Source organism: Ammodytes marinus (assembly GCF_949987685.1).
Source record: "Ammodytes marinus genome assembly, chromosome: 10".
Lineage (NCBI taxonomy): Eukaryota > Metazoa > Chordata > Actinopteri > Uranoscopiformes > Ammodytidae > Ammodytes > Ammodytes marinus.
In genome coordinates, this window is record NC_137214.1 from 20411596 (window position 1) to 20482425 (window position 70830).

Below are 70830 nucleotides of genomic sequence, written 5' to 3' on the forward strand. Positions count from 1 at the left end.
CTCAAAAGTCAACAATTAAGTAGCCTATAAAGTTCGTCGGATAATTCACTTAAATCTGACCGCAGAAGCAAATTCAGAAATAAATAAACAAAACAAAATAAATAAACAAATACATTAATTTAATGTATTCTTATGTAGCCTAATAATAATTTAATTATTGAGGTATTTCATTATGAACCCTGATAAGATATTATATTGATATATTTCCTCAGTCAAGAATAAATGGTCAATATCAACTTTTAAACCAAAGACTTCAGAAAAAATTGAAGTTTCAACGTCTGCTGGGCAAACTCCATCTGTGATACATCAAAAGCTTTGAAACAGCTAGGCTAAAATGTCATGGGGACCTTTATAGTTAGACTTTTTTTTTATTAAAATAAGACACAAATCAGAAACTTTATCAAAGGTGCTCCAGGGAACTTTCAGTTCGTGTTAATTCTTGCACCCACTCTGGACAAAAGCAGTAGTGGTTTTTACTATACCAGTTGTTCTGTCCCTGGGTGAGCATGCCCATGACAAAAGCATTACAAAAAACGATATAAAAATAGCATTCTTTGCACTGATGGTCAGAGCCCAAGCCTTCAGGGGGCCCTAAGCGAAATATGATTAGGGGGCCCCTCTCCAATGTTAGCGCTGCTGAAACTATAGATCTTTGTTAAATATCATTCACACACCCAGTTTTTTCCACTAGTGCCACCACTGTGCGGCTGTGCGAAAATATTAGACAGCCGAGATTCAGACCCTACTAGAGGGGTCCGGGGGTATGCCCCCCCGGGAGATTTTTTTAACCTTTTTAAAGTGAAATGCATGAATCTGGTGCACTTTGAGAGGAAAATTAAGAGGCTAAATCTGAGAAATTTTGTGTGAACAAATAATTTGGAGACACTGGGTCAGATGAATTAGAAGCTATTGAAGAAGGACACATGGATTTTCCATAAAAATATTAATATAAAATAAAATATTATGGAGGGTCCTCTGGGTTGGGCTTGGAGCTCTTTTTCTTTTACGGGACATATTTCTCTGTAATATAGTGAATGCATTTAAATGCAGTGTGAGGAACGAAGCAGAAGAACTCTGTTGTCCAGCTATCTTTTTTTTCACAGACAAGGCTGAAATAGGCTATAGACTATACACAGTGCATGGGCAACTGAGGGCAGCCACATTTCCAATTGTTTTTAAATAAACTCAATACACACTGTGCATGGATGTGAACGTGACATGATCAGATCATTTCGGATTTCCTCCCAGAAAATGTTTAGGATATTAATTATCTAGAGTAGACCAAGAAATGTTATTCCTTTTTTTGTATGATAACTCACATTTGCATAATATGATGTTAATATCAAACACACAAACTAAAAAAAATAAAAAAAAATTTTTTTTTTTTAGGGGGCCCCCCAGGCCGTTGTTTGCTGTTTGCCGTTGCTGTTACATGTAATTTATGATCATGAGAGGAAACATTTGACTGTTGACTCGTAGCAACTTTAATGAACCACAGATGCTCTGTGCACATAGTACAGTATTAAAAATAAAGCACACAAATTCAAGGCATCTCCACTTTACTTGAGTGTTTTCTTTCTCTGCCACTTTCTACTTCTAATCTACTCCATGTATAATGCAAATAAGTTGTTGTCCGATTCAAAATAGCCTACTTAAAAATTAGCTCCATGCTCAACCAGAAATGTTTTTAGATTTTATGTAATAATAATGTAATGAATACAAATGTTGAACCCACATCAATGTGAATTCACATTACTTGTTGGAAAAGGTTGCGCAGGATTGCATTAATTGTTACATAATGCTGTTATTTTGTCTACAAATTGTATTTTTTTTTCAAAACAGAGTGCATGTTTACATCTATTATCACTTGTGCTTAGTGGACCCAGGCGCATCACACAGACAAGGAAGAGGTAAAATGAGGAACTTCAATATCAGACAAAAAGAGTGTTATGTTGTCCTTTGAACAGTTGATTTAACTACACCTAAACATCACAACATCAAACTTAGCTTTCATGTCTTAAAAAGCATTCTTAAACTCACCAACAGTGGAAGTTTTATGTGTGTAATGTCTTTCTGTGGCTGCTGCAAAAGTAACCGATCAAGTTTTGGCGAGAAATGCTAAAACTCATTATGTTGAAGTATAAGCACCCTGAGATGGTTAAATGTAGGGATAGAGTATACCATGGCTATAAATTAAGATTAGGGATGGATGGTGCTAGGTTACGTTTCTATTATAGGTTAAAGGTTCAGTGTGTAGAATATTTTTCAGAGCAGACCTGGTAGTAATGGAATATAATACTGCTGATGCATAGGTTTTAATTAGTGTATAATTACTTGAAAATAAAAGTGTATCTTCTTTTTCAGTTACCTTAGAATTACCTTTTTATTTTGACATATATAGGAGTTTGTAATGTTGAGCTTTAGACTATTGGTTGGACACAACAAGCATTATGATGGTGTCACTATGGGCTCTGAGTCATTGTAGTGGTATTTCTAACTTTGTATAAAACCAAATGACCAATTGATTAATGGAGAAAATAATCAGCAGAGTGTTCCATATAAAAATTATCATTAATAAATACGTCAGTAATGAGCTAATTCGTTCTAAGGATTGATGCTTTTAAAACAGGCCCAGAAAACAAGACAACACAAAACCAAATAATTGACAGCCGATGCATGCAATACATATGTATCACATAAAATGGTTTTTACAGAAGACAAAATAGAATAAAATAGGCCAGTTTGATGAGAGACAAAACCGTGCACCAGGGGGATCAATATATTCCCAAAGGGTAAAATAGATGGTGGAGTGATCTTGTTTTGCTTGGTGCAGTCAGATCAAAAGAAGATCTCTCACTCTGTTCCTGTTACCAGTTTTGAAACAGAAAGGCACCAGAGGGAGGACAGCCCTCTGATTAAATAATTTAATAATGCACGGACGTTTTTGCATGCACACTGGCAAACATAGGTGTGTTTTATACTTGTAGTAGCCAACAGGTTACCAAATACAATACTAAACACAAGGACTTTGAGTAAAGAAAGGAACAAAACATACATTTCTCATAATTCAAATGTCCGATGATATACATTCATTTTTGACAGACCTTTCAATGAGACCACATGGTAGGTAGCTACACATTGTGCCAGGTTGAGGCAAATAAGAGTCATTACTGGATTATTAAACAGTTAGATATATTCTGAGGCATAGGCCTATACCTTCAATAGAGATACATCATCAGTGTAGCAGGTGTGATTTGTCGAGGGCACAATTTTTGTGACTGACAGTGATTTATTCTCTATGGGTCACCACACCACACTACTCACTTCGGGATACAATGCTTTTATTTAGCAAGTGTTTTAATTTGACCATTTTATTGTATATATATTTTACTGTAGTTCTCAGTTTGACACAAAAACACAACCCAAAAACCACCAGTACGTCCTACAGCTGCCAGTCTGGATCAAATGTTCAGAGGGGACAATTAGGGCAAGATGGCAAGGATGTGGTGCAATCAATCATCATGTTTTCTTCACTGGAAGGGCACTAGTACTACAGCGGGCTCCTCATCACGTTTCCTTACACCCAGGGCCACCGTTATTCGGATTTAATCAGGTTTATTGACATTTTTTAAAGTTGCCTGTGATAAAATGTCCATAAAGGTTTATCTGTGAGAATTGAATTGTAGAGAAATTGTGGATAAACTTTAGTGTCGGGGCGCCCTTAGCTCAGTTGGTAGGGCGTCCCCCCCATGGGCCTCGGCCAACAGCGGACCCGGGTTCGATTCCAGCCTGCGGTTGTTCTCTGCATGTCACTCCCCTCTCTGCCCCATTTCAACTCTGTCTCTACACTATCAATAAAGCATAAAAATGCCACACAAAAAAAAAAATATAGCTATATATATATAAAAAAAAAAAAACTTTAGTGTCCAGGGCCGTGGTATCACTGTTTTTCAAAGGGTATACTGTGTTATAGATGTTATTAATCACGGACAGTGATTGGCCCATATGTGTGCTAGGACACATATATTTCAGTGATTCACTTCCTTAGATGCTAAACCTTTAACTGAAATAAAAATAGGCCTAACAAACACCACTCAAGACATAATCGAGCAGCATGTTGAATAAAGTTTTTATAACAGTAGAGTGTGTATAACACACAATGCATACAAAACAAAAGATAAGAACTAAAATGAATTAAATGTTAATATTAATGTTCATAATGTTCATTATGTAATGACAAGAACTGTGTAGGTGGCCGACGTTTAGGTATACTGTTAATATTACTGTTGAATATTGTTAAGACAGAAATTACAGAATATTTATAAGAGAAGACAATGAATGTAATGAATGAATAGGTCCAACAAAAAAGAAACATAGGCTAGAAAATGTGTTTAGGCTATATAAGACTTAGCATACTGTTGAATATAAAGAAATAAATGACAAGGAATGTATATAACATAAGAAAGAACACACAATTGGGCCAATGTAGGCTATGTTTGATTTTTGATATTTGCTACCATAATGTAGGCCACACATACACTTATGATATTTTAATAAGATGCAACTGGTGGCCGTGGGTTCTTGCCAGAGAATAATGGTTTATTTATTCTAATAAACTGTATTTGAAATGTGCAAGTTGAACTTGGTAACATTAACATTTCTGCATGTATCAACCAAAACAACAGGATTGCTATTTGCTACAGGGAATAGTCGAATCTAGGCTAATGCTTTATGGGGGTCCTTGCATGGCAACGTTTGGGAACCCTTGGTTTAAACAGCTGAGTGGTTCATCTTTCTGTTAGAAGATCTTTGGTACAGTGTAACAACACTCCCACACCCGAGTGATGAACAACAAGCTGTGGTTTCCGACTTCCTCCAGACGTAAAACTGCTTTCCCGGCGTCCAGTTATGAGTTAGCCTAACATTATTTTATATGCCACCGGAAGACAACACTGGATTTACAGCTTGTTGTATTATAAAGGAGGAATACACATTGGGTTCAGTGACCGCGAACACAAGAACACAAGCTTTGCAATGCCTTGGATATTTGTACAGTCTTAGCTAACATTACTAGCTCAGCTAGCTTAACCGGTGAACTTTGCACTTATACTGATGGAGGATGCCGGTGAAACCTCTGCCGAGGTCCAGACAGTTTGCTCTCAGGTTGATGGCCCGAGGACACCGAACCCTTACCTGAAGAAACTGCTGCATTTTAAAGTTTACAAGAGGAGGTGGTTTATTCTGCTGGTGCTGTGTCTGTTAAACTGCTCCAACGCAGCGGTGAGTGAAGTGTGAACGGACAGACTGTCTGTCTGTGCATAGTCTGTGCATAACACGTCTGAGCAGTTACTAAAGTAGATGTCTCAGGTCAATATACAGTAATACCGTCTCCTTTTTTTGCTTCAACCATTGGCAGCTTCCGTCAACGAAATATGAATCAATCTCCCTTTAATACTGATGTTTGTAAAGTTGCCGAAAAAGTATGGAAACCCATTTCTGCACAAACAGAACATCTGTGTTGCAAGCGAAATTAAAAGTTATCACACTGTGTGCACTAAAAGTAGCCTGTACAGTAGGCTATTCTTCTAACTCAGATGATCACCTTCTTTGTAATGTAGCCTATTGGAAATAAATAAAGAGCATAAAGTGTATTGCGTATGTAAACGTTTTTTGTTTTGTTTTTCTTTGGTGGGACATCAAAGGTAGAGTCAGTGATTCCGGAGAAAGCTTTTTGTCAAAATAACTTTTTGTCAAATCAGTGAATATCTCCTCAAGATCTACTAAAAACTCGGTGTTAATACACAGCCAAGGCTCACCATAGCGAGTACCAGCATGCCTGTTTACAGAGCCTAGGCTGTGAAATAACTCTGGATTTTTTCAGAGCACAAACAGTACAGACAGGTAGCGGATTGTGAGGAGATATTACTGATTTTGACAAAAAGCATGTAGCCTAATAATACTCCCTAATCGCAGACTCCACCTTTAAAGTCCATCCTCTGGGGTTCACTAACCATGTAAGCGGTGAAAGAGGGCAAGCTTTAATTGGCTGGGGTCTAACGGGAAGTTTGTCTAGCAATGGTAAGAATGTTTGAACCTGATACAATGACCATCTCTAAAAAAAAGACACAATAATTGTTAGTGTTATCTTGGCATAAATTGCATTTAAATGTGTAGAAATTTTGACCTATAATCTCATTATCTCAAATCTGTGATTTAATAGTTGAATATTTTGATTTCCCTCGAGTACTGTGAAATTTCAATTATTCTTTTTGCTAGAAGAGGGCTTCCATACTAAAGTGAGGCTGAAAGCACTGCAAGTTTGTCCACGTTTATTCGAACTGATAGCATTTGAGTGTTGACCACTACAATTAATAAATGCAAAATATTCTAAGTTAACTGTTTACATGAAATAACAATTGTATACTGCTGCTTAATATTCACTCATGTGTGGCTCATTTTGCTGAGGTGGACCCTAGAGACCCATGATAATCTCTCGTTCTGATTTGCAGAGCTGGTTTTGTGCTGTACCATGATTGAATACTAATGAATGATAAATCATGCACAGCTGCTGTTGTGCACACTGCCTCATTAGTATTCAAATAATGGAGTTACAACTTCATCTTTTTACACTTTGACTTGTGTTGCCACATTTTACGAATAGGGAAACAGTTGCTTTAAGAAGTCCCTCCCATTCAAAGCCCGTTGTTCTTTCCCTAGCGTTAAAGAGCAGATGTGGTTGTGTTCACAGTGCGGGTGGGTGACATGTGGAGCCACTTTGTGTTTGGTGGAACTTGATATAATTCCCTCGGGCTGTTGTCGTTGTAAAGCAGAGTCTGCCTGTAGGCCTGTGTGTGTGTGTGTGTGTGTGTGTGTGTGTGTGTGTGTGTGTGTGTGTGTGTGTGTGTGCGTGTGTCAGCCCTCCCTCACCTATTTGCTGCTCCCATGGGACCAGCTCCTCTCTATGGGAGCTATTGTTTCCGTATACGGCTGGTGTTGCCCACTCACAAAAGATGCTCAGCTGGCAGAAAGTCATTCATATTGTGGCGAATAACAGCCCATGAGCCAGTTAGACATCAATCCCTCTGACGTTGAGGCGTCAGGGGGGGGGGGATTCACAAAAACCTGTGGTTGGTTGCTGATGGTTGCCTTATTGATTTAGGATGACTTTTAAGGAACCATAGCCCACACTAGGGTTGGGCTATATATGGTATTCCATTTTTAAAACTTTTAAACCTTCCCCACATTATACCCGGTATTACTGTCAACATCAAGTCATATTTCCACTTCAACTTTAGCCTATTTGTTTTAGTTTATGGCCTAACGCTACATTTTACAAGAGAACATTAAACTTATCACAATGAAGTTACCTTCACTACACTAAATACACATTTTTACTGAACAGCGCTTGAACATATCACAATGTAACTCAATACCGTACCTACGTTCCAAACAAAGATTAACCATCAAGAAACTGCATGTCATTTACATATTAAGCTGCATTCTGCTACACACATGAGGCAGATGCATTTTGGAGGTACCAACTTGTGACTCATAGCCAGCATGTCTAAATAGTTTTGTCCTTTATTGACAGGTTCTTTGTTTGACAAATTAGGTGTACATCATTTACAGTTCTTCTGTTCATCAATTTTGTAGCATCTTCAAACACAGGCATTGGTGCTGCTGCTGTACACGGACACACACTCATTAGGCATTTATTAGACACATGCACTGCACATTACAAAGCATATATACAATACCATTGCTGTTTTCTACTACCCCTGGATACTGTATTACCATATTACCGCCCAACCCTAAACCGCACTAGCATACACGCCACGGTCACATTTCAGTGTTCTTGATCTGGTAAGAAGATTAATGATCCTATAGTGTTGTAACCTAGTTACAGACTCATGACTTTTACATGCACAAAAACAAATCGGATAACCTGTAAAAATCCAATGATGGCAGTAACATTGTACGCTAATGTTGAACAGAAAGAGTCTTGGTCGAGACGCCTAAAAGTGCAGAACAATAGATCCTCAGATGTTTCATTTGCAAGACAAAACCCTCTAGCTGGAGAAATGTCACTTTATTGAACCGCAATAATGTTTGGGTTCCAAGCAAATTGTGTGTCTGAGTGAGCACAGAGTATTAAAAACTGTCAAGTACCAAAAACTGGCATTGAATCAAGCTGTGTCACATTCTTAAACTCAATTGCTTATTTTTATAGCTGAAATTTCTTGATTTTACCATGCAGTTCTCTGGACTGCATGAGAAAGCCTTTCCCTGTTTAAATACCGGGTTAATCTATAAACTCACCCACATTTCACTGTGATCTTGACCCTGTTAGAAGATGTATTGCTTGTAGTGTTGTAACCTGGATGTAGGTTCACGACTATAACTTGCACAACAAAATCATCAGATTACTTGTAAAAAAAGTATTGCAGTAAATTGGGAGAATGCAAGATTATTTTAGAGCCAGAGCACATACTTTTTGTAAGGTGACAATGAATGTGTCTGGATATAACAAATGATTCACTAAGCAGATTTATTTTTTATTATTTAGTCTATTAGACATGTGTTCTTTATTTTAATGTAAGTCTTAGTTTCAGTTAAATTTTGATTTTGATTTTTGAAACTGTGTCTTTTTATCACTACAGCAAGGAGACAGTCAGCTGTTTACAAGTAAAGGCAAAAACATTTGTGATATGTGATCAGTTCACATTCTAGCTCACTATCTGGACTTAAAGAGCACATGATGGGAGATACCGCAACCTTCGCGGGCAGCAAACTTCTATTATAACACCTTTGAGGAAATGATCACATAGCAAACTGGTTTCTGGTTATTCTGGTCGAAAATCCTGATAGGTGTGTGTTTGATTGTGCTCTTGTGATTGAGAGTGTAGCTTAAAATGTGTTTTTCTGTGTGCGTACATTAGAGTAAACTTTCTGAATATCTGGATAAGACCACAATCATGTCAATAGTATTTCAATTAGTGTTGAAGTATTTCAAAATGTGTTAAGTTTTCTGCAGATAAATGCAAAACTCTTTGTCTAATTGTTTTGTTGTTGTACATAGCTTTCCACATTGTCAGCAGCTTGTCATGGCAGTGTTGTGGCTTTCCCCCAGAGGCAGGAAGTGTCAAGTGTCATGTGAGTGCAGGACAAGGCCAAAGAAATCAGGGCAACCGTTTCTTTTCTCACATGAGCTGAGCAAGTCTCACCATTTAAAGAAATTGATCCATGTCACATGACTACAAGAGACACAGTGTAACCAGTTTGGAGCGATATACCACTTTGAACATAAAACTAGAGAAGTCGAACCATGACATTTAACACTGTTAATCCAGTGTGTTTGATGAGTTATCTTACTTATTTTCACTAGATAGAAGAAATCTTAAGGTAACTTAAAGATGACTTGTGCTTTTTCAAAGGGGACTTACAGCATGATGCTAATGAACTAATTTCCAGTTTAACTTCAAATGTGTATTTTTGGTGTTGACTTAAAGTCGTTTTCATAGTTTTATTGTAAATCTCACACTGCCCATTTTCTCATCACTTATTTTCAGTCTTTTTAACCCTCTGTCGAAAACGCTCCATTTTCACAAATCATGTTCCTCCTTTCTAGTCCAGGCATTATATAACCTGACCTCTCAAAAATTGCAACAGAAACCATTCCAACTGTTTTTGACTCATGAATATGTAATAAATAACATACTAAAAGTCTTAAGGAATCCAAGTGGTGGAAAGTTATTTTCTAAGGGGTTTCTTAACCATACCTTTATGTCAATTTTCGGCTTCCTAAAGTACTGTTTTATGGTAGAGGGGATATGTGCAAAATTGTTAACCTTTTCAGAAAAGCTTGAAACTTGGCTCTGAACATTTTCAGAAATTAAGCCATTGCAAAATGTAATCATGGTTGCCATGGAGACCATTTTACTTTCCGCCATAGCCTAATTATGCATTTTTCATCATAACTCCTGAACCAAACATAATACCACATAACTAGTGATGTCTAACCCTATGTGTTCATGGTCAGGGAATACTATGATACCACATACAACTTCAGAGACAGTTAAGGTTGGGCGCCCTTAGCTCAGTTGGTACTAATTTACACTAATTGACTGCACCAAATATTGCACTCTTTTGTATTTCTGCACATGACAATAAATAATTTGAAATATTTTGGTGGTATTGTTGAAATAAATAACGCTTAAAAATTAACATCAACAACAAATTCTTCACACAAAAAAGAAAAAAAAGGCGGTTCTCTAAATGAATAACCAAACCAACCTACCTTTCAAAACTATAAAGTTGGCCTATATTTGGTTGCAACATTTAGGCTTAGTTCACTCTGCTCTCATCACTGCAAAATTACTGAAAACATTACTGAAATCATTACAAAAAAGTTCTTAATCTTTGAACACAAATCTGTTCCTTCAGTTATTTCCAACTTCTTTGTGCCTTGTATCTTTCTTTGCATTAAGAACTTTTTAAGGTCTATTTTAATTTTTAATTTTTAGAAACAATACAGAAAGCAGGAACTTGGTGGTTACAATGATTAAAACAGGATGATGCTGATCTTCATTGTGGTAGGATCCGGCTGGTTGGTCAATTGGCCAGGTTTCTGAAAAACTGGTCAGACCTGGCTGGCCGTGTCAACCTGAAGACTTATGTCAAAGCCTTTAGAAGTTATTGTCCCCAAAGGGAAATTCTTTTTCACAAAAATTTACTTTATGGGAAGAGATCATTTAAACCTGTTTGTAGACTCAGGACAATGACAGAGTAACTAGCCTGTCCTGTTTATAAGAATGTAGAATAACTACAAAAGGTACCCAACCTGTTTTTTCATGGGGTCCAAATACTTTTCATAACCACACCCAGACACCAGTAGCTTTTCTACTGCTTTTTAAATGGCCTTAAGCGGAGCCGCGGCTCTGTGTAAACACCCAACTTTGAATAGATATTGACATAAATATCTAAAAATAAAGGTTATCTAGGTAGGTTCTTGGCTTCCAAAGACCATGGGCCCCCCAGGTGGCTGGGCCCTAGAAAGCTTTCACACTTTCTATCCCTTATGGGCGGCCCTGTCTGCACATACTGTAGATGTGAGCTGATTTTGTGTAGAGATTATGCCCTGATACTGCCATGAAAGGAAGCATTTCTGATATTGTTTCAAGGTGAAGTTCCCAATTCTCAGAAACTTGCAAAATATGTCTACCAATGGATTTTAAGGATTCAGTTTTGCATTTGAGAAGTCATCTTATTCTGAGAATCACATCAGAATGGCAAGCCTTCTCTGCAGACATCGTCTATCAGCTTTGCATAGATTGCAGCAACTTAATTGACACCAGAGTTTTAGAAACGATCTCCAGCAGGTATCATCTGCTGATGACATCTCTTCATCATAGTATTTTGGATCTCCTTGCAGCTAATGGGGAGTCACAACAAGTGCATCAGGCAATTAGGGACTCTTTCAATGCAAATCCAATCCTAGCATCTTCCCTGTCATAATGTGCACAACGGCTGCATAGAAAATCATTATCCCGTCCTCTTGCCTTTGTGAGACAAACAGGATGGCAGTTTTCCATATGAGTTCCAGGTCTGCTGTCGGGTCATATGGTTCTGATCTCTCTCTCTAACTAATAAAGGCAAAAATTACCCGAAAATAACTTGACATTGTTATCTTGAAAACGTTTCATAAATTTATGGCAAGAAAATTAAATCAAATGAATATTATGACTTCATAGTTAATCATTTATTTGCACACGCATTGTACCATATCTCTTGTTAAACAAAGTTGTCGGTTGATATGGACAGTAATGAACGATTTGTGTGGATATCAGAAAAGAATGTATGTATAAATAAATAAAAATTAACATTGGATTCACCCTTAACTATTGACCTTAACTGTTTCTGATGTTGTGTGGTATCATAGTAATCCCTGACCATGAAAACATAGGGTTAGACATCACTAGTTATGTGGTATTATGTTTGGTTCAGGAGTTATGATGAAAAATGCATAATTAGGCTATGGCGGAAAGTAAAATGGTCTCCATGGCAACCATGATTACATTTTGCAATGGCTTAATTTCTGAAAATGTTCAGAGCCAAGTTTCAAGCTTTTCTGAAAAGGTTAACAATTTTGCACATATCCCCTCTACCATAAAACAGTACTTTAGGAAGCCGAAAATTTACACAAAGGTATGGTTAAAAAAACCCTTAGAAAATAACTTTCCACCACTTGGATTCCTTAAGACTTTTAGTATGTTATTAATTACATATTCATGAGTCAAAAACAGTTGGAATGGTTTCTGTTGCAATTTTTGAGAGGTCCACCCATATTTTCTCACAAAATGCCTGTACTATTCCTCAAAAGCCCAGTCTGCTCTGATTGCCCCTATCCACTTTGGAGTGTTCATTGCTTGCCTTAGCATTAACGTTCATTATAAAAAGAGCCAAGAGTAACTACTGAAATGTCAGCGGTATCCTGTTATAATAACCCTCCAGTTTTACCTTCTGAGTTGACATTTTAAAATGCTGGCTGATGGGGTCAACTCACAATCCATGGCTAAATGATCCAATCCTCAATTTTACAATTATATTCTTCTCAGGACAGATGATTGACTGAGGCAATATTAAGTAATGAGTTTTGTTTTTCACAGATTACCATCAGCAATCATAATGTATGGCATATTTGAACACCTCTCCTTTCTTATGTCCTGCCAGATATGGCTGACCTTTGCTCCAGTAGCAGACCAGTCTGCAGAGTATCTGAAGGTTTCTCTGGAGGAAATCAACTGGCTGTCCCTTGTCTACATGGTGGTGGCCATACCGCTCAGCTTTGGCACAACATGGATGCTGGACACACTCGGGCTACGCATCACGGTACAAACCTCACTCTTGAGAACTGGGGCTCTGGTATTGCAGGCTTCAGATGTCTTTTGCCTGATGCAGTGTAATGGACCTACTTGTCCCAGTAACCTACTGTTAACATTTAATTTTTTCCTTTTTTTAACTGGTACATCTCTGTCAATATAGGGCGTTTCACTTCCAGCCAATTCAAACAGTGGGGTGTCAGCTTTGTTTTTTTTATGCTAACAACACCACACAAAGCTGTAACCAAGATGGAAATTATTCAGATAGTGTAAACGATTGTCTGTGTCTGGCTAGAGACTTAAGATGGATGCTAAGAGAAAATAGAAAAACTACTGGATGGATAGATAGATAGATAGATAGATAGATAGATAGATAGATAGATAGATAGATAGATAGATAGATAGATAGATACAGTATCTCACAAAAGTGAGTACACCCCTAACATTTCTTCAAATATTTCATTATATCTTTCCATGCGACAACACTGAATAAATGACACTTTGATACAATGTCAAGTAGTCAGTGTACAGCTTGTATAACAGTGTAAATGTACTGTCCCCTCAAAATAACTCGACACACAGCCATTAATGTCTAAACTGCTGGCAACAAAAGTGAGTACACCCCCAAGAAAAAATGTCCAAATTGGGCCCAAAGTGTCAATATTTTGTTTTGCCACCATTATTTTCTAGCACTGCCTTAACCCTCTTGGGCATGTAGTTCACTAGAGCTTCACAGGTTGCAACTGGAACCCTTTTCTACCCATTCATGACGACATCAAGGAGCTAGTGGATATTAGAGACCTTGCGCTCCTCCATCTCTCGTTTGAGGATGCCCCAAAGATGCTCAATAGGGTTTAAGACTGGAGACATGCTTGGCCAGTCCATAACCTTTACCCTCAGCTTCTTTAGCAAGCCAGTGGTCGTTCGGAGGGGTGTTTGGGGTCGTTATCATGTTGCAGTACTGCCCTGCGGCCCAGTTTATGAAGGGAGGGGATCATGCTCTGCTTCAGTATGTCACAGTACATGTTAGAATTCAATGAACTGTAGATCCCCAGTGCTGACAGCACTCATGCAGCCCCAGACCATGACACTCCAACCACCATGCTTGACTCTAGGCAAGACACACTTGTCTTTGTACTCCTCACCTGGTTGCCGCTCCACACTCTTAACACCATCTGAACCAAATAAATGTATTTTGGTCTCATCAGACCACAGGACATGGTTGCAGTAATCCATGTCCGTAGTCTGTTTGTCTTCAGCAAACTTTTTGTGGGGTTTCTTGTGCATCATCTTTAGAATAGGCTTCCTTCTGGGACAACAGCCATGCAGACCAGTATGATGCAGAGTGCGGCGTATGGTCTGAGCACTGACAGGTTGACCCCCCCACCCCTTCAAGCCCTTCAGCAATGCTGGCAGCACTCATACGTCTATTTTCCAAAGCCAACCTCTGTGTACGACGCTGACCATGTGCACTCAACCTTCGTAAACTGGGCCGCAGAGTGGTATTGCAACATGATAACGACCCCAAACACACCTCCAAGATGACCAGTGGCTTGCTAAAAAAGCTGAGGGTAAAGGTTATGGCCTGGCCAAGCATGTCTCCAGACTTAAACCCTATTGAGCATCTTTGGGCCATCCTAAAACGGGAGATGGAGGAGCGCAAGGACTCTAATATCCACCAGCTCCTTGATGTCGTCATGAATGGGTAGAAGAGGGTTCCAGTTGCAACCTGTGAAGCTCTAGTGAACTACATGCCCAAGAGGGTTAAGGTAGTGCTGGAAAATAACGGTGGCAAAACAAAATATTTACACTTTGGGCCCAATTTGTAAATTTTTTCTAAGGGGTGTACTCACTTTTGTTGCCAGCAGTTTAGACATTAATGGCTGTGTGTCGAGTTATTTTGAGGGGACAGTAAATTTACACTGTTATACAAGCTGTACACTGACTACTTTACATTGTATCAAAGTGTCATTTATTCAGTGTTGTCCCATGGAAAGATATAATGAAATATTTGAAGAAATGTGAGGGGTGTACTCACTTTTGTGAGATACTGTAGATAGATACAGACATAATACATGTGTGGATTACCTGCTGAATCTGATAAAGCTTTTCCACCTTTTCATAATGCTGTCACCTGGACTTTGCAGCTTATTCTGGGAGCGTGGCTGAACATGTTTGGAGCCCTGCTGCGCTTCTGTGGGACACCTCCGGGCCAACAGCAGGAGAGCTTTATGATCCGCTACCCTTTAGTGATGTTTGGTCAGACCCTGGGTGCCCTGGCCCAGCCTCTCATCATATTCACCCCCACTAAACTGGCAGCGCTCTGGTTTCCCGAGCACCAGCGGGCCACAGCTAACATGATCGCCTCCATGTGTGAGTGATTGACTGTTTACTGTTATTACTATTGAGCGCTAGGTGCCATATAGCTGAACAACCCTGAACAAGAAGTGTTAAGGTATATATTTAAGGAGTACCAAAAATATATTTTGTTTTATCAAATTTAAAAAGAGCAAAATCATTAAAATAAAAGTTAAAAAAAAAGTTTTTTAAAAGAGCAAGAAAAACTCTTGTTATCATTAGCTTAATTTCAACCTCCAGGTATGTCTAAATGTCGGCTAAATGCCAGCAAACATTGACCTTAGCTAGTGAATTTGTCTCATCTGTTGGCCGTATTAACAGGAGGTAATGAACTGTCCTTTGAAGGTCCTGAAGCTATTTTAAATATCAAGGTGAAGGTGGCAACTGAAGATGGTGGAATAAGCACTTATTTTGCTTTAATGATCAGAAAGTCTTTTTGCTTTTTGAAAACATATCTGCATAGTGGCATGATGTTGGCAGGTTAGGAACTGGGTAAAATCGGTCTAAACTTCTGTAGAAATACACTCAGCCCCATGTATCACTCAAAAGGGAAGGAGGTTTGGGTGTTTGAAATATTTATTTCTCTATATTGATTATATTATGCAGCCCTGCTCTGTGTAACAAATACAATTAGAAACTGGGTCAGTTTCAGCACGTGCTGTAAAGTGAAGAGAAGCCCTGACATTTGTGTCAACAAACTCTTAACGGTTACACAGCTAAATGAAAAACAAGTCGAGAGATATGTAACCAGTGTGGACCAATTTGTTCTGAATACAATTTTTTGTTTAGAGATAAAATAAATATGAGTACTTTCTTGAAGATACAGTTTTCATACATTCCATACCACGGCGTCATCAATACTTGAAGATAAGACCTGCGACGAGTGAAACAGGGAAGCGAAAGGGTCGTAAACACTACTTTTGATTCTTAACAAAGACAGAGACCAGAATAACCCTACATTTCACTTCTCTTTTCCCTCCTCAGCCAACCCTCTGGGCATCCTCCTCGCTAACATCATCTCTCCAGTCTTGGCCAGAACAGCTGCAGAAATCCCAGTGCTGGTGAGTTGAACCGATCAAATGTCTTCAAATCCACGGATGAGGTCAGTTTTAGTTTCATGCTGCTGATCAGTAGCTAGCTGATTATTTCCATTAAAAATGTATTACATTTTTCTTAGCCCCTTTTCAACTTCCTGTTTTCGGTTTTGTAGGACATTTGCTGTATGGCTCAGTCTCAGCAAACAAGTGCCTCTCTCCCCAACATTTGTCATAATGATGGCAACATTTTTAAAATAGCGGATACAATTAAATAAATCGTCAGTTGGCCTAGAATCAAATCATTTTTCCACTATGCATTGTGGGATTGCAGTTGCTAATACAAAAAGCAAAGCACCAGCTGAACTGTGTGTGCGAGTGGCTCTGGCCAACCCTCACCTGCTAATGATGATAAATTGTCTTTTGATTTAGGGACCCTGACATCCAGCCATTCATCATCACATTAAAGGTGTTTCTTCCCTCCTCTAGCTGCTTGCCTATGCGGTCCCGGCATGCATCATCTGTTTCCTAGCAACAGTGGGGATTCGGAGCAGCGCGCCGCCAACCCCGCCGTCGGCCAGCGCTGAGTCGTCCAGCTCTGAACCGTTCGTACAGGGGATCAAACTGGTAAGGAAGGGCACAGGAGGCTAGACTAGACAAACAGGCAGGTAGACAGATCCACAACACAGGTGTCGGTTATGGAAAATAGAGTATCTACAGTTTATGTCCTTTCTGGAGGGTGTCAGACAGATTCTAATTGTTAAATCACAACCTCGGAATCACACTTGAAGCTTTGTATGTAAAAAAAAAAACATTGAATGCCAAGTCTTTCTCATGAAGACAATCTGCTATAGTTAGGTGGTGACAAAATCTCAACAGCTTGTGCTTTATGCACTCAAACGTAGCAATAACATAGTATTTTGATAATGCATCCAGCTATGAATTGTATATCTGTGACAGGTGTAGTGGGGTCACGGAGACAGGAGAGCAGACACACAGAGAGCCATGCTTGACACATCATCTAGCTTCTGCAATGCCCTCAACACTTAAACAAAGCAAACTAGTTACCGTACACAAAAACTAAATATGTCAAACAGAACAATACAAAATAACAATCGAAAAAATAAAGCAAACATCTGGAATACTCAGTAAAGGGATCCTCCTTATACTTCCGACACAGAAACAGCTTGACTTCTGTTCACTCGTGTAGTTTATGTTAACTGTGCGAGCGCATTCTGTTTTTTTTGTTGAATGACCTTAATTACCCCCACAAGGTTTCTCTCACCAATCTCTTTTGTTTGTCTCTTTTTCTCTGTAGTTACTGAAGAACAAAGCCTACATGGTGCTGCTGCTGTGTTTCGGTTCGGGCATCGCTGTCTTCACCTGCTTCTCCTCACTGCTGGAGCAGATCCTGTGTGTGCAAGGATACACAAATGTAAGTACGCTGGAGCATACTGTGGAGACCCCATATTGATTTTCCACTGGGAACAATTAGGAATGAATTGGATCGTTTAGTTTCAAATGAGCAACTAAAAGCGACACAGAAACAGCAATTCACAGCGATGAAATTGAGTGTGAGTAAAACAAATCTGTTTTTGGCAGGACTTTGCTGGCCTTTGTGGCGCTCTCTTCATCCTGTTTGGCATTGTGGGCGCTGCCTTTCTGGGCCTCTACGTAGACAAGACCAAGAAGTTCACCGAAGCCACAAAGATCAACTTCAGCTTCACTGCTCTTGCATGCATCGCCTTCTCAGTGGTGAGAACAGAGGACCGCAATAGTTTAACACCTGTTTGTATATTCTTTTAATTTATCAAAAGGAGGGTGTCTGCTCTCCTTTTGAGTGATTTATCGAAATTGTCGAGGCAAATTCGACAGGAGAACCACAGCAGGAGTTTGAGATGGTCATGAGTTAATTTAGTTACATTTATTTAAATTGTCTGATTAAAAGGTGCTCCGAGGAACTTTCAGTTTTTATTTTTTATTTATTCTTGCACCCCCTTTGGACAAAAGCGGTACGCTAGCTATTGTTCCTGGTTAAGCGTACCCATGACAAAGGCAAAAAAAACATATGAAAATAGCATTCTTTGCACAGATAGTCACGTTTGGTGTTACATGTAATTTATTTCAGAAATATTTAAAAGTTGCTCATAGCACCTCTAAAATAATTTAGCACTGTCATATTAGCTTAAATCATGCCTTTAAAATACTAGTTTTGATAAATAAATCCACCGAAATAACTACTCCCACTGATAAGGAAAACATAAACCTCCGGTCATACAGTACATGCTGCCTTGACATCGACGTTGCAGTATAGGTGCAATGTTTGTCAAAAGTTACTAGGGGACAATGCGAGGGACTCAGTATGCAGGTGAACAAAACAGGGATGCTTGTAGAGCTGCAACGATTAATCGACAAATCGATTATTAATCGATTATCAAAATAATTGCCAACTATTTTGATAATCGATTAATTGTTTTGAGTAATTGTTTTTATAAAAAATTTCCAAATTCTCTGATTTCAGCTTCTCAAAGTTGAATATTTTCTGGTTTCTTTAATCCTATTATGACAGTAAACTGAAATATCTGTGTGTTTTGGACACAACAATACATTTGAGGACGTCAACATGGGCTTTGGAAAATTTATCAAAATTTTTCACCATTGTCTGACATTTTACGGACCAAAACACTAATCGATTAATAATCGATTAATCGAGAAAATAATCGACAGATTAATCGATTATCAAAATAATCGTTAGTTGCAGCCCTAGATGCTTGTTTACAATACAAAACTTAATTTAATCTATTATGTATATTTCTACTTTTCCGTAGAAAAGCTATACAGAGAAAGCCCTTCTTGACATAGCTTTTGTTGTGCCCGTGCTCATACTGTCATGTCCACACCTGGTCCTCCTCCTCCTCTCAGGTGTCTCTGATGCGGCAGCAGAAAGTGGCCGTGGCTGTGGTCTGCTCCCTTTTTGGCTTTTTCGGTTTCTCCATTTACCCGGTTGCCATGGAGCTGTCTGTGGAGTGTTCCTATCCCGTCGGAGAAGCCACATCAGCAGGACTCATCTTCATATCGGGGTACTGTACAACGTATACACAGTACACATCATCACATCTTTTCTTCTTTATGTATTTGAGACGGAGCAGAACAGTTTCAACACATTTCTACACACATTACCCCGCACACACTTTGTTTCTGCTGGAGAAAACTGCCTAAAAAACCTAAACATATATATTTTTTAACTATTCCTTTAAAATCTAGTGAGATTTCACGTATTGATAATTTTCTAAATATACACTTCATGGATGTTTGGTGTTGGTCATGACTGTTTCCTTGTGATCTTTTGCAGACAGGTTCAGTCCGTCCTCTACATAATCATTCTCCAGGCTTTAACCAAGCGGATCGCAGACTCTCCTCTGTCAACCTGTGGGAATGCAGTCTTGAGCTGGAAGGGTAGGTTTCCCATGATGCAACACCACCATCAGCCCTCTAACAAAGGCCACCTCAGCAGGAATAAAAACCCGACACAATGAGTGACAGCCATTTTTGCTCTTGTCTTTCTTGATCTGTTTTGATTTGAAGCATGACAAGTCTTGCTCAGTTGGTGAACAGGAGCATTCTGTGTGCAGTTCCCTGAACAACTATTTTTAGAATAATATTAAATGCTCCCTCCACACACACACACACACACACACACACACACACACAGTCAGATAGACAGTCAGTCAGTTAGTCAGTGTGTGTTTGCATGCACTTTGAGGACTCATTATTTCTTGTCGCAATAATAATATAATATTATAATTGCTCATGGGATTGGGAGGTAGAACAATTGAACCATGGTATAAAAAAAATCTAAAACAATTTTTTTTCTTACGTAAAGTTTTAAATAACTCTCTAGCTTGGGCTCTTGGGGATGTTGAATTACTGGGAACTATAAGCGGTCAATTTGATGGTGGACCCTTCTCTCCCTCAGTGCCCATGCTGGTGATGGCTGGACTGTGCACCGTCTTCTCGTGCGGCTTCGTGATCTTCTTCCACACGCGATACAGAAGACTGGAAGCCGAGGAACAGGCAACGTACGGGACCAAACAAAGCAACGGCTCCACTCCCACCGAACACACTCCCACTGTGGAGACCACCTCGAGTGTTGAGAAGTGAACCCCTCATAACCACACAGACAAAGGGGAATTATGGGTGTTGGTGTTTTTTGTTACTGACCTCAGATTTACAGCTAACGGTTTTTTAATCATGCCATTCCTACTGACTCTTTTGTACGCCATTCGAGCCAAAACCTTTTTTGTACATTTAGATACATTTACAGATTGTACATTGATTCTGCCGTTACTAATAGGTAGCATCATTCCGAGAGTGAAAATTAATAATATATTTATTATGCAATGAACGGTTTTTATACTCACAAAAAAGTAATGTTTTAAGATGGGGGAATCTTAACCTTCCATTACCGATCATGTGTATTTCAGTGATTTGTGTATTCCTACTTGGTGATTTTCTTTTTTTTTTTTTACCAAAACCAACGTTTGATTTATTCAAACGTTTTTCTTTCAGCATTCCCCAAAGAAAAACACAGCACATCCCATTTTCACTCGTCTCTCTGGTACTGGGTGAACAGATGGATAAGAAGTCATGCCTTGTTGAGGGAGTGATTACTTTAAAACAAATATTCATTGACTTGGTCCATGAATAAGAGCTTAAAACTGTCAAAAGCAGCTGTTAAGATAGGCTAGTTATCTTTTAGCAGATCTAGTTTGGCTGGATTTAGCTACTTCCTCATTTATCACCAAAAGTGATTCATATGAAATGCAGGACACATCCAGCTTTAATTGGGGGTTTCCCTCTTGCTTTAAATGTTTGGTTTGGTTATGAGATCAAATTCTACATTTCTATTGGATACAATTATTTAATACAACTGTATACAAGTCAGATCTGGTCTTGAATATTTTGACTAACAGTAGTGTCTGCAGATTGGCTTTACGAGGAGTGTCAAATAACCTCTCACACAATGATAAGTACATCTGTATCTCAGCCTATTCTACTAAAACCACGATGGAAGGTATGTTTCATTTACCACACAGGAGTGGATTTCAGACCTCACTACAAGGAATTGAAACCAGACTGTTTCCTGTGTGTTACAGCTGTGTGAATGAGCAGATACACAAAACCAAATAATACTGTGTTATACCACTAATCATGTTATTTAATTGTGTTGTGGAACAAAAAACTAACTGCACTTATCTACTTGTTTATGCCTGAAGAGTCAAACTGATTCCATAGTCAGGAGGACATTGCTAAACATGTTGATGTTGGGGCATGTCAGACAGACAGTTGCGGGTTCTGTGCAATAAAGGGAATACATCCAGTACTCTCTTCTCACTCCGTCGATATAAATTGGTGTCTTATGCAAATAACGATCCTGTAGATTGTAGGAATGTGTACACCAGGTTTGACATTGTACTGAACGTCTTACACTTATTTAAGCCACTAATTCAGGTGACTTGTATTCATGAAATTATAATTAAATGTGACATGTTTATTTTCCTCTTCATCCACTACTCAAGTTTTGTATTTTAAAGTTTGATCATGTGATTTTTTTAAAAATTTAGGTTGTTTCTGAAAGCCAAGACTGCAACAATGATAGTGTATCTGACGGTTTCAATACCTTAAAACATCAATAAAATGTTACCTCAAATATTCACCATCTTTTTCCAGCAGCAGCTTTTTAGGGCAAAACTTCTACGCAACAAATGTTCAATGTGCAATTCAACCATTCTATGTGATGCAAGACGCCAATGCCACAAATACGATGTGTGATTGGCAGTCAGCAGCAGAGGTAAAGAAAATGACATGACACAGAGACAAGCGGGCGGATAAAGACTCTGAAGAGTTTTAATTCTTTCCAAATTCCACATAAAACAAATATAAAAAAGTAGAGCGCTCTCTAGATTCAGATTCAATCAGAGCCAACTTGAAATCTCCTCTCCTCTGATCATTCTTTCAGCTCCTTCTGCACACGGGACAGTTAGCGCGGTTTTAAAAAGAGCCATTCATAAGAATACTAGCAGGGGATGTAAAAATAAACTCAATTGAAAACAGAGCAAAAATAATAATGAAACAATGACAAAAACAAGAGAAAAGAGGAACACTACAGCAAATGAATGACAGAGGATTTTAAATCCCTACTTTTAAAAGACGTCCTCTCATGTGTCCGCACAAAACTAACACTTCCAATGGCACCAAACAGGTAAATAAAATAAAAAACTGTAATGAGGAGATTCTTGATGCAAGAGCTGGTAGTTTCTAATGTGTAAGTTTAGCACAGGTACTGTGTGAACACAAGTACACATTTCATTTTCACCTAATTATGTGTGTCAGTGTGTGTGTGTCTCAGAGCTGAAGGGCACAGAACTGCTGGTAGACGGCCAGGATGTGGGGGTCCAGCTCTGCGGTGAACAGCAGGTTCTCCAGGGTTCCCATGTACTGCTGGATGGTCACATGATGCTGTGGGGAGAAGCCATGTCATATAGAGAGAATACACAGAGGCTGCATTCAAATACCCATACTTTCTGCTATATAGTATGGTAGAAAAAGTAATAAGGATGTCCCAATTATTGTGGTCAGATTCAATATCCTTAGAAGTCTACTAAATCCGACGTTTTTTTTTTTGCGTTAAATCAAATTATGGCGATTCTGACCCACAATCCAATGCGCAGTGGAAGTGACGTCACATTGACAGAGCCTCCGTACTAAAATCAACGGATATAATAGCAAGAGGCAAGATCAAGGTGCAATGTTATGATGAAATAAACAAGTAAAAAGAATTGTCACAATTGTATGCCTACTGCATGCTAACTAGATTGTTTTTATGGTCAGATGTAGTATGTAGAATAGAAAAAAGAAAGAGTGTGCAATTTGTAACGCAGGGAATGTCTTCCGGCATTGTGTCTGTATGTGTGTTTGTGTGTGAATGTTTTACCATGAGGAATATCTGCTGCAGCCGCTCGATACAGTTTTTGTACCAGGGCGTGCTGATGTCCACGCTGCCTGTCTCACAGCGAACCAGATGCTCAGTCAGCAGCATGATGAAACGCTGTGGGATGAGCGCAGAAAAGACGTGTTAAAACCGCTACCATCAGCTTAGAAATGCATGAATGTCTCCTTACTAGTATTCATCTCTACAGTCAACAGGTAAAGGCTATGTTACAATGTTGTTAAAACACAAACGATGCATCTTTGCCATTGTTATAAAAAGGCAGATATTGGTCACAGCTTCAGTTTTGCCAAAATCAGACGTCCTCTAAATTGGATGAATAATGTATTATTCTCTATGTGCAGGGCTGGGAGATGACAGTGCAGGGACCGTCAAATTAGTGCAACAACACATAAGGGAAAAATATTCAAACCCTTCATTTTTATTCAGTGCAGTACAGTTTGATTTTCAAAGTAAGAGGACATCTGGTTTTGGTTTAATGAGGTGTTAGCAAATAGGCATCGTTTGTGTTTTAATAACATTTTGCGTATGAGCTATCGATCCCGGAAGTTGAAATGTGAAGAGACGCTGTGTGGGTGGTTACCTGGAAGATGACGAGGAAGAGGTTCTTCTGTTCGCTCTGAGCCGACTCCACCTTCTCCTGCAGCCTGTCGATCTGCTCCTCCAGCTGGCCCTCCTCATCCTCACTGTTCTTATCCATGTCCTCGTCGTCTCCGCTGTCCTTCTGCTGCTCCCCACACACACACACACACACACACACACACACCTTGTACTTTCAACAATCAAACTCCTTCGGTGTTCCTTTGGCGTGACCGTGGTGCACAATTACCTTCTTGTTCTGCTGTTTCTCTAGTTTGTCCTTGGCTTCCTCCAGCTCCACCTGGATCTTCTGGACGTGCTTGTCCATCTTTCGGATGGTGGAGTGCAGGATCTCCCAAATGAAAAGTCTACGGAGGAGAGAATTTTTTTATTTGACTGTATTGCTAAAATAATCCACTCTAGAAGAAAGAAAAAAAAACAGCGTTCATTTTCATGTCCTGTGTTGAACTCTCATAACCCCACCTGGTGAACTCATGAGCCATGTCCTGGGAGAAGAGCCAGTTTGCGACGGCTGCACAGTCCACGATCTGCGTCCGAACCAGTTTGTCCACCAACACTGCGATCATCTGCAAGGGCAGCAAAGACACTTTGAGCTGGAGCTGTTTCACAGTGAAGAACCTCCACAGTTAAGGCGTATATGGTTTGTACCTGAGGGTGATTCCTCCAGACGTCATAAACCACCTTCAGAATGTGAAGCTTCCCCTCGTCGCACTCCGTCAGGTTCTTCAGAATTTCATGGAACCTGGAGGGAGGTCACATACAGCTCTGGAGTCATTCAATACAAAACCCCATTGTATGAAGGCTTGTTTTAATGATGCCAATGTGGATTCTTAGTTTGTTTTGTAGGGCAGAATAATTTATTAAGGCATACTAGGGCCAACGTGTGTGTGTGTGTGAGAACTTTTGTGCATCCAGAACTTATAGCCAAAGCATCATTTGATTATGTCATCTGTGGAAGGCTTGCTCCAGGTCTGATGAAGTTTTACAGCTAGAGTATTTCCTAGTCAAATTTACAACTTTAATCTCAGAAAAAAAGCCAAACTGATTCCATGTAAATTACAACTTTAGTTTAGAAAATTTATATTTTTTTCTCTGAGAATAGTCATTCAAGTTTTTCCTGAAATAATACCCTCCCCCCTGCCCATTTCTTTGTGTGTGTGTGTGTGTGTGTTTTTTCCAGTGGCCCTTATACGCCGTAGTAATGAAGACAAAGTCACAACAGGCTTAGTTTTTGTGGTGGGTTAACTTACTTGCCGAGGGCGCTGAAGGAGTGGCTGAAGGACTTGGCTGCCAGATGAAGCAGAGTTTGCAGGAACACGTCGATCTTCAGAGGGTTGAAGCTCTCGCCCTCATCTGGAAGGAGGGGGTGGGGGGAGGGAGAGAGAGAGAGCGAGAGAGAGAAAGGAATGCAAACACATTAATTTTATTTCACCATGTACATATGGAATATTGTATAAAAAAAACATGGCTTCCATAGATAGTGTTAAATCAAATTTTTGGATGTTGTCAAGTGGAGATAATTTACAAAGTTTGGATCCTTTCGCCCGCTTGTATTATTCAAAGTAGTCAGGTAGTTGAGAAAAAAAAAAAGTGTTCTCCAAGAGAGAAACGTACCATCATCATCTTCTTGGTTTGGGTTGGGCACCTCTTTGAGGAAGGTCAGGATCTCTTCGTTGGACGCTCGGTTCTTGATGGCGTTACAGACGGTGACGGAGACTGGGTAGCCTGGTAATGAAGCTGGAAGGCGGGAGAGACAGTTTGTCAGCTATTTGTGTCCAAACTCAATCGCGATAGTTATGGAGATCTGTTTTTCCATGCTGACAGAGGATTCATAATGAGGGTGGTTGTTGCTCAGGATGTCACACTGCAAGGTAGCACCCTATAGCACTGCTGTGTAACAGTATAACATGACAGGTGTGCTTACCAGAGCTCTCATCCATGTATTTGTAAATAAAGATGGGTTCAGCTGGGATGAGCGCCGAGAAGGTTGGAGGGACAAGGTCCACTATCCGCTGATGGTAGGAAAGTCTGTAGAGAAGAGAAGCAAAAGCAGGACTTTAGTTTCCAGACACTCCCCAGATGAAAGGGTAAAATAAAACTTTCCTCAAAGGATAAAGGATGGGAAAACATATGCATTAAAATCTAAAAGAAAAATTAAAAAGCAAAGTGAACTAAGTATTTTAGTGTGACATCTGACCCCCAATAAAACTGATTTATATGATATATTCCTTGATCTCCACTGCCATATTGCCTCAGTAACACTGCTTCCAAATTCACTTCAACCTAGTAATATGAAAGAGAGGGACAATCTCATGATGTAAACGCATAGTGAAAATATTATTAATGCTTTGATACCTCATGGACTTCTCAAGAACTTCTTTGACAAACTTGGGCTTGGGCTTGTCTAGATCCATGGTCAAGCAGTCAGACCTTGAGAAGAGGACACGGCATAGTCAGTGTGTCAATTTCAAACACGTCACAGCTGCTTAAAATGTTTCACCTGTACACAGAGTCACTCACCAGTCATCCCAGCTCCATCGAAACTGGAAGTTGCTCAAATGGTGCGAAAACCAGTTGATTAGTCTGCGCAAAAAAAAAAAAGGAAAGAAAAGTAAAGAGACAAAACGGCAGGTTTAAATCACAGACCCATTTCATCACATGTTCCCACTCGCCCAGTAAAAGTAAAAGGTGCAGTTTGATTACCGGTCTATGCAGGTGGTGTTCATGGTGTCCAGTCTCATGTACATCATCTCTGTGGCTTGGGCCAACTAACAGGCAGCTGTTAAGGCAAACTCTGAACCCATGATTAAAAATGTTTTCCAAAATCTGTTGGTGTGAAATCCTGAATACCTACAGATGTTTATTTTTGTATTACAGGATTATGCTGAAGTAAAACATTTAAAAAAGCACACGAGGCTCAGTGACAACATTAACCTGAGTGTGTTTTTGCATACTTTAGGAAACAATTCAATATAGAGAAAATATCAATTTAATCCTGTGATAATGTTGTCTATATTGCCCACTGTTTGTTCACCAGTCTGTTCAGTTGAGAGTAAGACATTTCTGGGCGTTCCGTTGGATAATAGTGTTGACATAAAGTGCAGGGACAGGAAGAATGGAGGATACGACTTGTGGCAGTGATCCCGGTTGCAGTTTGCAGAGTTCAATAAGCAGTGTGGTGTACAAGACGTCAATGTGGGGTGGACATGGCAGCTGGAAAAGCTCTCCAAAGATCACCTGGGGGAAAACATGAATAAATAAATAAATAAATTAACACTTGTTTTGTTTATTTTTCTCTAGTTTTTCAGCATGTAGCCTGTCAATAACTGGTATACCTCCACGATGTGATAGTTGAGTGGGATCTTATTCTTCCCTGGATAGCTAAGTAACTGGGCAGCACTGAAAGAAACAAAGGAAAATAATTAGAAACATTGAAACATCTGAGTGGGTGTTCATTGTGCACATAATGGAGGTTGCTACCCACCATGTTTTCCTCTCTCTCCAGTGAGTCTTTATGATACAGTGCAGGTTTTCTTCAATGACAAATCTCTCCACAGAGTGGCTGCCGGGCATAACCGGGCCCTGAGGAAAGAGAGAACAAACGATAGTAGACTTAGCTCAACATGAACAGGAAAATGTTTAATTCATTTTTAATATTTGATTAAAAAAATCAAGATGCCTCATTACTGTTGAGATAAAGATGGGCATTTATAAAAGCCATGTCATAAGGTACCTCTGGGGCATCGGTGTAGTCGAACATGCGGAAGACGACCTGGGGCATGGGGTATTGGGCGTCGGGCATGTGGCCCGGCGGGGTGAAGGGGGGCAGGTTGTGTTGCAGCGCTTCACACAGCACGCTGTCAAAGGCGATGTATGGACGAAGGATGTGACGCTCCTGCCAGCGGTCTTTCTTCAGCTTCTGAATCTGGGCCCAAAGGCAGTCCAGGTACTGAGTGCAGGACAGGGAGAGAGAGAGAGAGAGAGAGAGTACAATTTAACAGTGTGTCCTACATTATTTTCTATTACGGTTGTTCATGATAAACCGTTTTGCCGTTAACCCATAAGAAGGACCGATTAATACAGTTTAATAAGTTAAATGTTTTTTTTAAACATTAATTCTTCGGATTATCTTTCACTAAATTGCTCTGCTGTAGGTGACGGCCTGTGTGTGTGTCATAGCCTAAGCACACACGGGGCAGACAGATTATGCAGACTAGATGTAGAGTTGGGGGAAAATATGAGAGATAATCTCCTCTCAAAAATAAAACAATCTTGTCGGTAAAAGGCAAACGATCTGTTAATTAGCGACTGCTATTGGTCAGGGAAAAAAATAAATAAAAAATGGACATCCCTTCTTTTCTAAACGAGATGAAGGGAAACGTGTGGCTCTCACCTCCTCTTGTGGGTGGGGCTTCTCTGCTGTCCAAACCTGCAGCATGGAGACGTGTGTCTTTGCTCGGCCTCTAGAAATGATAAAAAAGTGTGACATTAGGGAAGAGCAGACTAATAAAGGATTCAGTCAAAAATGAGTAAAGAAACACAAATAGCAAAGAGACGACACACGAGAAAACAAGGCATCTTACTTAAGGTAGCCTTCGATCTGGTTGAAAAGTCTGTCCATTTCGACATCCTTCTTCTCATAAAGCTCTTTCCCAACCCAGGGCAGACAGGACAGCACCACATACACAAACCAGTCCGACCGCACCTGAGGACACAAAACACATTATCCTCACATCACGTCATGTAATGTACTATTCATTACCCAAGTGGAATAAACAAAATGGCACCATCCCTCCACCTCAGACTTCTACCTACCTGTGGTACATCCTCCTCTTGAGTAACACTGACAAAGTTTTCAAACATGGCCACCATTGAAGGAGCAGCAATCACATGGCAGTTGACCAGGTCAGACAGAAAACGGATCTAAAAAAACAAAGACGAATGTTAATAAATAAATAAATAAATAAATAAGGTATTAGAATCATTCCAGCTACTTCTAAAGACGTTCGCTTACCAAGTAAACAGCTTCATTGTACAAGTTGTTTTTTAGCGTCTCCTTGAGCTGTCGGATCATGGCCTCGACAAACTCGCCACCGAAGTTGTAGTTCCTGGCATTCAGGAGGCCGACTAAAGTGGTGTACACCGTCAGCTTCTCAGGCAGGAGGCGGGCGCTGTTGACAGGAGAATACTCAGTTAAAAAAAAAACTATCATGCAAAACAAACACGCATCGCTTCAACAGGAAAAACGGATGAGAAGAGAACGGATGAACATACACAGAACATAAAATGCGCAGGATTTTGTTTTTGTAGTTTGGAAGGTCGGCCTCCAACACGCCTGCCAGGCCCTCCAAGTTGCTCTCCAGGGACGATGTACTCTGTAAAGATAAAAAAGGACGGAATTTAACATTTGTAATATTTAACAAAGAATGGAAGGGATTGAGTGTAAAGCATAATGCCATTTGGACCAGTTAGGCAAAACAGAACCAGAACGTATAGTGCCAGTGTTGACTCTTTACCTTTTCCCCGACACGACATATCAGGGACTCCAGGCGGTCTTCAATTTCAATGGGCTCCGATGTTCTCCTCCTTTTGTGGGCCTGACCCCCTGAGAGAAACAAAGTAAACACAGAGTGAGAGGAAGGAAAAACGTCAGCTGAGAAAATAACTTGAGGTTATCATTCACCGCAAAAAGAGACTTGAGACATGTCGTAGTATTGGTCGACAACTCAGATTTTACTGTTGATTGTTAACTAGCCTCTCTTTAATAGGGGCATTTGACCAAATTCACACATGAAAAGCTTACCAGAGAGTGACAAACACATGTAGCCAGGGGCATCTATTAACCCTATTTATTTAACACCAAGATAAGAGACAGTGTTTTATAAAGGTTGATTAAAAGTCCCGATATCTAGATTGCATGGATCAAAATGATCATTATTGTTTGCCTTATTTCTGTCTTTTGTGTGTCCTTTCAATTGTTGGAAAGGCGAAGAAAGTCAGCACGATGATAAAGACATTTAGATTGTTTTCCTTGGGAAGCTGCATGGACAATACAAAACAAAACACTTCATGGGAAATGTATATTATAGTTCTGATTCACAGCTGGGATGTATGAATGAACGCGTCTATACAATAGAATTAATCGTTTATTCATGTATACCAATGTACTTATTTATATAGGCCTACTCATTGGAGCACATTCACGACTCACAACGTAGCTAAGTGAAGTTAACGTCGGTGATATGAAAGTTATTCAATGAACATTCAGTTAAAGGATGATTTCTACTTTAAACTATAAATAACAAATAACCATATGAGGAGACAACATTAGCAGAAGTACATTTTATAGAAGATCCGGTCATTGAAGTAATTGTTTTCTTATTGCCATCAGGTTACCGCCCCTATATCGATTAGCTACCTTGGTAACGAACCGCTAATTGCTAACGGTAAATGAGCACCGGTGAATTCTTCCGCCGCTAGCTAGGGCAGTACGCTTCAAAGCCACATTCACGAAAATAATTGCACCAGTTGTTAATTTTTTGTTGTGCTGTAACTTCGTTGAAGCCGGCGATAAGCCTAAAACCTGACATCATAGCATAATGCATCAGACAGCATGCACCGTGAATGCACCAAAGCGATTGACGCACCACACACAGGCTAAAGTCAGCTAGCCACCACCCGTTAGCATAACGTATGAATCACATGCAACGTCCACTTACCGTCATTTTCGTCGCTGTGTCGTCTCCTAGACATTTTCCACTGGCTTTTAATGTAACGTAGTCCGACGAGGAGATATATGTAAAGTAACAAGTAGACTAAACAACAAGCGTCTGGATCATTCAACCTGGCCGAAGCTTGAGCTTGAGCAAGAAAATAATAGCGGTCTGATTCAAGTGATGCACACCCGGGTCACACCGGAAGGTGCACCGTCTTTTGTTTCCCGGTGTTTACTCATGTGTTTACTGCCTGATTCTGTGCTGCACGTTTGCTGATTAGAAGAAATGAATTACTGTCGTGTTTAATACTTTATATCTAATGGTTAAATGATTAGTATGGCGATGTATCACTCCCACATGTGTAGACTACAAAGCGGAAGGAGCTTCTTGTAGAAAATTGTATTAAGTCCTGTAACTTAGCTAAATACTTTTTCTGAGCTAACTTTGGGACTGTCATATCAATTAAGAGCTTTTTTTTTAACAAAAATGGCAGCAGATCACACACCGTTCAAGGACTGTGAACTGGACACTCAAACATACGATGGAGTAAAACATGAGAAGCAGCTGTCCGCCTCACAGAGGAGGTACTACAGCTTATGCAGGAGAAAGGTGAGGCACCACACAAACACTCGACACGTGCTTTTATGAAGACTTAGTTATCAGAGTTGTGAACCCTGCTGAGGACAGGGTGTGTGCAGGTACAGTGACATGAGCAGGTTTGGAAGAATCAATCGAAATAAGGGCGTACAGAGCAGATCGTGATGAGAAGATATTCACTTGTGTTGATAAAAAGTAATTTTAAGTAACAAACATTCTCCAGTAACTCACTCCACCGGACTGAATCCACCATTAAACCCACTTTAATTCAACCATCAGCTAATAATTTCCAGTGTCTATCAAGATAACATGTAATCTCTAAATGATAACAGTCAGAAAATGAATACAAAATAAACAGATATATTGTTGATAAGTTGTGCACTGTTTGATTAAAAGAAATAATAACATTTCGTAACCTGTGACCCGTAAATATATCAGTGGTTACCAAGCAGGGGTCACAAGTAGAATCAGGTTATGGAGTAATTAACAGGAACAATGAGCTCTGTACATCAGGATGCTGCTACACATATGTTGTGCACTGTAAAATGACAATAAAGGATTCTGATTCTGATGCTGAAATGTTGAATAGTTTTCAAATGTTTCCCACACATTTTTTTTTCCATCTCCATAGTCCTTTGCTGCTTTTGTGGCATCAAAGAGAGACAGTGGTCACGGAGAGGGAGGAGGAGGAGGCACATCTTGGAGCTGCTGCGGTCAGACCTTCAGCGAACACGTTGCCGTACACAAACACGTGGCCGGGACTCACCAGGCTGAAACACAGCAGCTCACCAGGGCCGCGTACGAGCGTCTGCTGAGACGGCTGGAAGAAGATACTGAGACGCAGCAGCAAGGGAACGAGAGCGAGGCCGGGCCAGTGGACATTTCTCTATGGATACCCTCGACAAGTCACATCTCTGAAGAGCGGCTTCAAAAGTAATGGCCAAATGTTGATTATCCTGTTATTACGCTGTCCATGTCTACATGGTTATATGTGATTTCTAAAATGTGAATTAATTTGAATTGATAATATTCTTATTTTTCAGGGGTCCAGGTAAGGTTCTCCTCTATTATCATTACTGTCAACTGGAGGATCCACATGTCATCTGTGCCTGGCAGAAAGCTTTGTGTGAGAAGCTTCACTTAAACGGCAAGGTGAATTCAAATAAAATCTCTCATCCCTCCTCAAAATGTGAGAAAGAAACTGGGAACAGATCAAGCTTTTAAACACAATACTATAATATTCTAAAAGTAAGGAACATTTCACTCAATGTACCATGGTCTCTTTCAGGTGAGGATGGCATCTGAAGGCATCAATGGAACAGTTGGCGGCACTAATGTGGCCATTGACATTTACATCCATGCAATGTGTTCACACCCTCTCTTCAAGATGGATAAGGAGGATTTTAAGGTCAGATTAATGGTTGGATAGCGGAACATACATATATGCCTTTTTTTAATAGATATGTATTACATAAGCACCCTGCATGAATATGAACTATGTTCTGACTGTGTTGCACTGTGTGGGAAGTTTTAAGTCTGTTTTTTCTTTTGAGAAATAATGAACATAACATAAGATAATCATATTCAAAATGTCTGTGTGTCCGTGTGTGTTTTTCAGACAAGTGATGGCGGTGCAGAGTGTTTCACAAACCTAAGGGTCGGGGTTTATAAGGAAATTGTCCCAATGGGGGTGGATCCTGATGTTATTTCCTATCGACTGGCAGGTTTGTATAAATTAAAATAATACAACGATAAAAATACTCCAACTACAACTGTTTTAAATTCACATTTACAAATCTGCCTTGCGCCTCAGGAGTTCATTTGGAGCCTGAGGAGTTCCATAAAGAGGTGGAGGCTCTTGTGGACAAAGGGGATTCGTGCCATGACACTATCCTCCTGGACTGCCGCAACTTTTACGAGAGTAAAATTGTAAGTGGTGTGTCCGTTTTACACCTGCACATGTGCTACAGGCTGAATTAATTGTCAATAATCTGGTCATTATTTTACCCCATGTGTGCTATATAAACACTAGCTACCTTAAACAAATACTAGGTCTAACTTGTTACAGTGAGAATGACAAACTGCCAAGGTACTGGTGACTGGTACTGAAGTGGAGTTTTTCTCCACTGTTAATTAAAGTTACTGAATTCCTACTCCTTTGACCTTTAAAATTCCAGTAAGAATGGGGGAAAAGGGGCAATATCCACACAATTATCAGAATCAAACCGTAATAAAACCAGGTTGCAATGTTTGATTGTTGTTGTGAACCGTGAATGATCTTTTTTTCCCCTCCCAGGGGCAGTTTACCCAGTGTCTGGCCCCAGACATTCGTAAGTTCAGCTACTTCCCGGACTACGTTGACCAGAACCTTGAGCTGTTCAAAGACAAGAAGGTGTTGATGTACTGCACAGGAGGGATCCGCTGTGAGCGCGCCTCTGCCTACCTCCTCTCCAAAGTAAGATGACCAGTGTCAGATGTGAATTGAGCATGCCTTTTGCCTTTTTAAATGTGAAGCAGTTTATGGAACTGATTTGCCATGCAGTAGCTTACATTTTGCTGGATGATGATTCTCCACTAAGGGGTAACTGTTCAGTCCACGTCACTTAAAGCGGCTACGAGTAACATTTAAATATCTTTTAAACAGCCTCATGTTTCCTCTGATAATCATAAATTACCTTTAACAGCAAACCATCAGTGCAAAGAAAGACGTTTTTTATATAGTTTTTATTACTGCTTTTGGTCTGGTCGCACACCCAGTCCGATTTTTGGTTCGCTCGTGCAGGCTCTATGGTCACATATCCGTATTGGTTGCAGATTTCAGTGTGGCGCAACAACGCAATTTGAGAAGCCTATCCCTCCAGGTGAGGGAAGGGGAGCGGGAGCCTTGTTTGAGACAGTTGTTTGTCGTCATAATGACTGATAACGGGGCTGAACCATCAAAGAAAAAAAAGAGAATGCAATGAAGAAAAGTTAAAAGGGAGAGTGATATAGGCTACGGGCGGGACGAGGGTGTTGCCAAGCAACGTGTATACAATTTCACAGCGGGCGTCGTAAAAATACTACCGCTTTTGTCCAAAGGGGACGCCAACGTGCCATGTTACTCGTAGTGGCTTTAAAGCAAGCGATTTAAGAAAATAAAACATATTTTTTCAAGCTGTAGTTAAAATATTCAGCACTGAAGACAAATTGTGTGCAACATTGGCAACTTCCATTGATAACTGTTGCTTCCGCCCTGTCTGCAGGACGTGTGTAAAGAGGTTTGCCAGCTGAAAGGTGGAATCCACAAGTATCTGGAGCATTTCCCCGATGGTTTCTATCGAGGGAAACTTTTTGTGTTCGACGAACGCTACGCCATCTCCTCCAACAATGACGTCATTTCAGGTTAGTGTGTGCACACAGCCCCTGAAAATTGTTTGTTTTATCAGCAGCAACATTAATAATCCCATTTAGTTGCTGTCTAATGTTGGCCTTTGTTTTATTGTGTCTGTGTTTAGACTGCCGGTACTGCAGCTGTCCCTGGGACCAGTACGAGCTCTGTTCCACACAGTTCTGCTGTCAGCTGGTTCTGTCCTGTCCGGGCTGCAGACAGGACGGACACACCGCCTGCTGCCCCACCTGCCAAAGCAAAGGGCAGACTCAGGCTCAGAGCCAGGCTGATCCACACCACTGTAAAGAGGAGTGCGAGTGCACAGGTGGACGACCCAGAATTCCTCAGGATGTGTAGCGACAGACAGAGTGGTTTTACGAGTGTTCTGTCAGCCACATACAAAATACTGCCTGTCCAGGGATATCCATCAAAAATGTTCAACTAGAATCAGTGAAAGGTGCCCACTATATTTTAAAGTAATTAATTATTTTTTATATGAATGTTGGGAATTGACTTCAGATGTACTATGCCTATGGGGTTTAATTCTGCAGACAGGCATTTATAAGAACTGATGGTAGAATATAAAACTGCTTATTCATCCTTTATTGGGAATATGTAGGATGACATTCGCAGTTATGAGTTTTATTACATTCATTTTGTGGAACTGGCATGCCTCATAAAGCTAAACTCTATGAGATATGAGCTTCTGATTGTTGTGTGTGTGTGTGTGCTTGTTTGTGTAAAACTGGGATTATATATACATTTTCTTTCAAGATCTGTGCTTTGGGTAATATTTATGTACATTACTGTTTTTGATTTGTGACCATTGGTAATGGTTCAACAGACACTTTTACAATTTAATTAATTCAATATCCCAGAGCCATCATACAATAAATATACAGTTGCACTATTTTAAGTATTGTATTATTTCCTTTCAGTAGTTTGTGTTGTACTGCAATGTAAGATAAAGAAAATATGACAAAGGAAATTCAAAAGCTGTATAGAATGTATACATAGCATTACAAATTTAAACAGCATTTACAAAATGTGTGCACAGTTTAAATATTTGCAAATACATGTGTAGGAATAAAGCTGGTGTTAGTAGCCTAGTACTAGGTCTAAAGGTAGCATTGAGACCTGTCATAGTTAAGTTGTGAATGGTAGATATGCGAGTAGATGTAATTTGAAATTTGATTAAATAGACATATAGATATATAAATAAATACATAGGCCTAATTAAAATATTGTCAATACAGTTGATGAATAATTTTTTTTTTTTACACGTAGTTGCACAGGAAGTCCTCCAGAGGGAGTTGTAGCACCAGAGCAAGGAGTCGGTTAAGCTTCTCAACATCCCTTCTGGAGGCTTCAGCTGTGAGCCGAGCCAGCGGACCTGACCAGGCTGCCCGGGTCTCCACTGACCAGCAGCAGCAGCCTTTCCTGGGGCCATAGTAGTATCAGGGTTCGGGATATTGAAGCTCATGTTTATTTGACCCAGCCGTGTCTCCGTGGGCATAAGGACGGGAGGACCGAGCGATGTCTGCGCCGGGTTACACAAACCTGAACAGCTCTGTCAGCTACAGCCACAACTCGACGCCGAACGGAGGAGCTGCGCCCCCCTGCCAGAATGGTACGACAGGCCGGATGATGCGATTAGCCGGCGCGTTGGTGTTAGCATGCTAACCCTCTGTGATGCCAGATAGGTGTCAGTCGCGGATTCTTTCACAACATATATTTTTTTGTACACCTATCCTCTGGCATTGCTTATTATAGCAACATTTAGTATAAGTAAGGGTGACGTGTAAAATGGGCAAACACTGTTTTAACTAAAGCTAGTCAGTTGCTAACACTTGCTAGCTATCCTTGGTATTGAAACCTCTAGTCTAGAAGATAGCGGCTACAATGTAGCTTCTTCTAGGCTGATGTAAAAAGATAGCTAGCTAAGTGTTAGCCAGATAATAGCTGTGTTACTGACTGCCCACCATCTTTTTTCCAGTAATTTCCGCTTTAACATTATTCTGCTACACAAGCATTTGGCAAAATTCACCCTGTATTAATTTACTTTTTATTGATAGCTGTGCAGCATATTCAGTTGAGGTACAGTCAGTCTTACTGCTGAAGTAACTGCTGCACTGGGGAAGACTGTGCTAGTTGTTGTCAGCCAATGGTAACCCTCCATTCAGCACTTTTCATTTGTAAGCTCTGTCCTACTGGGCTGGACTTAAACCATCATCAATGTTACTTCTACAACCCTCTCCCTCTTTGCAGGTCCAGCACAGACATACCAGCCCATGTATCCACCTACAGGAGGCTGCTATGGAGCTCCACCTCAACAACAACAGAGCCACCCCACCAACATCCCTGCCCACTCCATTCCAGCACCCAACAAAGCAGCCCTTACGAACAGTGCCCACAGTGCTAACTACTACCATAGCAACCAGCAACAGCAGCAGCAGCACATCACTCAGCATCATGTAGCCCCTGCCCCATACATTGCTCCTTCAAGCTCTGCCCTTCCTTCTCAGCCATATGCCCCCCACCCCTCTTCAGCACCACCACCACCATCAAATGCCCAGCAGTACATGCAACAGCAGCATCCATCGTATACTACACCAACAGGATCCTACTATGGACAGCAGTCGTACCACAGTCCCCCAGCAGCACAGCACCATCAACAGCAGCCCTCTCAGCAGCAGCAGCCCAGTTTGGTGCCTGCCCCTGCCGCTGGCCACGGTGCAGCCCTCCACCCAATAGTTTCTTACCCATCTGCACCAGGAAGTAGCCAGTACGGCACCCTGAGCTCCTCCCAGAGCAGCCACCCAGCAGCGCCAGGAGTCATGCCCACCCACATGGGCGCACCGCTGCATCAGTACAGCACTGCTTCTCGGCCGGCCTCCACAACAGCCGTGCAGCACGGCTACAGTGTGGCTCCTCCTCCCAGTCAGCCTGCAGCTCCGACAGTCAATGGTCAAGAAAGCACAGGTATGTCACAAAGGTATCTCGGTGGTCTTACTGCTGGTTGTATTGGTCAACAGTCCCACCATCTTAAAACAACGGTATTGAGACAAATGCGTTGCTGGCCACAGTTAGATGAGTTGTAAATAAGCATTTTTTAGGTTTATGTCAGTAGTGTCAAGTCACTCAATTTTCAAATGATTAATTTATTTATCTACTTGCCTGATTTTTCATCTACACATTTTGTTACACATTGCTGGAGAGAGCCCGAGAACAAAGAATTGCATCGCTTCTGTTATTGTTGTGCATATGACAAATAAAAGTGGAGTGTGGAACATAATCTAAACATATTGGTACACTCCTAAACTCCAAAAATATCAATTCTACATTCCTAGAAAAAAAGCTAGCTGTACATTTGAAAATCCCAGGCTTGATGGCTGTTTTGTAATTCTCGTGTTTTAGTATATGTCAGTCCTTTTCATTCTCTTTTTCATTCTTTGGGTTTTACCTTCTTCTCCACAGTCCACCAACACTATGACCAAAGCCACCAGGCCTCTCTGAGCTATGACGCGTACGGCCGGGTCACTCACAGCAGCAGTGGTGGTGGTGGTGGTGTAGAAGCAGAGCGACCGCCCTCAGGAACCCCCTCCACTTCAGTCCATTCCTCACCGGGACACCGCCAACAAGGTAACAATGACTTGTTTTTATTTGAAGACACAACACGCACATAAAAGATGAATCAGAATCGTTACTGCTCTCCAATGTTGCTGTCACAGATAAACGGCAGAAGACGGAGAAGTTGAGAAACTGACAAATGATGCATTATTGAAGATGTTTTAAAATAATCATTTTAATATAGTTTAAACTCAAATGAGAGTTTTGTTAATATGTTGAGACAATTGTATCTATTTTAATTCCAGTTTTTGTCTCAAATGCTTGCAGAAGAAGCCCCACGCTCATGCATTAGTTTGAAAAGGTGTCCTTTTATTTGATCTTTGTATGTTGGTTGGAATTTGAGTTAAAGTGCAAACTGTTTGTCCCTCCACTGCTTTACTTCACTGATTTTAACATAAGGTCATTAAAGGAACAATGCCAGCTCTTGGTTTTGCTGTGCTCTGGTGCCTGGGTTTTGTTTCTTTCTGGTGCAACTTGCTGCACGAGCCCCTGTTTTACATGTACAATTAATTTGAATGTTTGACATCCTGCTCTAAGTGTGTGTGTGTGTGTGTGTGTGTGTGTGTGTGTGTGTGTGTGTGTGTGTGTGTGTGTGTGTGTGTGTGTGTGTGTGTGTGTGTGTGTGTGTGTGTGTGTGTGTGTGTGTGTGTGTGTGTGTGTGTGTGTGTGTGTGTGTGTGTGTGTGTGTGTGTGTGTGTGTGTGTGTGGAACCACATGTCAGCAGTTGCATTCTCACGCTTTCAGATGTGCAGGTGTGACTATTTATACAAATGTAAGGGTTTGCAGGTTGGTTCATTTCGGCTGTGTGTGACTTGTGAAGTGTGTGACTTCCCATCGTCAGAAAATCCAAAACATTTGGCATATTCATTTCTTTTCCTAGAGGGTCTATAACTCTTGTGCAAAAAAAACAAAGATAATCAAATAAAGAAAATATAACATGATTTGTCTTTAAAGGTGCACCATGCAGTTTCAAGGGAGGGGGATTTATTTACATTTGCAGAACCTGTAGTTACCAAGACACATGTTCACTACATGTCATACTTTAATATCGATTAATTATATCATCATAAATTAAAACAAAATGATTTTGAGGCACCTGGAACCAAACGTAAGACTAGAATATGTTTGTTAACAAAACTGTGGGCCCTGCTGCTGTGAACAACAACATTGAAATGGTAGCTGTGATGTTCCAGGGATCCAATTTATCCTGCGAGGAAAGTTTGTTTATTCAATTTATTCATAGTGCATAGTTATTCAAAGGTCAATTGTGTGATCAAATAGGGAAACCATCATCTTATTGTATCAATGAATGGAAGAAGTTGCTTGAAAACTCACAAACAAACACACATACACACACACACACCACGTGGAATGAAGTTTAGTGCCTGAGCAGCGCCGCCCTGTCTGCTGTCGATCACATTGACAGTGTTCTCATGTGCCTTTCCCACTCCCCCTTCCAACAGGCATGCAGTATGGATATGTTGCTAATAGTGGAGCTAGCTCTGCCTCTGCCACCACCTCAGGCCCAGCCGCGGCCCCCTCGTCATCCAGCTCTGAGGATGATGATGAGGAGGATGATGATGAGGATGAGGAAGCAGGTCTGCTTTAGCTTTTACCTTCCCCTTAACCCATTTAAATTACCTCTCTTTTCTCCATCCCCATCAAATCCCCTTCAGCCCTGTCCTAAACCCTTCACATAACCTTGAACTTTTTTATTTTTTTTTGCATCCCCTTAAAGGCACAGTGTGTTAAGGGAATTGGCGTTTTTTCAGAATAGATTTGGTAGAAATGGAATGGAATATAATGTTAAGTAGGCCATGTTTTAATTAATGTGTAATCGCTTGAAAATAAAAGTTTATTTTTGTTTTTAGAATGAGTGTTTTATATCTACATTAGGAAGGAGCAGGTGTGCCACAGCCATGTTTCTACTGTAGCATTGAGCAGACACTCTTAAACAGCTTTTTAGATATAGTGGGTTTTGGCCCGGAAATTCACCTGTTGGAAGAATAAGTACTATAGAATGGATTACGAAATACATCTTCACTTCATCACTTGATAGTGTTATGGATGATGCCATCTTAAGTAGCTTCTTGTCCTTGAAGGCCACCATAGGTTCTGTAAATTCTATGGGAGTGGTAGAGATTGAGCGTTGTAATCTAGAACTTTCAACTTCAACTAGATGAAGCCAACATATTCCTATATTACACACTGTACCTTTTTTTTTTTAAACTTAAACAACTACAACCATTCTTTTTTTTTATCATTGATGCATTTCCATCCCCTATCCTTGGCAGGTCCTCTTCTGTGCTTCAATGGCCATCTCTAGCTTTTGCTCCACCTAACACCATGCTGCTCATCATTCGTACCTTCCCCTTTCTAATATGTTCATCTGATTTTTCCCGCTGCTTCTCAAAAGGCCTTCCAAAGTTCACACCGTGGTCACAGTCTCTCCCTTCACCCTCATGAGCACTGCCACTCAATCATCTTTTTAATTCCATGTGTGCTCTGTTCTGTCGCTCCATCACTAAATACTGACATGACATTATTATGACTCTCAGAAAGGTGAGTGGTAAGTGCATTAGCATTTGGGTTTATCTTTTTAAGAGCTTCTGCCAGGTTCTGCTTGTCTTTTATTATCATGCAGTGGAAGCAGTCATCCGTGCATGCTGCCCATCTTTCTTTCTTTCTTTCTTTCTTTCTTTCTTTCTTTCTTTCTTTCTTTCTTTCTTTCTTTCTTTCTTTCTTTCTTTCTTTCTTTCTTTCTTTCTTTCTTTCTTTCTCTCTCTCTCTCTCACTCTGTCATATTTGGGATATGATCATCTCATCTGTCTGTGTTGTTGCACCTCCTCTAAGGAGCAGCCGTCCAATTGTGGACCATGCTGATCGAATGAAATCCATTTCTGAGCTCATTTGCAAGTGCTTTGACACTTCATTGTTGTAAATGTGTTATTAGTGAATCAAATATAATTGTTAATTAATTTTATTTATTTAGTTGGTCACACACAAATAGCAATTTGAATGCTCTCGAAAGTTTTGATGTTCTTTCATCTCTATTTACCTTAAATTGGATGGACTAATAAAGAACAGTGTCAAGAGAATAACCTGCTTATTATTATAAGTTATCAGATCAGACTGGGGTTGTTCTGGACAAGAACTGGTTTGGTGTGATGAGGGCTCTGAGCTTTACTCAGTTGCAGCCCTAAAAGTGTCCAACTATTATTGTATGTCGAAATTGCTTTAAAATTGCATTGCAATCAATCAGGATAAACTTAATTATTTGAAATAAATGAGGAACAGAAGTGTTCTGTGTGGTTAAAGTAATTTCATAAATATGTGGACCATATAATAATAATAATAATACTGTACTGTGCTTGTACTGTGTGTTATGCAGCACTCTTCTGATGATTGTCCCTAAGGGTGTGTGTCATCAGCCAGAGGTTAACAGCTTTTTAAATATAGTCGGTGCATGTGTTTGCTGCCTCGGCTGCTGATCCCCATGAGAGAGCATGGGTGAACATTTTGTGCACACAGTTAGCCACTCATTCACGTGTCTCTTACTATAAAGAGAAGCTTGTTTTGGCACTCAGCTTCTTCCCCCGTGATCTCTCCAGTTCTCCTTGGATTATCTCCATACTTGTCTGTCGCACTATACCAGTGGTTGGTTTCTGCCATGCCAATATCCTTTTGTATGGATTTATAAATATATATATATAGATATATATAGATAGATATATATATATATATATATATATATATATATATATATATATATATATATATATATATATATATATAGAGATAGATTTTTTTTGCCAGGTTTGATTGGCTTACATAGATACATATTTAATCAAGAAAGACTAAGAAACTATATTCAAAAACTATAAGTCAGTTTCATTCAATATCCCCATATCACAAATTCCAATTTGACCCAATCCTCAGATGTATGGAATTTCTTGCTTGTCCATATAGTTATACAATAATAACACTATATACATAGAGTAATCTCGTTCAACTCGCATACATGACATGTTGCCATGGCTGTGCTGTGGCTTGCTCAGACTCAGTCAATTGTTGAAGCACACGTTGCATCTCGCCACACCACATACTTAAGACGTGTGGTGGTCTTGAGGGAAACGTAGGGACTCCACAGAGCTCGCTTCTCTGTTCAAACTGATGGTAGATAATCAGTTAGGTGTCACAAACGGATTAAAAGGACGGTGCTTTCGGCCACAATATGAATGGAGCTTTAATTAAGATGGGTAATCACTGTCACTATGAACAATTTTATTTTACTCCGTCTTATTCCTGGGCAGCAATCCCCTTCTTTAATCCCGGAGCTATGACTGAACAAAACAGGAGAAGCACTCAGAAGAATCTTGGAGGAAAGAGGAAAAGGTTAAGCTGTCCCGGTGTCATCCTCCTCCCAGAGCAGATAATCCAGTAGTCCGTTGCTGCTGCTGCTCCTATTTAGTCTGACATAATTGGATCGTGTCTCGTCCAATGAGCTGTCTCTGCCATAGGCCTGTCGTGTCTCGGTTATCTGTTGATGATCCCTCCTTTTGGCCCACATGGATTAACGCTTTCACTCAAATATTCTTCCCCTTGTAATCCTACAGGGAAAGCCTCTTCATTATTGGTCAGAAAAAAACGTGGCTGCAATAGAACATAATGCTACATGTCTCTTGTGACTTAAGATTTTTTTTAAATGTTTTTCCTCAGTTCCCTCCATGTTTTCTGTCCTCAGAGGCCGCCTGTGCGCTCCAACAAACGTGTACACTAGCTTGTTCAAGACCTAAGTGCATCCTTTCATGGTGTTTTCTCTCTGTGTGTGCGGCCTGAGGGAGTCCAAAGTCTCAGGACTATTCATGAAAAAAAAAAAAAGACACATTTCATTCTGTTTAATGTTTAGCCTTTTTTTCTTCATCTTTAGCTCCTCTACTTGCATTTTATTTATTAACATAGTGACCCTCCCTCCATCGGTCTTCTTGCATTCATTTACAATCGTGGTCCTTTTTTCTCTGAGGCTTTCCCTCTTTTTCAATTTTGCTTTGTTGTGCATTTTAATAATAATATTATATTGTATTTATATAGCGCTTCTCTTGAAACTCAAAGTTGCTTTATTCTTTTATAGCACTGGCTCCATTAACTATATGATTCATTTCATTCTTTACTCTTCCAGCCCTCTCAACCAACATTTGCTTTTTCTTTCAGTTTTTTAAACTTGAGCTCTCTGTGTTTTTTTTTGCGTCACTCAGGTGGTGACACTTCATCTTCCACTACTGGCAGTGCCTCTCCGGTGCCCAACAGCTATGATTCCCTGGAAGGGGGCAGCTATCCTGGTATGTTTTGATCACAAACACACGCAGGCTTACACACAAATATATCTCATTACAAAGCTGCTTGGCAAGGCCTCCTGTCTCTTTGTCATTTCATAAAGTTGCTGAGGCATTAGATTAGGCTGTCATTATATTTGGTAACATTTGGAACATAGAGGTGAATTAGAATGTATTATGTTGCATATTGAATAAAAATGTTCTGCAATGAGGGATGATGAAATTATCTAAAAGCCTGTGAGGAAAATGGGACACACACACACACACATTTTCTGCATACTTTATTTATTATTATTTATTTCCAACATGCACTATGCAGCCATCCTGATCTTTGCCCTCATCAAGTTAGAACATTGTAAAAAACATTTTCCAAACATACAGTGCCCTCCAAAAGTATTGGAACAGTAGGGCCATTCCTTTATTTTTGCTGTAGACTGGAAACATTTGGGTTTGACACCAAAAGATCAGTTGTGTATCAGATCCAAACGTACAGTCCCCTCCATAAGTATCGGAACAGTGAATCTAATTCCTTTATTTTTGCTGTAACTGGAAACATTTGGGTTTGACACCAAAATATGAATATGAGACAATAGATCAACATTTAAGCTTTAATTTTCAGGTATTTACATCTGGATCTGATACACAACTGAGAAGATAGCATTTTTTGTAAAGGAACACCACATTTTTAAGTGAGCAAAAGTATTGGAACAGATAGACTTTTAATAAATTAAAGTGAATAAGACTTAATATTTTGTTGCAAATCCTTCGCTTGCAATAACTGCATCAAGTCTGTGACCCATTGACATAACAAAACGTTTGCATTCTTCTTTTGTGATCCTTTTCCAGGCCTTTACCGCAGCCTCATTCAGTTGCTGTTTGTTTTGGGGGGTTACACCCTTCGGTCTCCTCTTTAGCAGGTAAAATGCATGCTCTATAGGGTTTAAGTCTGGAGATTGACTTGGCCAGTCTAAAACTTAAAATGTCTTGCCCCTGATGAACTCCTTTGTTGTTTTTGCAGTTTTTTAGGGTCATTACCTTGCTGCATGATGAAGGATCTTCCAATCAGTTTGGTTGCATCTTTCTTTAAATTGGCAGACAGAATGTTTCTGTAGACTTCTAAGTTCATTTTGCTGCTGCCATCATGTGTTACTGTGTTGTTGTCAAGATGAACCTTTACCAAAGTGATGGAAAGGCTAAAGTTTGGAGAAAGAAAGGTTCTGCTCATGACCCCAAGCATACAAGCTCATCTGTGAAACACGGTGGAGGCAATGTCATGGCTTGGGCTTGCATGGCTTCTTCTCGGATGGGCTCATTAATCTTCATTGATGATGTAACACATGATGGTAACAGCTAAATGAACTCAGAAGTTTACACAAACATTTTGTCTGCCAATTTAAAGAAAGATGCAACCAATCTGATTGGAAGATCCTACATAATGCAGCAAGATAATGACCCAAAACACACTGCGAAAACAACAAAGGAGTTAATCAGGGTCAAGAAATGGAAGGTTTTAGACTGGTCAAGTCAATCTCCAGACTTAAACCCTATAGAGCAAGCATTTTACCTGCTAAAGAGGAGACTGAAGAGAGTAAACAAACAGCAGCTGAATAAGGCTGCGGTGAAAGCCTGGAAAAGCATCAAAAAGGAGGATTCAAAAGTTGTGTGATGTCAATGGGTCACAGGCTTGATGCAGTTGTTGCAAGCGAAGGCTCTGCAACAAAATATTAAGTCTTATTCACTTTAATTTATTTTAAGTCTATCTGTTCCAATACTTTTGCTCACCTAAAAATGTGGTGTTCCTTTACAAATAATGCAATCTTCTCAGTTGTGTATCAGATCCAGATGTGAATACCTGGAAATGAAAGCTGAAATGTTGATCTATTGTCTCATATTCATATTTTGGTGTCAAACCCAAATGTTTCCAGTCTACAGCAAAAATAAAGGAATTGGCCTCACTGTTCCAATACTTATGGAGGGGACTGTAAATACCTGGAAATGAAAGCTGAAATGTTGATCTATTGTCTCATATACTACAGCATAAATAAAGGAATTGGCCTCACTGTTCCAATACTTTTGGAGAGCACTGTACATCAGACCTAATTAACTCCTAACTCTCATGCCCAGATTCAATGCCGCCTTCCAACGAAATGACCAACCAGGCCGCGCACCATAGCAACCATGGTTACCAGAACATGCAGCCAGCCTATGGACAGGGGCCGGCCCCCCACAATGACACTTCCCCCCCTCATGACCTGTACCACCAGGCAGGCTACCAGCAGTACTCCCAGGTGAGGACACAGCTCAGTGTTCTTGTTGCTCCTGCATCAGTGTCGGGGGGGCAACACCAGTTTGTAAACGCTGCTATGAGAAATACAGAGGATGTTTCTGGAACTGATAGGCTTGATCAACTCATTTGGCAAAGGCTTGGATGTAACCCAAATTGATTTATATGAAAAAGTTACACACTATAGCTTGAAAGTTGATACAGAAGGAACACAAGGAATACAAAGTATTGTCTCTATCCCTTCCTCTGCAGCCATTCCCAAACATGTCTGCTCTGTCTGCGGCCCTGGGCGGGCTGAGTGGAGTGCCTGAGCTGGAGGTGGAAGCCCTGAGACCGGTCAACCTGCTGCAGGAGAGAAACCTGCTGCCACTAAGACCCCTCCAAGCCCCTGAAGCCAACCTGAGCCCTGACCTCAAGAAGGTCAACTGTAGTCCACAGTAAGTAGAGCCTAGAGGGCTGGAACTGTTGGGATATATTCCACTAGTTTACACAACCAAATAGCCCAGCTAAGTAGCCAGTGGGTATGTAGGAGTTATTTATTTCTCACAAACATCCACTGAGTCACTCATTCTGTCATTGTGTTACCTAATATGCCTTCTCTCTCTCTCTCCTCCTCCTCTGCCTATCAGCACATTCAGATGTACGCTGACCGGCATCCCCCAGACCCAGGCTCTACTCAACAAGGCCCGCCTCCCTCTGGGCCTCCTCCTCCACCCCTTCAGAGACTTGCAGGTATGATGAGCTCTTGCTGAAAAATCCTCCAGAAAATCAATACACAGTGGGATTTGGAAACAACGTTGTTCAGTTCAGTGAAGGCAAGGTTTATTTTTTGTGAAAAAGACATATCCCAACCTTTGTTGTGGAAAACAATTTCCCCCAGAAATAGAGACCCGCTGTGAAGAGCAAATAAGGGCTTTTAGATGTATTTTGATATTTGATATTTACTTATAAGATACGAGCATTCGAAAAGATTAAAAATATGTTGATTATTATTAAATACTATATTGCTAAAGATTTGGGTTAGAATACAAAACATACATTATGTCAAACTTCACAGACTCCGGCCTCAAGTAGCATGGAAGGCCAGGAGGAGGAGAAAAATTATGAGTAGCAGGGAGATTGGGAGTGTATTTATAAAGGTGTTGATAGGTATGAACTGACAGGCAACAGGGATGTACTGGCAGCACGTGAGAAAAACATAGGAAGTTAACACCGGGCAGCAATAGTGGCAGACAGATGGATGTAGTTTGGCGGTGGCTTTGTCTCCTGACAGTGTAGCCAGCTGGAGAAAGTTGTGAGGGGTTGAGTATGTGTGAGTTTTTTTTTGTTGCCTTTATTCATATTCACAGCCATGAAACTGCAATGTGCATCATTTAAATGTAAGGTAACTAGTAAGTATAAGTGTCAAATACATGTAGTATAATTAAATGTTTCCCTCTGACGTACACATTTGACCTGCTTGTACTTTACTTTAGCACTGCACTTGTGTAAATGTACTTACTTGTAATTGCATTCCAACACCACTGGTAACTGTTAATGTAGAGCAAAATGTGGTTTAAAAAAAGGGATTAAATCATTTTAGGGACAGCATACAGTGCAGCTGTCAGGTGCACTCGAGTAAATGGCTGAAATTGCTGGTTTACCAGCAAGAGAAGTCCTTGAGATCGCAAATAGGCCACAGTTTCCACAATGCATTCAAATACATTCCCTAAGAAAACAGAAACAAAGCTTCTCTTCAGTCGTCAGCTGAGGCGTGAATAGAGGAATGTTTCCAAAAGGTCACGATGGGACGAAGAGAGTTGTGACATTAAAACTAAAAAAGATTTGTATGTTCCCTCAGTATTTACTCAATCCCCCCCGCCCTTTTTTTCTTCCTGTGTCTGTCTTCCCGTCTCTGCAGCAGTTACCAGTGATCACGTCGAACACAATAGTGCGTTGCCGCTCCTGTCGCACCTACATCAATCCTTTTGTCACCTTCCTGGACCAGCGCAGGTGGAAGTGCAACCTCTGCTATCGGGTCAATGATGGTAGAGCCCAATCATGACTTATTCTGATTCATTAATATTATTGGTCCAGTCCTGTGATCCAGAGTCCTATTATTATGTCACCAATGTTCCATTCTTACGTATTTTTTTTCTTCCTCTGTTTAGTTCCCGATGAGTTTATGTACAACCCAGTCACCAGGTCGTATGGTGAGCCTCATAAGAGACCAGAGGTCCAAAACTCCACTGTGGAGTTCATTGCCTCCTCAGACTACATGGTTAGTCGTCTCCGCAGTCTTTACTTTGTTGGCTTTTCTTCTGGAGATGTGAATCTTCATGTATTGCAATTGTCTGTCCACTAGAGGGCAGTCTGGTCCTTTTTTTCCTTTTTTTTAACAACATCTGGAGGCAAAGGTGTTCCTATGAATTTTAATTTAACAGACAAAAGAAATGCAGAGTTCATACATGCGAGGTGACTCTCAAGTGGAGTAAAATGAACCTTAAGATTTTAAATGTTTTTTTCTACATCTTTCTACCCGTTCAGCTGCGGCCTCCTCAGCCATCGGCCTACTTGTTTGTCCTCGATGTGTCTCATAATGCTGTAGAAGCTGGCTACCTCAAGTACTTCTGTGATGCACTACTGGAACACATGGATAAGTGAGTGTCGTTGATGATGATCAATACAATAAACATCAATCTGGCTGGTGCAGGGGTGTGTTTGTAGTAAAGCACACAGCAGAAATTACAATCCTTATCCACCCACAAGTTAACATTACTCAATAGTACTTATTAGAATAATTTCTTCATTAAAAAGATCAAGGAGTAGATGGGAATGTCACAGCCAATTCTTTATTATTTTTCACCTGAACCAATTCTAACAAATGAGTTGTTTTGTCCTTCAGGTTGCCAGGGGATACACGCACCAAGGTAGGCTTCCTCACCTTCGACAACACCATCCACTTCTACAACCTCCAGGAGGGACTGTCCCAGCCGCAGATGCTGGTGGTGTCAGACATAGACGGTATGCTGTCCCAGGATTTACATTACATACTCAGAAAAGCTACTTTGTTTTAGAAGATTCCAAAAATCTACATTTTGACTGCAGAGATCTGAGTCAAGGTCTTTATTTTAATAACATTTTTTTATAAAGCTTATCAAAGAATAAGTGGTCAAGAGGTTAAAAAGCTCAGATGCACAACGATTATACTTGATTCACATAAGTAGAGGTTCTTATTATTCTGAAAGTATGAATATTGTCATACATCTTTCTGCCTTGGTCCATATGTTTGTTTGTTCTTTCTTCCAGACATCTTCATACCGTCTCATGACAGTCTAATGGTGAACCTTAAGGACAGCATGGAGGTACAGCCTTTTGTTTTTTTGTGAACAGAAATAGCTACTATAACACTGTAGCTTCACATCACACTCTTTCTTCTCATCCCTCCTTTCTTAATCCCTCTACCTCTCTTCCTCCAGCTGGTGAAGGGCCTGCTGACGTCACTGCCTGGGATGTTCAGTCAGAGCAAAGAGACCCACAGTGCCCTGGGCCCGGCGCTACAGGCCGCCTTCAAGCTCATGTCTCCCACCGGGGGCCGCGTCACAGTGTTCCAGACCCAGCTGCCCACTGTGGGCGCAGGAACACTACAGTCCAGAGAAGACCCCAACCAGCGCTCCAGCACCAAGGTATGAAGAACAGGGCGGACATTTTGTCACTTTTTTTCATATCACTCATCACTCATTTGTCAAAATCAATGAATATCTCCTGAAAATCTGCTACCTGTACGTACTGTGTGCACACTGAAAAAAAAAGATCAAGTACATACAGACAGCAGATTGTTAGGAGATAATCACTGATTCTGACAATAAACAATCTCCAGAAACCTTGACTCGACCTTTTAACTTATGATAAAGTTTGAGTTTCTTTGGTTGATACAATTATATATATTTTTAAATTATAACGAAATTGTAACGCCATATTTTACCATTTTACAAATCGATTTAATTTGATCGACATAGTGTTATTTCTAAAAGACGGTGAGTTGTGCGTTCCCTGTGATTTCTTGAAGCCTAAACCAGAACCATAAGACAGATGAAATATAGCAAGAGGGTGACTCTTCCACACCCCCTATCGCGTGGATTTATACTTGGCACTCTCAGTATTTGTCATAATTGGATCTCACATTTCAGCTTAGAGAGAGGACATCCACGGAGGATGTGGAGGCTAACGTCTGTTGCTAGTCTGTCTTTTTGTCATCCTAAAAACTGTGATTTATTGATCTTCATCATCTGGATTCTATTTCTGATAGGAAAAAAAAAACGCCAAGAATGCAGTGGCGTCCAAAAAATGACAAACAAACTCAGACCAGATGTATGTTTCTTCTGAGTGAATGTGATTTTCTGTTCTTTGGCTTCTTTGCTTTATGAGGGATTTTAGGCTGGAAGAAAACAAGAAAAAACATGAGCTAGACAAATCCAGCGATGGACAAAATCACTCTTCATCCAACTCGGCTGCACTTTGCAGCCCTTTCTATATTGTACATCATTTATTGGGATCTGTCTAACCCAAATAAAAATGACAGTGTTGTCTACATTAGTTCAACTGCTGCCTAAAGCAGTTGGTGGGGATTGTTTTCATCTTCAGAGCAGAACACGGAACAATAGGATTTATTTTAGTAACAACTCTGTATCTCTCTAACAGGGAGTTCAGCACCTCGGCCCCGCCACAGACTTCTATAAGAAACTTGCACTGGACTGCTCCGGACAACAGATTGCGGTGGATCTGTTCCTGCTCAGCTCCCAGTATGCTGACCTTGCCTCACTATGTAAGAAAACCCAGCATTTTAAAACTCTCATTGTCCTTCTCTTTACACACTACATAGTTGTGTGAATCTGCTGAAACCCAACACTTAGATTTGTAAGTCTAAAACTTTTCCTGTGCTCCTGTTCTTCAGCATGTATCTCCAAGTTTTCGGGGGGCAGCATCTTCTACTACCCCTCCTTCCATTACATCCACAACCCGGCTCAACTGGAGAAGTTCCAGAAAGACCTGGACCGCTACCTCACCAGGAAGATCGGCTTCGAGGCGGTCATGAGAATACGATGCACGAAAGGTAACAACACTCAAACAACATGAAGTCATCTTTGCAGCCCAATGTGTAGATATATTCATTTGTGGTTTGTCTGTACATGTTTTGCACACATTTTTTCCCTCGTTGTCATTGTCCATGCTTTCATTCTGTTGCTGACCCTCAGGTTTGTCCATCCATACGTTCCACGGGAACTTCTTTGTGCGCTCCACCGACCTGCTGTCCCTGGCCAATGTCAACCCGGACTCTGCCTTCGCTGTCCAGATGTCAATCGAAGACTCTCTGGCAGACTCTTCTCTTGCCTGCTTCCAGGCCGCTCTGCTCTACACCTCCAGTAAAGGTACGCTCTCACACACACTTTCACTCCGCTGAGGAGATCTATGGAAGGGTGTTAGGGCAGAGAGAGAGGAAAATAAATTGGAGGACTTTTAATTTTTTATTTTGCACTTTGAGAATAAAGTTGAGCGGTCAAGAATGAAGTGGAAAAACTATTTTGAGAAAAAACTTCAAGACGGTTCAGGACTGCAGTAAAGCTGAAAATATATTGACCTAATTGAACTTCCAGTATCAATAACTCGCAAGTAAAATGGTTAATAAAACGCAAACAATGCATGTTTGCTATAGTCATAAGGCAGATAATGGGCTACAATCTCATTTTTGCTGAAACGAGACATCCTCTAGTTTGATGATTTTCCAGGCTTGAATGTGGAGGTTTTACTGTGACACACTACTTGGTTTCTAGATTATTGCCGGGCCAATATTCCAGTCTCTTGATTATCTATCCGTCCATTTCCCTTTAGGGAAAAGGCGAATCCGGGTCCATACTATGTGTCTGCCGGTGGTCAACCAGCTGAGTGACGTGTATGCGGGAGCCGATGTTCAGGCCATCACTTGTCTGCTAGCCAACATGGGTGAGTCATTGGCGTAAAGCGTCCGCTATCACAACATTTGAAATGCATTGCCTTACCTTTTCTGCCCACGTAAATAAGCACTTGCTTCTCAAATGCTATTCGAGAATAAGTAGGTATCAGGCTTATTGTGGTTGGAGTTGCCGTCCTCATAAGATACAGGCATCTCATAGGACAAACATCTACATACTCTTTACTGTGACGCTCTCTTTTTCACTGTATTTCAGCTATCGACCGGTCGATATCGTCCAGCCTGTCAGATGCTCGTGATGCCCTGGTCAATGCTGTGGTGGATTTGGTCAACGCCTACAAGGGCAACGTGTCAAACATGCAGGAGACGGCCGTCATGGTGCCTGCTTCAATGCGCCTCTTCCCCGTTTACATCCTCGCTCTGCTCAAACAGGTGTGGCTGCTTGATGGGCATCAGTACACACACACAGAGACAAACACGCAAACACATTCCACATGAACACCCAATAATCCAGGCGAACATTACTATTAAACGTCCACTTATTCAAAGTGCTTTTCCATAAGCACCTACCCTCCCTCTACACACACTCAATAATACAATCAGAGTTTAAAGTTGTACACACTCCCTGTATTTTCAATTGCTGTATTCTTCCACCCATGACTTCTTCATTCATATGTCCAGGGTGTGTCTACTTTCAGACACACTCTCACACCTCTTGTGTGTACGCCCAAAACATTTAAGACACAGTTTCCTTTTCTGAAAGGCTGTGTTATGATCAAAGTACAATTACAGATGGGAACAATTCATATTCATCATAGCTCGTCACTGTTTGACACCGCCTAAGTTTAATCCACCTTCATTACTATGTAATGATATTCAAGAAGTGTCTCTATTTGTATTGAAAACTCTGTCCTTAGAATATGTCAATTTGATCCCTCCAAAAGCTTTTAAAAAACCAGGCCTGGGGCATACCACTTGGAGGCTTAGCCCTTGTCACAACTGACCCTGGTTCTAGTATGGCTCGGGATGTTACTGCATGTCTTCCCCCACTCTCTCTCCCCCTTTCAAAACTGTACTTGACTATCAATAATAAGGTTACAAACATCGAAAAATATCTTAAAAAAATAAAAAATAAGGCCAAACTCAGTGAATGATGAGTGAACTCTATTTTCTTCTGCTGTTATAATCTGGAGTGTTACTGAGAGAGAAAACTGTATTGTACCAAGCAAAGAGTGACTGTGACTCAACATTATGCCGAAGCACAGCAAAGATCAAGTAAAATAAATTCAATTAGAGACGATGACCACACACATTAAGAAAGCTGTGCATCTCTTTCCAGAAAGCCTTGCGGACGGGCACCAGCACGCGGCTGGACGAGCGCGTCTACGCCATGTGCGAGTTCAAGACGCAGCCGCCGCAGCAGATGATGCGCATGGTTCATCCTGACCTGTACCGCCTGGATAGCATGTCTGACCAGGTAGGACACCCAACAGGACTGAGGTGCTGGCTCCATTTAGTCACTGTGTGGGAGTGGAGAACTGCTTGAAATAAGAATATAGAACTAATCCTTGGCTTTATTTGTGTCACAACCTGCAGTGGGCGCTCCGTCTGAACGACACAATAGTTCCCCAGCCTCCCCTTATCCACCTGGCTGCTGACAGGCTGAGCAGAGATGGAGCTTACCTAATGGACTGTGGCAACGTAAGCTTCCACTATCATTCATTCATTCATTCATAACACACACTTTGTAGGGAGGAGGTTCTTCAAGGGTTTTAAACAAGAGTTTTGAAAACGGATGTTTGTTTCCTCCTCATTCGTATTCTTCTCTTCTTTTGCCACAATCCTGCCTAGCTTATTCAGTCACACGTGTGTATGTGTAGACTCTCTGTACTGACGCTGCTCTTTGTGTGTGTCTGTGCAGGTGTTTTATCTGTATATCGGTAAAAACTGCGACGTGATGTTCATCAATGACGTTCTGGGCTGCACCAGCTACGCCTCAATACCCCCCGACATGGTCAGTAAAACAAACTACAATGTGAAATGAAATGTTCTTCATTTAAAAAAAACTGGTTGAAGATAATTCAGGAGCAGATTTGATCCCCCTCTGACAAGTCTGACAATGAAACAGAATAGCGGATGAGGGAAATAGTGGTACTGCTTTACATCATGGTCACACACCACCCAGTTGCTGCACGAAGGATGCATTGCTAATATTTCCAGATTAGTTTCACAATGAAAGATTCTCAGTATTTAAAAAAATATATAACAAAACCAACTCATACAGGAAACGGTACTACCTGGAAAGCTCTGTCATTACCACACTGTGTGTGTGGGTGTGCCGGTGACACCCAAAACAAACATGTCACTGTCAGCGCTATGCTTATGCTGCTTTATTGTGTTGTTCTAGAAACGGGTTCAATGCATCCCACCTACTGTACAAACCTCCACATTCCAAACCACAGGCATATTTGTCTCCTAACCACGCTGTGTTGCCTGACTGTGAATCCACACTGCAGTGAAAAGCAATGTTGTTTCCCCCCCTCCTCTGCTTTCTGAATCCCAGAGTCACGTTCCTGAGCTGGAGACGCTGCTGTCTGACAGAGTGCGAGCGTTCCTGGACTGGCTGCAGGACAACAGAGCCTTCAGCACCATGATACACGTCGTCAAGTAAGCAACGCCACCGCACAATCTGGATTGAAGGTGGAGTCAGTGATTCTGGAGAACGCTTGTTGTCAAAATCAGTGAATATCTCCTAATGATCTGCTACCTTGAACTGTGTGTGCGCTGAAAAGAATCTGGTGTTAATACACAGCCTAAGTTCTGTAAACTGGTATGTAAACAAAGGGTATCTAAGCAAAGGAGGCCACGTTAGCTATTACACACACACAGTACGGATAGGTAGCCTATCGTGAGGACATAATCATTGAGTTTGACAGAAAGTGAATTTGACAACAAACATTCTCCGGAATCACTGAAAACACTTTTACCATCTGACTATGGCTCCAGTATGACTGCACACATCTTCTCACAAAACTTCTGGGAGGCTATTTCTTGATTTATTTTATGTTAACATGTTTTGACCTGATATTACCGTTACAGCTAAATGAGTTTCACTTCCCCTAGCACCACCCTAACTAGAGGTCAGAAATCAGAAGGGTCCGTATTGTGACCATTTCTGAGGTCTAAATTCAGTAGAAAGGAGAACAGCTAAAAGCAAGTTAGTATTCATTGCCTTTACTTCTTCTACTGCTGCTGTAATCTTTGTTGAATCACTAAAATGTGTTCCCCTGAGTAAAGGGCTGAGGTGTGGACGAGGAAATATGAAATACCTTCAGGTTGTTGTTTGTTATTGTTTCCTTTTTAGAGCGCTGCGGTAATAGCCACACACACAATGCCCACTGTGTCCATCACTCCACCCAAATGGAACGTTTTCTCAGGTCACACTTCCAAGCTACCCAATATGAAATATATACATCAATTATATAAGTGTTTATAAATATATACATTTGTGTTGGCATAGAGTCAAACGCACAGATAACAGTCTATTGTGGTCAGCCGGAAGTGGTGTTTTAGGGTAGGAAGGCTAAAGGCTTTAATGATCAGACAATAAATAAAAGTAGCAGTGTTATTGATCATCTGTGTACTATGGATGCTGTTGTCATCTTTCTGAAAAACGTACTCGGAAGTGACCTGTTTCTGTCTGGACCGGCATTACACAGAGCCAGGGTGTGGCCAGCTTCATGTTTAAGTACATTCCTTCTCCCGGCAGTGATTGGCCTGAAGTTGACAGAAAACTATTTCCAGTGTTAACACATAGTAAACAGTGAGGTCATTGATTGACAGCATTGGAAAAGGCTCCCATAGGGTAGGCATTGTTTCTGTTTCCTCTCTCTCCTGCTCAGTGGCACTGCATTGTTGCTCAACCACATGTTTACACCACACTGTTGTTGTGAAGGATGGCTGATGTCAGTACAAATGGACTGAGCTGAATGTTTTGCATAACTCTGACAGATTGGAAAAGCATGCGATAAGTAAAACGTATATACCGGTAGTTACATAGTAACTCAAAGAGTAAACTTTGGAGCAGTACATTTTTTTTTAGAAAATGTAAACGTTATTGGGTTTATTTCACATTTTGTCTTAAAAAACTGAGTTTACAGCTTTGTTTTTCTTGACAAGACTCCTCCTTCTGATTTGTTTTGAAGATTTTAGCTGGCTTGTGATTTTGGAATTCAGTTTTCTCCTAGGTGAATTCTGCTGAATTTCCGAAAAAAAAAAACAGTAATGTTATACAGAGAATTGGGGTTGTCCAACATGTTGTTCTGACTTTAAAGTAGCACAGGGTGTGGTGCTGAGGAGGATAGATGTGGTAGATCTGGAGTCCTTGGAGGTTTGCATTCACGTTTTAAAGTGTATTTTACCAAGAAGCTTAACCCAATGTGTATCCTCATATGTGTTTATGAGGGGAATAAAAGGTCTATTTGGACAAAATGAATGTCAGTTACCAAATATTAGCTTGAATATTCTGCTCAGGTTGTACTGGTTTATTTATAATTCAAAGATACAAGATCCTCATTTGAATCCACATTTTTTATAAATGCTAATTAGTGCTGCTACCTTTCTAATCCTATCATGGTTGTTTATTTTCTCTTCAATTTGTTGCAGGGACGACGCTTCGGCTAAAGCTACTATCTTCCAGCACCTGGTGGAGGATCGGTCCGAGTCGCATTCCTCCTACCACGAATTCATTCAGCACATTCAGCAGCAAATGTCCTAGTCGGATCCCATCCATCCACACAGACAGTAACTATGTCCACTGGAATCCTCAAACCAGAGCGAGGAAAAGGGATTTCGGGCCTCGTAGAGTGAAAACTAGCGTCAATGACGGTCACCCCCCCACCAATCCCTCAGACCAGTTTTTAAGCGAGGTGGGTTTCTCACTGAAAGAAATCCATCCTCAAAGCTGATTGGTCAGCTGGGATTTGAACCTCAGAAAGGGGGGAGGGATGGGGGTTAGTTGTAGAAAGAAATAAAATAATTATAGAAATAATAAATGAAATGAAGAACATGGACTTGTTCCACTTTTGAAAAAGATTTATTGAAAAGCGCTCCTCCAGCGTCTCTCCACGCTGCCTCGTAACCACTGTCAAAGCCCCGTCGAGCCCCGTCTGCTAAGATAAGAGAAGAAGGGAACATTCGAGCCAAGACGATGCCACTTCACATTTCAGTTTGATTGTTTTTGTGAGCCTCACATGTAGCTTCTGCGTTTGTTTTTTTATTATTATTTTATAATTTATTCCCCTCCTCCTCACTCCCTCTGTTTTTTATTTAATGATTTTTCTGAATACACTGGAGAACAAATACAAGCATTTCTATTCTGTTGTTGTTGTTTTTTTCAGCATGTGCTTTGAAGTACGAGACGCATGTCACCGTGTTTTGTTTGCTGCTAGGTCTGAAGGTAGACGACAGCCGAATATAATTGGGACAGTGGTTGGATGTTGAATGTTGGCTCCCTTTTCTCTCCTCCACTGTGTAAACTCCTGAATTGTCGAACTTCAATACCCCCTCTCCCCCTCTCCTCTGTCAACAATCTTCTTATTTTTTCCAGGCGCTAACTGAAGTTGCTATCCACTTTGTAACTATTGAGAAAAATCTTTTATGTGCGATAATTTATGAACCAGCTTATTAAATAAAAACAAAAACAAAACTCTTTTTGCTTGTTTCATGTGATGGTGCCATCAGTGACATACGTGGTCCTTATCCTCACGTTCCCACAGTTTCCCTGCACAACCAAACATTATACAACAAGGGGTTGATGTTATTACAAACTCGTCACAACGAACTTTATCAAATATCGGTCTTATAGCTTCTCTCGATTTTTGCTATAATTGTTACAAGAGTTCATACTTATAGAAAACGCTAAGGAAATGACAGAACGGTCTTATACAGCGTTAAAAGTATAAAACACAGGAATGATGTTTAAAGGTGCAACAGTTATGTCCATAAAATATCCATCTAATAGAAGTGATGGTGCATCCCCTCTGCTTTGCTCCAACCTCTCACTTTGGAAGTCCACTGGAGACTAACATTGATTATGAGATTCAGATTTTGTGCTTTTTTACCTCATTTATGCTGATGAACCAAAGCTCCCCTTTACTCTGGTGAAATATCAGACCAGTTAAAGAGGAAAAACCTTACACAACCTTGCTCCCTTGACTTTCGACATGTAGGCCTACAGTATATTAGTAACTGCAGTTCTACCGCAATTTTAAAATGTTTTCAAATGTTTTATTCTTGGAAGGGCAAGGGCTTATCTGAAACAACAGTTATACTTACCTATTTAACACCAAAAGTATCCATTGAAATTGAAACATTTAGAAGTTCGGTATTTCTTATCAGCAAACGCTGTATATAGTAAGGTTGATGGGCCACCACATTCAAAAACCTTTCCCATGATTTTCCAGACTTGTTTTTGTGTTGTTGTTTTTTTTCGTAAACTTCTCAACAGCAGGAAGCAAGAAAGAATTCATCCTTGGGTGGTTTTCAGATTCCAGACGTGCGTGGGACCCCTGTGTCTGAGAATTGTCCAGTTTTAACTGATTGGAGCTGCCTTAAATAGGAGCTGTAAAATAGTCTGAAGCTAATCGGCTGTAGTAAACACACAAGTAGCCAAACGAACCCGTCTCTGCCCCATCTGCAAACATATCTGGCTCCCATATGGTCTGACTGCTGCCATTCTCGTGGAAAAAAATGTACCCTGGGCCTCATGTTGTTCTTTCAATGGCAGCTACACAGAAGTAACATTCTCAACGTCTCACTTTTAGTTTTTTTGAAAAACATTAAAACATGTTACGGTTAAACAGAACAAACACACATTCAAAAGGGCGATGGGAAAGTCATTTTAAGCACTTCAAATAGCAGTATTTGACATACTTTTCACCAATCAAAAAATGTATGTTAGGTTATTCCAAATAATTATCTTGGTTCGACTGCTCCTCTGACCTCAAACACACTGCCATGCATGTGTAACAAAGCAAGCTCAGAGGTTCTCTCGTTGCATTTCACCGTTGCTGTCAATGATACACGCTGAACCAGCACTCCTTTCATGAGCCTCACTCTCGCTTTCTTTTTTCACCCACCAAACAACAACCGAGTGCTGTTCTGCCAGCTATATTTAAACTCCAGTTTTGAGTGGTCCAACCCTTCACACACCCACTTTCAACGGGCCAACCTCCCATCACCCCACCCTGCCACTACTCTGGTCCAACTTTCCCTTCTCACTACACAGACATCCTTTTGATAAATTCATGATTGTGAAGTAACGGTTTCCACATCTGGCTGTTCATTTTAACCTCAAGCACTTCATTCTGCTATGACACCCTTTGACAATAAAATCCGTTTCATAGTCACAACTTTGAGTTTGATGTGGACTTTAAAGGATATATACTGTACATCATGGAAGCAGCCTTGGCTTTCTGTGTGCTGTTCACTAATTTACTCGTCAATCACACAGAGGCAAACTTTAGTGTCACGAAAATGTTGAGTTTTTGTAGTACATGGGCAACATGGGCTATTGATGCTCACACAAACTACTTGAGCTGTCCCTTAACGCAGGTCGATTTTTCTTGTATTTCATTACCTTCCGGTGAATTCACAAATTGGAGGTTAAACAAAGATATATTTACTGACTGGTGACAATGAAAAATCAAATTACTTGAAAGTGACTCAATACATTGTGATCATGCCACAAAATGTATTAAATACACCTTTCTATTTTGGCGCAGAGTCAACTCAGCAGCACCCACTCAGCCTCTGCGATATGTGGTTTGTTAATGTAGCAAACATACCTTCTATAAAGAGAACAACCAACACAATGTTACATTTCTAGCAGTTAGAACATTTGACTTTGTTGACAGCAGCCGAAGGGTGGAGGGGCCTCCATCACTGACTTCTGCATGGAGTTTGTTCAGAGCTGATTTGAGCCAGCCTTTACAAGATAAGCCCCATGCCTCCCTTCCACATCTTTCCTTTTTAACCCTCTCTGAAATCCAAACAAGATTGTTGGACACATACGCAGCTCCGGTCTTGTGCACTCTTGAGGTTATCTGCTAGTGATACGCTGCTCTGCGAGTCTGTAGGAGTTTTTCTGTGGGAGTCTACTGTTGGCTTCACTCAAAAGCCGTTTCTGTGTTCGTCCTGTATATGCAAACAATGGGCTATTGTTGCACCGGATATACTTCAGATAGTCTCTGGCAGCAGTCAAAATAGAGAGAGAACTATACTTTCTGTGTAGTTGGTTCGGGGAAAATATTCGAGTCGGGGGGCCAGATAAGGAACTTGTGTGTGCCTTGCTACCTTGCTACTCATGCAGGGTTCCTATGGTAGAAGATGCATGAATGTGGTTTTTAATCAAATGTGGTTACGTGTTTTGTCTTCATGAGGAGACCTGAAGATTTATTCTGTGGAGTTCATTACTTGCGGTTCAAACTTGACTCCAGCTCTTTAGAAGTGGATGGTTCATCTGGCTCAAACAAAGGGCCGCTTTCATAACAGCTGTCTGTCAAAGCATCATCAATGATCTGAGCTCTCATCATGGCGTCTTGTTTACCACCGCGCTTTGTGATGAACAAACACTCCTGTTTGTTCAGCTTTCCGGCAGCTTGACACAGAGGCACGCTATCCCCTCTGGCCTCCCGATGGAGCTTTTCAGCATTCGTGAGTTAAGGAAAGGAGAAGCCCTGCTGAGTTTATTTTGATGAGCGTTCTTCCTCAAGACAGGCCAGAGTCCTCAACTTGAACCTCATGCAGAACGGCTTCAGAGGGAGAAGGGAATGCTGCCGAGGCCTCAAAACACACTGCAGACCTTCAGTGCTGCTGGGTTGAAAACAGTGGGGTTTTCTGTCCTTTTCTTCTCAAATAAAACCGTACTTTACCTCCTCTACCTTTGTGTTTATATAAACGATATTACCAGAATTAAAGCTATAGTGTGTAACTCCTGTTATATCACATATATACTGTACATATGTGCAGTAATGAACCAAATTACATCTATATAGGTTGTCTCATACTGTGTGGCCATACAGTTAATCCCAACCCTCACTGGGCAACCTTACAGGATTTTGGTTGAAACAACTTTGTTTTTACAGTTAAGTTTAATACTCCTCCATAAAAAAAGGTGGCAGTTCTTTCAAACGGCTACTCTGCAGTGTTGTACTTGGCAAGTACTAGCAGCAGAAGGGTTTCAGGCTCAACCCCTTTCCCCAGTGAAGTCCGTTATAAACTGAGGGGCCCCCTTGTGTTTGACGGGAAAGCATAAATCCACCCATAGTTACATAACAGATCCTGCCTTTATGCTGCTCAAAGTACAGCACCTCTAAAGCCTTGTGCTTCCTACGTGTCGGTTGGATCCCTAAAACCGACTCAGGAAGTTGTATCCTGCCTCGGCTTCCCTCTCTGGCTGTTTGAAACATCTTGAGCACTTCCTCCATGAAGGCCTGATAGAAATCTCTGTCGCCATCCGTGCTCCTATAATGGTTCAACATGTCTCTGGTACTAGCATGGTAAAGAGTTCCTAGGCTGTGTATTTACACCAGAAAGTAGTGTGTGTGTGTGTGTGTGTGTGTGTGTGTGTGTGTGTGTGTGTGTGTGTGCGTGTGTGCGTGCGTGCGTGCGTGCGTGCGTGCGTGCGTGCGTGCGTGCGTGCGTGTTTGCGTGTTTGCGTCTGTGTGTACAACAGTGTGAATTTCCCTTGAGGAGAGACAGTCCTAAAATGATTGCCTCATATGTACACCTCTCTATGACAGCTTGCGCCGTCATAACAGCTGTAAACAATTTGCCTTTCGACGTGGTCCGACCACAAATCGTGTCATTAAACGCATACAAAGACCTTTAGGCCTACATTCATATGGAAACATCACTGGGCCAAAGACTCTCCAGGATCATAAAATCCTACCTCCTATCATCATAAAATTACTGTGCAATGTTTTGACCCCCGATAATGCAGTTCAGGTTGTAGAGAATGCTGGCCCTCAATCTGTAGGGTCGGTGCAAGACATTGCACTTTTGACAAAATTGGGAGCGTTTGTTATCTAATTCTTCTTCTTTTTTCAATAGCACCTGCAGCAACACACCGATCCAGTGCTGTTTTTGAATTGCTTTAGCTGTTCTTGCTTTGGTAGATGGCTATTTAGGGCTTAACATACCCTAAAGGAAGGTCCTGATCATGAATGCAAGTTTATACATTTTAATCTGAAAAACTGGTTTGGTCACTTCTGCTTAAAATTCATTTAGCCAAAGAGATTTTCTGGGACCAGCACCCCACAGCCTTGTTTCTGCCTCTACCAGGTTGATGTGAATTGGATTCTTCATCCCCAGATGTGTTTTGTTTGAGTGGGGTGAATGACTGGGCTTATTTATGGGCCATGTGCTGACCGCTAACCTCCACCAATAATGAACTCTGTCTCCCAGGCGTCGGTCGTGACTCGCAGCCCCTCTTTAATGAAAACAAGTCTCTGTGAATTACGAGGGTTAAACGGTGAGGACATTGGACTGATGAGACTACAGTATATACCAGAGATTCTGTTTTCTCTCTTTCCCACAGGACTCCACTGATTTATTAATAGTAACCTACTGTGCATATCGGATTATCCATGGATTTACTGTCTCACGAGGAGGAGGAGGCTCCATCTCTGAACACAAAACCAGTGTTTGTCTTGGGTTTTCCTTTTTCTTCGGGGCGGTTAGCTGGCTGGCTAAACATCCTCTTGGCTTCTGCAGCCTTAGTTTTTGACAAGTCTATGAATGTGTGATGTTATTCATTATTACCCAAACATACTTTTAAGAATAAACTGAATAGATGTTTTGCAACAAAAAAAGTTAAAAATAAATTAATTTCTACCATTTAAAAAAAAATGCTTCTTTAATACTATAATCTTAGATGTAGATGTAGATGTAGATGTTCACAATGGGCTTAACTGTGGCTTTGTTAAATAGTTACTACCAGTATTGGCTGTCTCACCTTGGGCCTACATAGTTATCACTATATTCATTAAATACATCTGTACAATATCAGGAAAATCATATTGATATAATAATTTCAAGAAGTTTAAAATGGAATGACGTTAGTTATCATATTCACTTTAGCTTATAATCAGAACATGTTGTATTTTGTATTCCTTTGTATCACTCAGGTAATAAAAAAAAACATCTACCCTATTATATCCAGCCCTTTTCCATAGTCAATGTACCCCTTATCCAGATTATTATTTATTGGAAGAAAAAATAAAGTGTGGCTAATGTCTTTTGGAGCTGTTATTGCATCACAGCTTTTGAAAACAATCCTGGGCACATCCACAGGTAGATGGTATGAGCTTCTGCCCATGTGCTAATATAGTTAAATCATTCCAATGATATATCACAACATCAGTGTCTGACTCAGCAGATGTGTATGTGACGGAGCATCTGTATTGGAGACTGTGACGGGACTTTGTCACTTGCGACCTGTAATTATGTGCAAAAACAACACTTTACTACATGCCTGGATGGTGACATACTCATAACCTACTGACTTTGGAAGAGATGATCCCATGTCTCGCTGTCGGAATGCCACATGCGATCATCGTGAATCAAGCCTTGTCAGAGACGGAGCGCTTACCTCAGTTGTTTTATTTTCCCATCCTGGAGGAACATAATACAACAATATTCCCTTTCTGTACGCTACACAGTATATAGAATATGTTTGCCTAGAAAGTTAATGTGTGTCCTTTTCAATCTAATTATGATTCAATGATATGCAGATAAGTATCAATCAATCTCAGACCAAGGAAGGAAAAGAAGACAGAATTCAGTTGTTACCATGTTCTTATCCGTCTGTTAAAATGGAAGCTTCTGCGGGGAACAAGCAGCAGAATTCCCCAAAATATATAAATAGTCAGTGGCTTGAAGAAAATAAGTCTTGAAGTAGCAAAATCATGCTTTATTTGATACAGACTTTGTTAATACGAATCTAATCAGTCTTGCTTCTCCAATTATTGGAGTTAAAATGATGCAGAGTCATCTTTAAACAACCACATCGTAAAGAAACAGACATGAAAACCAGTTTAACCAATGTGAAGGTGCAAAGGAACCATAGCCATCCGTTTAAACAAAGGTGAATGGAAAGGTCAAAGACCAGATGAGCATAAATACTTCAAGAGTAATTTATTTTTGTACCTTATGCTCTGATAGAAATTGACCTTGAGATGTATGAGGCGTAAACACACACCAGCTCCTCCTGTGGATCCACATACAACCTTTCTCTGCATATACAGTAGGTTTGAAAATATATTTGCATGGATCTCCGCAAAAGCATATAACATGTTTTTACCCAGTGCACACAGGCTATCTGGACGTTACGGACCAAATGATTGAACTATATCCTGCAGTGTCTGGAACTAAAGGTCATGCTGTGTGATATTTTTACTCCGTATCCAGTGTGTGTACTCACCGCCACTCACTGTTATCACGGTGCTGTTTCTCTATTTCAGGCTCTTTGTAAGTCCCCTTATCCCACACTTGAAGTATAAGGAAAACTAGTCTACCGACCCTGTGTCTCAGCAGCCTGTCAGACATCTGTGTTTATTTATCTGAAGATTCGGGGTCTGTTGTTCGCCAATTGTTGCCAAAATAAACTCTGTGATCCAAGCCCCACAATGCTGACGTTTCAGTCACTTTCAGTCAGTAAGAAATAAGTTAACGCGTTAAAGAGAATCTTATCTCTTAGATCTCTTTTTATATATATATAATTAATTATAAAAGTAGTTTAAATGATTGTTGAATAACAGGGACACTGAATTCCATAATAAATATTTACTTTAATTTATTTTTATGAAGTTAAAATGACTAAATTATCTTTTTAACCGTTTTGAAATAACTTCTGATATGTCGTTTCATGTCCAACCAATAAAAGGTTCATATTAACAGTATAAATTTGACAGTTTGATTTGAAAGTAATTACAGGAGTATGCACCCCCTTACAAATAGTACGCAATTAAACATAGTGTCCATAGAATATAAGACTTCCCAGAAGCTGAAATGCAGATACTATTTTTATAATACACAACATGTTAGATAACAAAAACAAACATGAAATTGATTGAACAATATCTGTTCCATCATAATGCCAACAGCAGGTGGAGTTGATTGCCTGGTTGTGAGCCACACATGAGCGAATGTAGCAATCGATTGCAGAGAGCAGAGGGTACATTATGTGCAAACAGTTTGAGAAAGTGCCGTTCTGCCTTATATTATGTAGGAAAACAAACATGAGAGTGAGATGATCACATGATCCATAAGGCCCTCAGATTGAACTTTGGAACTGTATCATTACAACCAAAATCTGAACGATTGGTTGTAGCCAATCATGTGATGTTCTCCACTTTCTCCTGCCCCATAACTGTTATGTTTGTCATAAACCGACAGCTTGTTATCAGCTGACAGGCCATATGCTGTGACGTTAGGCATGGATCTGCTTGTGAAGGACACTTTCCACATGTTTGTCTAGTGGGATACAGCACTTTTAAAATAGGCACATATGGTGGTTGGCCAAAAAATCGGCTGCTTTGATTTTGGTGATCATCAGATATAAAGGATAAAATCATTTATCTTTGTCTGTGTTCACGAAGCGTCCAACATCTGGCACCGTCTTGCTGCTAATGTGTTGTTTCAATAGAGATGAAACAAGTAAACAGAAATGCATGTGGAGGCTGCAGCCTAGTCAAGTAGCCTACAAAGGGTTTTGCTGTGGTTTGTATTGGTGTGTGAAGACGCTTACAATTGATTTAGTTGTGTCCTACCATTGTTAGAAAGTTTTTTGTTTTGTCATTTTGGTGAAACTGCATGGTGCAACTCAATATATACCATCTTATATCCTGTCGTCTTTCTTTGGGGGTCCAATCCAGTCCTTCTCTAGCTTGTCATGCCCCAAGGAACTGCAGGATATCAGAAATCAACAACCGTCTCCCTATGGCTATAAAACGTTTGGGGGTCATTTCCTCAAATTGTCCCAGATAGATTAAATTCACTAATAGAACACCACACAATCCTCCTGTGGAAAAAAAACTATTCATTTTTTAGTGTTGTCTTTTTTTTTTAGCCCTTATGCAAGATACCCTCTAGTGTGTAAATAAACAGAGCAAATTACTGAGCATGTCAACGTTTACACCCTGGCCTAATCAATTGTACAAACATGACTGCATTAAAGGATATAGGTCTACTGTATATAGACAATCAGACTAGTTCCATCTTTCTGTCTATTCACCAGAGAGGTTTCTGTGTGGATTTGAGTGTGCAAGTAATTTTTTTTTGCCACCAAAACCCAGGCAAGAGGAAATCACCCAGCAGGCTTTGCGGCCGATTAGCCTAAGCGTTCAGTGAGAGTCCCGCATAATTACGGGTCTAATCACATATCCAAAGATAGCATCAAAAGGAACTCTGGGTTGAAGCGGTGGTGGGGAGCAGCACTCTCCAGCCCGTATTTACTGTTTCTACCATGTGAACTTTCAACAAGCTTAGTCAGGATGTTTCCGATATCAGCATGACTCGCCACAACAGTCGGCATCCATCTGATCAGAGTGTGAGTCCTGTAAATATCCCGCCCCTGACAGTAGGCCTACATACACAGAAAACAAGTGCACACCAACTTTCACTAAGGAGGAAAGCATTGCAAGGGCCGGGAGTGAGGAGGTTTCTGATTCTAACACAGTATCTTATCTTGTAGTCATGCTTGTCTCCCGTGGTATTGTGCGTCTCTCAAGTCAAGTCACTCACCATGTTCGGTAGTAAGGCTTCTAAATACACACAGAGTTAAAAGTAAAATGTTTTTCCTGGATCTTCTTAAACTATCACCAAAAAAGTCCTGTTGGGAAAAAAAGAATAAACAATATGTTGTGCTTGAGTTTCGTCAAAATGCTGAGCTCCACTCCTTTAGATATTGGTTAATGACCTCGACAACCTAGTGACCCTTTAAATCTATTAAACATGAATTGAAATGTCATTTTAGCCAGATAGCAACACACAAATACACTCTATAATGATACGTGAATTTAAAAAAATCTGATGTTGGCGCCCCCCAGTGGCACCATCATGTTATACTAGCTTATTCATAATTAGACCCACACTAAAAAACCTACATATGGGAGCTTTAATCTTACTTTTGTTTTGCCTGACATCCTTTCATGGAATACTATATGGGCACGTTCATTTTTGAATCCACCTCTGCCATCGCTGTGTGTCAGTTGGTGGTTTCTGTAGTCCTGGCTGCAATATTCCCTTCCCAGAATATTGTCTTTGAATGTAGATGTTCGGGGGAGGGTTCTGCACATGGGAACCGCCTCGTGACGTAGGCTACTTCTGTTGACAGTTGTAAAACCTCCAGTCGTACACACCCACCCAGACGCACAGACACACACACACACACACACACACACACACACACACACACACACACACACACACACACACACACACACACACACACACACACACACACACACACACACACACACACACACACACACACACACACACACACACACACACACTGCCTCCACTTCACTCGCTAAACTGCTGCCAGTGAACCCGCCACCAGCTTCTCCATCTCCGACCGCGTCATTTGCGCACCGCGCGTTCAGCTGTGCGCACACACATCTCCGGAGCTCCCAGGGCTGAAGCTGAATAACTAAAAACCCTTTTTGCAGTCGGACAGACATTGAAGAGGAATTATGTCTTGTAAAGCGATGATGGCGAGTCTGAATCTATCGGAGGACCAGGTCAAAGTGCTGGAGGAAAGTTTCACTAAAGTCGGCAGGCATCCGGACGGCACGTCGCTCATGTTGATCTCTGCCGAGTGCGGGCTGACAGAGGAGGAAACACTAGTGAGTAGGACTGACCCAATATGTCAATAATGTATCTCTTCTTACCGTTCGTGTGTTGTGTGAGCACAGGGATTGGCAAAGCGTGTGGGATGAAGTTTTTCACATGTTTTAAGTCTGGAATGTAATTGTTAATTAATGAACATCAGACTGCTATAGCTCCTTGTAATATGACACTGATATACGTTATAATGCTTAAAACTAGGCCTAATATTATTTTTGATATAGCCTAATATTATATTTGATACTTTAGGCCTGTAGCCCCGTTTATATTATGGTGATTTAATAGTTGATATTGTTAGAGTCTCTTGTATCCAATTGATAAAGCAAGACATAACAAAACAAATGACAAATATCCCATTAACCAAATATCCCATTAACCATGCAGGTAAAAAGTAGGCTATATTCCTTACGAACATGTATGTCAGTGTGTTACATTGTTGATGCTTAAATTATAGGCCTATACATTTTCTTATTTTCAATGCAGATTTGATCGCTAAAAGCAATAACTGTAACACTGAGTAGTTGAATGTAAAGCTGTATTTTATGATTTGAGTCTGCGTGGTAACTCACGAGCAGTGAAAAGTTTCACATAGTGTTACCAAACAATACCTTAGAAATTGCCTAAAAGTTGCACAAAATTACAGTACTTCGGTAAATGTTCTTTATTACTTTCCTCCACTGCATATTTCAAGTTTTACTGAAATCGAAGAGAAGAGGAGATATAGAGTATTTGTCTGCTGGAACAGTTTCATCTAAAAGCAAAAACAAACGTGGAGCTGCTCCACTGACAGTGAATGGAGCTGGATTGTGGACAGTGTCGGGGCTCAGACTGATCCTGGTTAACATTTCTGTTGAAATATCACAGTCTGATGAAATAATCCTGGTTTTAGGAGTAAACACACCAACCACAAAAGACTGCAGCGCCCCATTGATCGTCACTAGAGCAACTCCAGCTTGTTTGTCCTGATGGAAACACATTTCCTGTTGTTCCTTCAGCTCTGAGAACAACTGTTGTTCATTCTCACTAACACCCATCCGTCTGCATGGGGAGACTTAAAGGTTAAAGAGGGGACTTTAAAGGAAGGATCATCTGTCAATCAAACCTTGAGGGCGGCACTGTGACGCCACTTTTGTTGGCTATAGGTTTGAGCTTTTGTGACCACACTGTCACTGCTCGTGTTTTTACTGCTTTCATATTTGGTAGGATGTGGGAAACGCTTGTTTTTTACTGACCTGCTTTTGATCTAGGCTACCAGAAGAGAGATAACTGAAAACACATGTGGTTATGTGTTAAGTGAGGCTCCTAATATACAGAAGGAAACCTTTGTGTTACTGAAACAGTTCTAGTTTGCCAGTCTTGTAATTTTTCAGTCAATCACCAGACAAGTAATCAGTTGATTTAGTTTTTCCTTGTAGGCCTACTGCATGAAAGATCCCAAATTAGAGTTCAATGAGCAAATTATTCATTTCGGCTGAGAAACATTAAAAAAAAAGAAAGGTTTACTTGTCCATCAAAATGTTCTAGAGCTGATGGCAACATCATCAAATGTCTTGTGTATTCCAACAAAAGTCAAAGACTTAAAAATATCCACTGTGCTATTACGTTAAAGCTATAGTGCGTAACTTATGTTGACCCCATGAGTAATTCTGAGTTATTACAACAACACTGTCGGCGTGTCTACATGAAATAAGCCTTTCGGTGTTCCCGTATTGATTTTATTCCTCCTCCTGTACGTCCAGGTTTTTTCTTAACAGTAGAATCAACAACTGAAAAAATGTTTGGGTGCTGCTTGGGATTTTCCTACAATCATACGCCAGTGTCAGGAGGTGACACGAGTTTGTAAACGCTGCCATACTGAGGAATACAAAGAGAGTTTTGTGGAGCTGATAGGCTTAATCAACTTTGTGTCAACTCGTTTTGGCAATGGCTTGGAAGTAACAGAAATTAATTTATACGAAAAAGTTATGTACTAATAGCTTTAAGACAAGGAAAATCAGCAAATAAAAATGTTTTGGTCTATCAGCTAATCAAATGAAAGACTGATCCTGTCAGCCTAGGACACAATATTCAAACCAAACAGGAGGGAACCACCAGGCGGATATTGTGAGGCACGGCTCATTGTTATAGACATGAAGTGAAGCAGAAAAGCTGCCAATTATGGTAAACATGGCATTATTACTTAGGTATTTAATCTCTTCCAGCCCCTTCTCCCACACTTAAGCACTCCCACCATGCCTCTATCTGAGGAATGCCTTTGGCCTACTGTACAGTGTGTGCAAGTGTCACATCAGGAGCCAGATGGGAAGCCTCAGAGCACCGATAGATAACAACCAACATGTTGAGGGTGCACAGAAAGCTCTGTAGGCCCGTCTAGTAGCATTCCTCTGATAGATAGATCATTGGAATAGTTGGTATTCCTCTTTTGGGATTTGGCAGGCAAACAACATGACTCGTTGCTTAGCTGAACTCACCAGGAGGTAAAACCCTACATGTAAATCATGCCATTGGACCTTTCATTCCATAGGCAAATTTCTGCTCCATGTTTGTGCCCATCTCAACTGAACAAACCAGTTCTCATTGCTGAATGTACACTTGCACATTTGATCCTCATGTGTAAACATGAACATGATGGATGAAGCCTCTTTATCACCTTGTCTGCACAGACTGCATATCAAAATGGCAGTGTTCAAAGCCCAAAACAAAACTTCAATCATAAAGATATGCCATGGTTGCAAATATGTGAATAAAGAGTGAGAGAAGCACAAGCTGTTAAGCGACCGGTGTCGACCGGTATGGTCAGCTCCAATGATTTAAAGCTGATACGGCCGATGTGTGTAAGATGAGGGAACCCTGCCAGTGTGGGCACCCTGTGAAGCTGAAATGGTGCTCCTACGAACAGGAAATGCAGACAAGGGCGCTATGGGCAACCGTAGGTCGCACACCTAAACCCAACAACATGTTATTGTCTAAGTTCTTGATAAGAGGGCAGGTTCAAAACACCCTCCAGACAACATTATTCAAGTTGTACGAACAAGTAGAAAAGAAGCAGCTATGCAAACGTGTCCAACCCCCATGCACGTTCATCTACGTATGCAGCCTAAGAGAAGCAAGTTTCTTCCTTGGGAATTCAAGGCGTAGGCCTACTCCAGAGATTTAGTATTGCAT

At 40.7% G+C, this 70830-nt stretch overlaps 5 protein-coding genes across 6 annotated transcripts in view; 4 read left to right on the plus strand and 1 right to left on the minus strand.

The window, feature by feature from the left end:
• The first annotated feature begins 4911 nt into the window (after positions 1 to 4911).
• slc49a3 (solute carrier family 49 member 3) lies at positions 4912 to 21970 on the plus strand. Its single transcript, XM_080035091.1, has 10 exons — positions 4912 to 5280; positions 12730 to 12888; positions 15026 to 15251; positions 16221 to 16297; positions 16760 to 16897; positions 17589 to 17705; positions 17873 to 18025; positions 19193 to 19350; positions 19623 to 19726; positions 20247 to 21970. The coding sequence occupies exons 1-10, from the start codon at positions 5113 to 5115 to the stop codon at positions 20429 to 20431; spliced, it is 1485 nt and encodes a 494-aa protein (XP_079891217.1). The 5' UTR covers positions 4912 to 5112; the 3' UTR covers positions 20432 to 21970.
• Positions 21971 to 22159: 189 nt separating this feature from the next.
• On the minus strand, positions 22160 to 30758 carry ncbp1 (nuclear cap binding protein subunit 1). The gene is made up of 23 exons (XM_080035011.1): positions 30599 to 30758; positions 29396 to 29484; positions 29154 to 29254; positions 28894 to 29050; positions 28695 to 28802; positions 28463 to 28584; positions 28273 to 28342; positions 27613 to 27828; positions 27364 to 27461; positions 27215 to 27278; positions 27006 to 27116; positions 26583 to 26647; positions 26400 to 26462; positions 26235 to 26309; positions 25804 to 25907; positions 25494 to 25616; positions 25130 to 25232; positions 24528 to 24621; positions 24342 to 24445; positions 24109 to 24226; positions 23863 to 24006; positions 23265 to 23378; positions 22160 to 22789 (listed from the first exon to the last, which is right to left on the minus strand). The coding sequence occupies exons 1-23, from the start codon at positions 30630 to 30632 to the stop codon at positions 22676 to 22678; spliced, it is 2391 nt and encodes a 796-aa protein (XP_079891137.1). The 5' UTR covers positions 30633 to 30758; the 3' UTR covers positions 22160 to 22675.
• A 103-nt stretch (positions 30759 to 30861) lies between these two features.
• On the plus strand, positions 30862 to 35943 carry tstd2 (thiosulfate sulfurtransferase like domain containing 2). 2 transcript variants are annotated; one of them, XR_013845059.1, is made up of 10 exons: positions 30862 to 31204; positions 31824 to 32125; positions 32236 to 32344; positions 32481 to 32600; positions 32811 to 32916; positions 33006 to 33121; positions 33489 to 33647; positions 34435 to 34573; positions 34687 to 35016; positions 35847 to 35943. XR_013845059.1 is itself a non-coding variant. In XM_080035230.1 (9 exons), the coding sequence occupies exons 1-9, from the start codon at positions 31082 to 31084 to the stop codon at positions 34914 to 34916; spliced, it is 1404 nt and encodes a 467-aa protein (XP_079891356.1). In that variant the 5' UTR covers positions 30862 to 31081; the 3' UTR covers positions 34917 to 35340. The 2 variants fall into 2 exon arrangements, 1 of the variants encoding a protein (XP_079891356.1); XM_080035230.1 differs by lacking the exon at positions 35847 to 35943 and having other exon boundaries at positions 34687 to 35340.
• A 3-nt stretch (positions 35944 to 35946) lies between these two features.
• On the plus strand, positions 35947 to 57429 carry sec24b (SEC24 homolog B, COPII coat complex component). The gene is made up of 24 exons (XM_080035229.1): positions 35947 to 36189; positions 36828 to 37541; positions 38037 to 38201; positions 39653 to 39787; positions 43445 to 43528; positions 45647 to 45810; positions 46059 to 46243; positions 46436 to 46538; positions 47707 to 47833; positions 47957 to 48066; positions 48333 to 48445; positions 48691 to 48809; positions 49095 to 49150; positions 49265 to 49471; positions 50487 to 50610; positions 50740 to 50898; positions 51041 to 51214; positions 51675 to 51785; positions 52010 to 52185; positions 53093 to 53230; positions 53350 to 53454; positions 53675 to 53767; positions 54317 to 54420; positions 56419 to 57429. The coding sequence occupies exons 1-24, from the start codon at positions 36096 to 36098 to the stop codon at positions 56528 to 56530; spliced, it is 3672 nt and encodes a 1223-aa protein (XP_079891355.1). The 5' UTR covers positions 35947 to 36095; the 3' UTR covers positions 56531 to 57429.
• A 9829-nt stretch (positions 57430 to 67258) lies between these two features.
• hopx (HOP homeobox) overlaps positions 67259 to 70830 on the plus strand; it is a 6837-nt gene continuing 3265 nt past the window's right edge. Inside the window, exon 1 of the mRNA XM_080036147.1 lies at positions 67259 to 67664. Coding sequence (XP_079892273.1) covers positions 67512 to 67664 — 153 coding nt within the window. The 5' untranslated portion in view covers positions 67259 to 67511. The remainder of the gene's footprint in view (positions 67665 to 70830) is intronic.

Excerpts from the sequence above, each read along its gene's own strand:
- tstd2 (XM_080035230.1), top strand. The coding sequence starts at position 31,082 with ATGGCAGCAGATCACACACCGTTCAAGGACTGTGAACTGGACACTCAA. Across the intron at positions 32,601-32,810 it reads TGGATAAGGAGGATTTTAAG|ACAAGTGATGGCGGTGCAGA; the intron begins GTCAGATTAATG and ends TGTGTTTTTCAG. Across the intron at positions 33,648-34,434 it reads CTGCCTACCTCCTCTCCAAA|GACGTGTGTAAAGAGGTTTG; the intron begins GTAAGATGACCA and ends CCCTGTCTGCAG.
- sec24b (XM_080035229.1), top strand. The coding sequence starts at position 36,096 with ATGTCTGCGCCGGGTTACACAAACCTGAACAGCTCTGTCAGCTACAGC. Across the intron at positions 38,202-39,652 it reads ACCGGGACACCGCCAACAAG|GCATGCAGTATGGATATGTT; the intron begins GTAACAATGACT and ends CCCTTCCAACAG. Across the intron at positions 50,611-50,739 it reads TGCTGACCTTGCCTCACTAT|CATGTATCTCCAAGTTTTCG; the intron begins GTAAGAAAACCC and ends CCTGTTCTTCAG.
- ncbp1 (XM_080035011.1), bottom strand. The coding sequence starts at position 30,632 with ATGTCTAGGAGACGACACAGCGACGAAAATGACG. Across the intron at positions 24,622-25,129 it reads TCCTTCAGCGCCCTCGGCAA|GTTCCATGAAATTCTGAAGA; the intron begins GTAAGTTAACCC and ends ACCTCCCTCCAG. Across the intron at positions 23,379-23,862 it reads TCTTCCTCGTCATCTTCCAG|CGTTTCATCATGCTGCTGAC; the intron begins GTAACCACCCAC and ends CTCATCCCACAG.
- slc49a3 (XM_080035091.1), top strand. The coding sequence starts at position 5,113 with ATGGAGGATGCCGGTGAAACCTCTGCCGAGGTCCAGACAGTTTGCTCT. Across the intron at positions 15,252-16,220 it reads TAACATGATCGCCTCCATGT|CCAACCCTCTGGGCATCCTC; the intron begins GTGAGTGATTGA and ends TTCCCTCCTCAG. Across the intron at positions 16,298-16,759 it reads CTGCAGAAATCCCAGTGCTG|CTGCTTGCCTATGCGGTCCC; the intron begins GTGAGTTGAACC and ends TCCCTCCTCTAG.